Source organism: Momordica charantia, assembly GCF_013281855.1.
Source record: "Momordica charantia cultivar OHB3-1 chromosome 10 unlocalized genomic scaffold, Mcharantia_2.0 BLBB01000010.1, whole genome shotgun sequence".
In the NCBI taxonomy this organism is placed as follows: domain Eukaryota; kingdom Viridiplantae; phylum Streptophyta; class Magnoliopsida; order Cucurbitales; family Cucurbitaceae; genus Momordica; species Momordica charantia.
Window position 1 is genome coordinate 4,992,822 of NW_028275158.1, and position 55,189 is coordinate 5,048,010.

General features: G+C 33.8%; 7 protein-coding genes across 9 annotated transcripts; 4 read left to right on the plus strand and 3 right to left on the minus strand.

Moving 5' to 3' along the window:
- Positions 1-357: 357 nt before the first annotated feature.
- LOC111008372 (nuclear transcription factor Y subunit B-9) lies at positions 358-1,636 on the plus strand. Its single transcript, XM_022281050.2, has one exon. The coding sequence runs from the start codon at positions 621-623 to the stop codon at positions 1,278-1,280; it is 660 nt and encodes a 219-aa protein (XP_022136742.1). The 5' UTR covers positions 358-620; the 3' UTR covers positions 1,281-1,636.
- Positions 1,637-4,996: 3,360 nt separating this feature from the next.
- LOC111008415 (protein HEAT INTOLERANT 4) lies at positions 4,997-9,773 on the minus strand. The gene is made up of 14 exons (XM_022281118.2): positions 9,319-9,773; positions 8,885-8,923; positions 8,743-8,796; positions 8,566-8,629; positions 8,334-8,392; positions 7,680-7,804; positions 7,536-7,595; positions 7,309-7,367; positions 6,673-6,752; positions 6,438-6,476; positions 6,243-6,305; positions 6,114-6,161; positions 5,898-6,026; positions 4,997-5,481 (listed from the first exon to the last, which is right to left on the minus strand). The coding sequence occupies exons 1-14, from the start codon at positions 9,466-9,468 to the stop codon at positions 5,434-5,436; spliced, it is 1,017 nt and encodes a 338-aa protein (XP_022136810.1). The 5' UTR covers positions 9,469-9,773; the 3' UTR covers positions 4,997-5,433.
- A 5,813-nt stretch (positions 9,774-15,586) lies between these two features.
- Positions 15,587-17,360, plus strand: LOC148208427 (anthocyanidin 3-O-glucosyltransferase 5-like). The gene has a single exon (XM_088117365.1). It carries the CDS (start codon positions 15,691-15,693, stop codon positions 17,116-17,118), a length of 1,428 nt encoding a protein of 475 aa, XP_087973491.1. The 5' UTR covers positions 15,587-15,690; the 3' UTR covers positions 17,119-17,360.
- A 2,420-nt stretch (positions 17,361-19,780) lies between these two features.
- Positions 19,781-31,449, minus strand: EMB2754 (Vacuolar sorting protein 39). The gene is made up of 12 exons (XM_022280860.2): positions 30,920-31,449; positions 30,415-30,626; positions 28,824-28,955; positions 28,598-28,741; positions 27,658-27,770; positions 24,893-25,301; positions 24,263-24,586; positions 23,403-23,624; positions 22,945-23,187; positions 22,337-22,789; positions 21,620-21,718; positions 19,781-20,436 (listed from the first exon to the last, which is right to left on the minus strand). Exons 1-12 carry the CDS (start codon positions 31,359-31,361, stop codon positions 20,233-20,235), a joined length of 2,997 nt encoding a protein of 998 aa, XP_022136552.1. The 5' UTR covers positions 31,362-31,449; the 3' UTR covers positions 19,781-20,232.
- A 966-nt stretch (positions 31,450-32,415) lies between these two features.
- VIP5 (plus-3 domain-containing protein) lies at positions 32,416-37,062 on the plus strand. Its single transcript, XM_022280995.2, has 2 exons — positions 32,416-32,616; positions 34,727-37,062. Exon 2 carries the CDS (start codon positions 34,769-34,771, stop codon positions 36,761-36,763), a length of 1,995 nt encoding a protein of 664 aa, XP_022136687.1. The 5' UTR covers positions 32,416-32,616; positions 34,727-34,768; the 3' UTR covers positions 36,764-37,062.
- A 1,237-nt stretch (positions 37,063-38,299) lies between these two features.
- LOC111008470 (MIP18 family protein (DUF59)) lies at positions 38,300-40,960 on the plus strand. 2 transcript variants are annotated; one of them, XM_088119229.1, is made up of 5 exons: positions 38,300-38,864; positions 38,997-39,146; positions 39,363-39,462; positions 40,272-40,317; positions 40,704-40,960. In XM_088119229.1, the coding sequence occupies exons 1-5, from the start codon at positions 38,707-38,709 to the stop codon at positions 40,802-40,804; spliced, it is 555 nt and encodes a 184-aa protein (XP_087975355.1). In that variant the 5' UTR covers positions 38,300-38,706; the 3' UTR covers positions 40,805-40,960. The 2 variants fall into 2 exon arrangements, with proteins under 2 accessions (XP_087975355.1, XP_022136890.1); XM_022281198.2 differs by having other exon boundaries at positions 38,354-38,818; positions 39,041-39,146.
- A 2,189-nt stretch (positions 40,961-43,149) lies between these two features.
- LOC111008083 (uncharacterized) lies at positions 43,150-48,412 on the minus strand. 2 transcript variants are annotated; one of them, XM_022280659.2, is made up of 6 exons: positions 48,213-48,412; positions 46,740-46,843; positions 45,665-45,841; positions 45,087-45,185; positions 44,423-44,668; positions 43,150-43,618 (listed from the first exon to the last, which is right to left on the minus strand). In XM_022280659.2, exons 2-6 carry the CDS (start codon positions 46,803-46,805, stop codon positions 43,328-43,330), a joined length of 879 nt encoding a protein of 292 aa, XP_022136351.1. In that variant the 5' UTR covers positions 46,806-46,843; positions 48,213-48,412; the 3' UTR covers positions 43,150-43,327. The 2 variants fall into 2 exon arrangements, with proteins under 2 accessions (XP_022136351.1, XP_087975357.1); XM_088119231.1 differs by having other exon boundaries at positions 48,119-48,412.
- Positions 48,413-55,189: the final 6,777 nt, after the last annotated feature.

Genomic DNA, 55,189 nt, shown 5'->3' on the forward strand with positions numbered 1-55,189 from the left:
ATTCGAATAATTTATTCCATTTTCACCCCAATTTCAAACGGTAAAAAATAAAATAAACATCGAAATAGTGTTTTCAATGAAAAATTAAAAGATTGAAAATAAAATTTTTACAAGCATAAAATTTCTTTTAAAATATATATAGTATTGATATAGAAGTTCCTCGTACATTTAACTTTTTTTTTTCTTCAAGATCAAAAGTCGGAAATTTCGATCTCAGTCTCGTTGAACTCAAAATCTATAAAATTCATCCAATTATTATATATATGAAAAATGGGACTTAGGAAAAAATACATATAACAAGTACTTTTTAAGAACAATAGAGAGAAGAATTTAGGGAAGAAAAAAATATTGTTCCTTATTACCAAGATTCCACCTCTGGGAAGACCATTCTTTGCTATTATTCTAATAACCAATATTTTATTTTATTTCTTCTTTTTTTTTTGTGTCAAAATCAAACCGCCTTTCCTCTTGATTTAATTTAATTTATTTAATTTCCGCCTCTTCCCTTCCTCCGTCCCACCTTTAAAACCCCCCACCGCAGTCCCACCTTCCACCACCACTACCCACCGGAATTCCTCCTCCTCCTCCTCCTCCTCCAACTCCAGCCAATCTCTTCCGCCATGAGCGGCCACAAGCGAAACTCCACCGCCGCCGCCGTCAGTCCCGTTGGCAGCCCGACCTCCGGCGACATCTCCGACAGCTCCACGAAGGAGCAGGACCGGTTCCTGCCGATCGCCAACGTGAGCCGGATCATGAAAAAATCCCTTCCGGCGAACGCCAAGATCTCGAAAGAGGCCAAAGAGACCGTCCAGGAATGCGTGTCGGAGTTCATCAGCTTCATCACCGGCGAGGCCTCCGACAAGTGCCAGAGGGAGAAGCGGAAGACGATCAACGGCGACGATTTGCTCTGGGCCATGACCACTCTAGGGTTTGAAAATTACGTCGCGCCTTTGAAGATTTATCTCAATAAATACAGAGAAACAGAGGAGGAGAAACATTCCTTCGCCAGACAGGACGATCAGGCGCCGCCGCCTGGTTCCGCCGAACAAATCATCGGGGGAAAATCCGCCAGTTCGGTGATGGATTTTCAGAATTTCAATTCCGGGTTTTATTCGCTGGGGAACCAAAATCAGACGGCTCAGAAGAGCTTCAACATAATCGACGGCGTGGGATTTGGGGAAAATTTTAGAGGTTTCAATGTGAGTGGCGTCCATGAAAATGGAGAAGGAAATCGAGGTCGAGCCATGGCGGCTCATCTTCAACAGAGCTCCGGTTGGTGATTTCATAAAGTAAAAAAAATATATATATATATATATATATATATGTAGGGGAAAATTAATCAAAGATATTCTGACTGTCAATTTCAAGGGTTTTTTGGTTGAATTTTCTTCAATTATATTAATTAAGGACTAGGGTTTATGGTAGTATTTTACTAGTTAGTGTATGGTATTAGAGAGATAAAAGAGGGTTAGAGAGAGAAATATATTTTTAATCGTTTTTTTTTCCTTCTTTTTTTTACATAATTGGGTGGGGGATTTGAATCTAGAATGAATACTTTATGAACTAAGATTAGTATTTGTCATAAATATATTATGCACTATGAGCTTCATTCTAATCACATACAATTTCTTGGTCTCGAGGTACTAAGTTTGGTTTGTGTATTTTTCTTCTTTTTTTTTTCCGGAATATAGTAGTTTGACCCCTTGAAAATATTCTTTCATATCTAATATCATATATTATAATTGTTTGCCGAACTAAATAAGTATTATTTAATCAGGCCTTCTTTAACGTCATAGGTTCAAATTCTTGTTCCCAATTTGACTTGCAATATTCTAAGAAGAAAAAGTATAGGGGTTATGACTTCTTGAGTTGATGGGTAAAAGTTACAAAGTTATCTAAAAAGTCTTATATCAATGAATATTTGTCTTTCACTTGTTTACCGTAGATCTTCCCCTTTCTAATTGAAGTTTTCAATTGGTTAGATTATGAAGATTGAAGAAAGAAGTGTCGTGTATACCTTTGAGATATCTCATATAATTCCTTTTAATGCTTTCTAGTTGTAGTTGGACTTGTTAAAAATAAACAATATGTTTCATCATGTCGCGATCTCTTCAAATAGAGTTTTCCAATCATATTTTTGTACTTACAAATAAATTGCAAGTCTCAAAAAGTGGAGTTGAGTTTCAATAGAATATCATATCAATATCCTAATCAAAGAACTAATACAATGACCTAAATCTTTATGATTGAACACTAAATCTAGTTTGGCATCATCTTTAGTCATTTTCAATTGGAATCATATCATGCAGCTGGTAAATAAAAAGATAAAACACATAGATTAACTTATGATATGTAAGTCCGATATGGACCAAAGTTTTTGAACTTTTGTATGCTACTAACAAACATATCTAGAAAATTTGTACACTCAACATGCCTTAATTTGGTTGTTTCATGTATAAACACTTTCATGTAAATGTAAAATAGAAATGTGTTCCTTTTATCTAGCTACTTAATTCTTCAATTGAAAGTAACCGTTATAGTTTTTTATTTTGATATATGTCTTAACCAGTTGGATTATGTTTAAAATTATCGTAATAACTATAGTATATACAACCACAATAGTTGAGTTATTAACAAACAATCTCTGGATATTTCTTTGTAATCAATCTCGAATCTATTTATGGAATCGTTTTACTGCTACTCTGACTTTATGACATTGAATAATTGAACTAATTAATTTGAATTCTATTAGATTGTAATGTATTGATAATGGAACTAATATCCATGTCCAATTTCTAATCAACATCCATCACTTCTTGCAATACTTTTGAAGTTGAAGCATCTTTGCAAGTTGCTGGTATATTTTTGAGATCACTCGATTGTACATTGTTTTTATTTTGATAGAATATCTAAAAACTTTTTCATTTGGTGATACATATCTTAGGATAATTATTCTAGGTTAATTAAGGCTCTATTTTTTAATTAGATGTTGAATGTTATCCAAATTGTTTTTTTTTTCTTTTTTGCATAATTGAATATTGATATGATTTGAATTATATCCCAATTACGACTAGTATATAATTTAGGATATGATTTAGGTTTTCAATTCCTTGATTTAGGTATCTAAATTTATTACTTGTTGTAGTTGTCTTATCCTATTATAAATACGTGAGTAGGGTTGTATATCAATTTGAGGATTTGAATTAATAAAATTGTATGGTTATAAAAAATAAGTAATTATAATCTAACTTCTCTTTCAATTACCTTTTTGTTTTCTTTAGATAAAAGAATTCATGAGAGTTTCTTTTTTTTTTCCCTCATGTTTACTTTCTCGGGTAAAAGATAAAACTCCTAAAATAATAAATATTAAAATGCAACATTAATCATGAAATATCTGGCAAATGGTCTTGACATTGCGACACTTGGCATGATAAGAAATAAATTTAATTTTAATTTGAAAAAGAGAATAAAAAAAAAGGTCTTCCTTCCATCAGTCAAAAGCTTAACTGAGTTGGAATATTAATGCCAAGTTTGATTCTCATTGTCTGATTCGTTCTTCACACGATCCGACGGTCCTCAACGCGAGTTGCTACCAATTTGGATACTACCGATTCGCGCGAGTTTCTTTCGGCCTCTTTCAATATTATAATTGAAATCTTAGATTTTTGCTCCAATGATGGAAAATCAGTGTTGGGTATCAAAAAAATCTTTTAAATATGTCACAAGTTTTTTTAATTTTTAAATATAGCAAAAATTTTTACATGTATATCAATAATCAAATATATTATAAAAGGTATATCATTTGAGTAAAATTTTCTTTTTAAAATTAGACACCTATTTTTTTAAAAAGTGTTATATTTAAAAAAACTAAATGTTCTTACTATTTTATTAATTTTACTAAATATTTTTGGCATATTTACAACTGACTCTTTTTTTTTTTATTTTGTATAGTTAGGCCAAAAAAGAGATAGATTAGAGGTTTGGAATCTCAATTTCTTCAAGCGTTTTGTACTGAACTTTTCAAATTTATGTAGCCCTTTTTGTAAGGACTTTTTTAAGAAAATTATGAGCGATAATTTGTACCTACCAACTCAAATTTAAAAAACTCTAATATGGAAGAAAAGCAGTTAAAAGGCAAGATTTTAAATATCGAGATCTCAATTTCATGAAAATATCAATGATATTTCAATAAAAGTTAGAAATTTAAAAACTCATAAAAAATTATTTAAATTAACAAATACATATTTTTCTATTTCTAAATTAGTTAAAAATAATTAATGTTACCATTGTGTATATATTAGATATTTTATTGATATTTTTCATATTTTGTCCATTTTCTTGTACTATGATGGAAACGTCAATTTACTCCTCATATCGATATCAAACCTATGAAAACATGGATACATCGATGGAAATATCAGCAGATATTAAGAACCATGGTTAAAAGTAAAATCACTTAACATTAAATATTGTGTTTATTTTGATCTATTAACTTCTATAAAATTTCAAATTATACTTCTATCTAATTCATATCATTAATAAATTTCCAACATAATACGCCTATTAAATATATTAAAGTTTTTCTCAAAAAAAATATATATATTAAAGTTGAATTAAAATCATACAGGTAACTCAATGAACCAATAAGTATATCACATCAACAGTCTAATAAACTAAATAAAAATATAATCAAATACAAGTACTAGTTTGAACAACACAAAAACATAAATTACCAACTCTACAGTAATTGACATGTATTCCTTCTGACTTATGTATTCCTTCTCTCGAAGTCGGAAGTTCGATCCTCTATATCCCAAATTATTGTACTCAGAAAACAAAAAATCACACCGCACAAAAAAAAACATGAGCTAGAATAGCATGTCAATATTTAACCCAGTTCCAATTGCTGAAATCTGAAATCTAGCCCAGTTCAGAAATTCAATAGATCAACTGAACAAATTATTTGACAAATGGAATAAAACAAATATCCTTCAAATACTGTAAAAATGTGTAATGGCATTTCAAGTGCAGTAAGCAGGTAACATAATTTGTTCTCGAGGATGTAGAACTGAAACTATGGTTATACAAAACTGAAGTGATGGATGGAATAATGAACAGAATTACACCAATATACTCCAACTAGAGGTCAGTGAGGTTCTAAAGTCCTTTTTTACTGACGGAAAGAAGAAATCTCAAAAAAGAAAGAACGATCAAAGAAAGAAAGCATGATCCTAAATATTACAGCAGTCTATCTAAGGATTTCGGAGGGCTACTGTTCAAGATCCCGTCATCGCTAGATTGATGTAATAAGTTGGAAGGCATTGGCATCACAAATTTCAGCATAATGGGAACAGTACCTTTAAACGTTGAACAAAATCTGAACCTGAAGGAGCTTTATATCAATTTCTATCTTGTGCCAGCCATGGTATAAGATCACAGAACTTCATGAGCCTTTCCGTAGTACCTATTTATAAATGGTGCCTGGAAGGCCAAAATTATTAGACACTACAGAAATGCAGGCAAAAATAATGTGAGAGAAAATAATTTTAAGATTGATAAGACTCCAATTGTAAATGTGTACGAGTAAATGAGCCAAGAGGAGGGGGCAGCACTTAGATTACGAGTTGGTTAAAAGGTACCAACTTTATAACAATACGCTTATGATGTAACTGATGAGTGAACTATGGGGAGTATTTATAGAATGTTAGCTGATGGGGGCATAGGATTTTGGTCGTCTACTATTAGTTTGGCTGGAGAGAGGTGGAAGCTCTCTAAAGTCTTCCTATAGCTTCTACCCATTGTTGATGAATAAGAATGAGATTTATCAAAGATGCAGTTCAAGTTCAACATGTTCCACTCATCATTGGCCAAGAGAATGAAAGCAGGTTCAATCTTACCTTAACATTAGATATATCGGGTGTATCAGGCGTTTGTACAGGGTAAAACTTGTAAAATTTCATCTTCTCAAACGCTTCTTTAGTTTCTTTGCTCATTTCCTCAATGGCCTTTTTCCGTGCTTCCCTAGCCTGAAAAAGAAAATTGAATAAGATCCGCATGTAATTGTTACTCGCTAAACTTGCTCATAACAAATCAAAATGACTAACAACATTTACCTCTCTATTGGCTTTTTTGGCCTCTCTAACTTTCTCCTTTACAAAATCCTAAAAAGTCGAGAACCATCATCAGGTAAGATTGTATAAAGATAAATAGCTGAAACTTGGCTGCAATACTAGATGAACTACCTTGAAGGCGTCCTTTTGACTTTCAGATAATTCTTCCTCCTCGATCAACTTATCTGTGAACTCCTGAGGAAATTTGAAAACAGCGTATAAGACTCTAGGGAAATCTCCCTTTAAAGAAAAATTTCATAAACGACCAGCAGCCTAAATTATTCAAAGATAATAATCAAGACAGCCATTTGAATTAACATCTTGTACCTCGAGTTCATCTAATTCCCAATCAAACTCACAGAAAACCTGCAGATAACAAAAAAGTTAAACTTACATATAGATTTGCAGTTCCCCTGCATGATCATCCTAATCCAAATGGGCATCAAAATCTGAAAATATAAGCATATAAATTTCAGATTGTGAATAACAATGCTCAACTAATCTCTTCCCTACACACTATGCATTTAGGAGCATTTTTAAATAGCATGGATTAAAACCTTACTGGCTTTGGGTCAATCGGAAAAATAATTGGAACCTCAGTGCTTTGTTCAAATTCATCTTCCTTAAAAGGCTGGTAGAAATCTATCAGAAAAATAACAGCATATAAGATAAGACAGACTTGTATAAAATTGAACAATAATCATTAACTGGATCATCTAGTTGACATTAACAATTCAAGAAATCACATTAAGTATAATTGGAACTGCAAGGGCGGGAAACTACGTGCATAATATTTAATGATAACCATGAGCTGGGTTTCTAGATGACATTAAAATGAAGAAATTATATAAAGTAAAATTGAAAGTGTCATAGGCAGAAAACCACAACTAGAAATTACTTTAGTTTTGTTTAAATTCATCTTCCTTAAATCTATCAGAAAAATAACAACATATAAGATAAGACAGACTGGTATAAAATAAATCGATAATCATTAACTGGATTTCTAGATGGCGTTAAAAATCAAGAAATTATAACTAAGTAGAATTGAACGTGTCATGGGTATAAAACTACAACTAGAGATCAGTTTCACTCTCAAGATATTTCACTTGCTCCTCCCAAGAACTCACAGCTCCTCTTCTCATATAATAAATTCAATCATAAAATTTTTAAGAACAACCAAATAGATAGAAGAACTTACAGGGCAAGCAATACTCATATTTCTTGACACGATCTATTTTCAAATGCTTCAAAGCAGCTCTACAGAAACAATTTGAATGAGCATCACGCATGACGTGTCATTAAATTAAAAAATTTTAAGTTAGCAATAAACACACTTTTGTTGAAGACTGGCATTTTAAAAATGAATAGATTAAATGTGAAATTAACTGCTGCGACACAACAGCGAAAGGCAACTCATATTTGTACCTTCTCTGAGTGCAACTGAGAATGAATATTTGAGATTTCAACTTATCAACTCGGCTCTCTCTGAAGAAGAATTAGATTGCATAGTCAATTAAAAAACTAGAGTTAGAATATAAAAGAGGCTAAGAAAAATTCACAAATTAAGACCTTTTCTCCAAAGGAATATAAGGAACCCAGTCCATCTTCATCTGTTTCATGGGAACTATCTCTTCAGCCTCCCTTTGAACAGAGTTTATTCCAATTTTATCAGAAGGTGGGAAAGGAGATACAACCTATAGAGCCGCAAAAACCAATAGTCATAGGAATTAAATCCCGTGAATTGGGTAAAATATTATTTTAGAAAATTAAGTTAAACATCCAGACTTTTAGAAAGTATATACTCAAAGGAAATATCCACTTTGAAGTTTGAAGAGGCAGAAAGATTCGGAAGCAATATGTTAAAACTTAAAGTGTATACTCCACATGTTCTTGTCAACAAATGAGAAAAGTAATAATTAGCCGATAACTTCTTTCAATTTGAAATTTGTTATATGGCAGTCAGTCAATTCACAAGGCTAAAAATAGCCGCAGATTGACACGAGAGAATCCAAAAGGCCAGTGGTATTACATAAAGAAAAAGAAAAAAATCATAACATAAACACCATGAGCAATGAAAAATAAAATTTTAAAAGCAAAAAGTTTTAAGGTTGTCTTAGCATCTGGATAAGAACCCACTAATTGGTTATATAAAGAAGCCTTTGTATTTGTATAGAACAAAAACAATCAACACGATATACGAAAACTAAAAGAAATGTAACTTACAGCCACCACAGCAGGTATGCATATAACTTTATTTTCACCCTTGAAAGGAACCAATTGAGCTGCACAAACATGAATTAACATAAATAGACTAAAAAAATAAGGTAAGGTGAAAGAAAAGTTCTTTCAGGCTTGCCTTCCTTTTGACGGAGGTTGAAACAATATACTGGACCTCAATAAATTTGTCTTGTATAAGTTTGAAAATGTAAAACAAGATTCTTAGTTAGCTACTTACGCTCTGTACAACCAAATAGATAAACCTTCTCACCATACAACTTTCCCCCCTCTTCAAATGCATCCTGACAATAATGACAAATGTTATATCCCCAGTAAATTTAACTCTAATGCATCCAATATAAGTCGAAAAACCAACTGATATTAGACTTTGACAGATTATATTATTTGAACTCACTTCTAGATTTGAGAAATTCCAGTTGAATTGATAAACCGTGTCCAATTGATCCCACTGACATAGAAAAACATGTGAATGCATAAGCAACACAACAATAAGACTTCTGTTAAAAAAGAAACAAGTACCATAGTTTATGCCAAACCTCTGTCCCAACAGGAAATGCTGCTTTCCACAGATCTTCCTGCATTTTACGATGTCATTCGCAAATGAAAAGAAACAAGAAAACACAAATTCGCAATCTACATACACTCTTAGAATTTCTAAAAAGAACCCCATTGCAGGTAACATCAAATTACCAAAAACAAGCATCTGATTCCAGCCCAACAGCTTGCCAAAAGTAAAACCGAGCTTAATTTACAAGCGCAAGTTAATTATTCAAGAAACCCACAAGAGCAAATGAAACCATCCACAAAATTCGGCACCGAAAAGGATCAATTACCAACGTCAATTTTTCAGAATACTTCACGACAGTGGAAATTCAAGACCCAGCAAAGTGACGCAAGAAATCCCATAGTAGCGCACGACAATCAAAGTTTAAAACAGCAACAAAAAGGGGTGTGGCACAAAATACAATACCAAGTTACGCTTGTCCTCAAAGTACTCGGGTTCGGATTCGGGTTTGGGGAGCTTGGCCCGCTTGGCTCGAGACGGAGCTTCTTTGCGCTTAGGTTCTACAGGTTTATCTTCTTCTTTTCGAGCTGTCTTCCTCTTAGTACCTTTCCTCATTGTGGCCGCAGCTCAGCTGGAAAACGGGGAATAGAGCGCGAAGAAGAAGGAGAAATCGGCTGCTGCGATGGAAACCGAAGGATCCGGATTCGAATAAATTGCAAATGTAGAGGTAGAAAGATCGAGAGGATAAGAGAGAGAGAAATAGGGTTTTGGGGTTGGGGATTATCGAGCGTAAGATCAACGCGGCTGCTCCTTTTCCTCAGCTTCACGGAGGCGGGACGTCTAAAAATGTTGAAATCGAAATTATTTCAAAATTTGTTGAAATTTTCAATTTTTTCACACACAGCCCGACAGAGTCACACGCATGTCTTCTTTCTCCCAGAAGAGGAGGCGATTTTTTTTTTTTTTTGGTTATTTTCTTCAGTTATTACTAATTTTCTATTTTCCCTTTACATTTCGAAAAGTCTTTTTTTAATTACGTATTTTAGTCTAGATGTTTAAGAATAATAATTTTTTTTAAGTAGAAAAAGTATTTAATAACTTAATAGCGTGTCTAATAAAATTCCTTAATTTTAAAAGTATCTAATAAATTGTTGATTTTTAATTTTGTGTTTAATAGATTAATTGAAGGAATCTATTAGATATAAAATTGAAGTTGGTGTGTAAGAACCTAAACTTTCAATTTTACGACGAAGCTTTTTTCAAAAATTGTTAAATAGGTCAATGAGTTATTAGATACAAAATTGAAAGTTCCGATACGTGTTAAACACAATATTAAAGTTCAAAACATATTAGAAGTACCTGTTAAATATTTTTTTAACTTGAGAAATCTATTAGACACGAAATTGAAAGTTTAGAGATCTATTAAACAATAATTTAAAAATTTAAGGACTTAATTATTGTTTGACTTTTAGTTTTTTTTTAATTATCAGTAATATATTTTGTTTTGTTTGAGCGGAAGGAATGGGTGCTTTGGAAGTAGCAATTTGTTACTGAATCATATTATTGGGAGGTTATTTAGTATTTCAACTTTAAAAATTTAGCAACTTGAGGTTTGTTAGACGTGATTAGTATATTAATTAGAGATTAATGCAGCGTGACATAACAATTAAAAGATTTTGGATAGGTTAAAAAAAACTATGTTAGGATCCATTTTTGGGATAAGAACATAAATGGGCCTCTTTTTAAATTCATATCACAATAGTAAGGGGAAAAGAAAAAAAAAAGGTTATATATATATTATATTAGTACGAATATACTGTTTTTAGACTCGTATTAAGTAGTATTCAAAAGTACAGATTTTTTATTTCGTTGTCCAATAATTTCAGGTTTCATACATGTAATGCGTTAAATTTACGCGCGGAAGAAAAGAAAGGTTTGGCAGGCGGCCCAATGGGCTATAATATTTTTCACTTTGCATGGAATAATGGTGTGTTTGTTACTGAGCATAGCTTAAATGGTTATGACATCTATTTCTGACCGAAGTATTTGTTAAATTTGGGGAGGCACGATGTTTACGGTCGACTTTGCCTCAAGAAAGTTGATGAAATTATTTTAAATTCGTGATTTGAAATCCAAGAAATGATTTGAAATTCTTTATTTTGTTTGTAAAAATGAATTAAATTTGATTTATTTATTTGGACGTTCACCGAAAATGAAAAAAATATATAAATTTTACTGATTTAGGCTTTTATTCTAAATTTATTAATTAGAAATTAAAATACGACGAGGTTAAATAGGTAATCTACTCTGAAAGTCTATCCAATCTTGCAAAATCCGACTATTTTGATGTGGAAAATTTTTTAAGTAAAAATAGGATTTGAAATCGAATTCAAAATCATGTGGTACCAAAGAGTGGAATTCATTTGAAATCCGTCATGGTTTTGAATTCCTTCCAAATCTGAGGTACCAAACGGAGCATTAGTGAAATCACATGAATTGTGGAAGAAGCTCGAAAAATCGGAGGGGACAATAGAGTAATCTCGATGGATCACATCAGGAATGAGGCAAACAGTGTAACGCGTGGGTTAGTAAAGAGGGCGCTGGGAGAAGATTTAAGATTAAAATATACATTTGATCCCTGAACTTTCATTAAAGTAACGATTTAATCCCTGAATTTTCAAAAGTAACAATTTAATCTTGAATTTTCGAATCGGGGATAATTTGGTCCCCATCTTTAAAATTTCATTATAATTTAACAGAAAAATCTGATGTGGACACCGCAAACAACTAAGGCCACCTAAGTCTTTTTCAAAAAAAAAAAAAGAAAAAGAAAAGCAAGAAAGAAAGGAAAGAAGGTGCCCCGTCCCCCACCCTACCGACGACGGCGAGGATGAAAATTATGAGAGAATTCTGAAGGGGAGAGGAGGAAGAGAAATTTTGCCATGATTTGCCGCAGAGTGAAGACAAAGAGAAAGCTTGTTTAATCTTACTCAAGTGTGTAATAGAGCCAGATAAGGTGGATTGGTACGAAATAGCAATATGTTCTTAATGAAGAGGTAATTTCAATCCCAATATTTCAGAATTCATTCCGAAAACCAACCCTGCACTACCACCGCCGCCGCCTGAACTACTAAGTTCCCTTAAATTTTTTACTCGAACCTCCCTCAATTTTTTTACAAATTCCAGAAATTGATTCAAACCCAGAAAAAGAAACTAATTAATCCTTAAAAAGTCGTTTAAACTCAGAAGAATGTTATAATTTTGAAGAGGGGATAATAGAATGGAGTTGAGAGAGTATGTAGATGAAGGGTGGACAGCCGGTTTTTCGTTTGGAGGACAGATTGTGGTATTGGGCTGACAGAAAACCACCCATGGTTTTGGCCTGGGGCAGCGAAAGAATAAAGGGAAACTTGAAAATGAACCTAACCCACAAGTTTCGGAAGAAAACTGTGGGGTGAAGCGAAGAAAATTTTGTGGGATTTTGGTGTTGAGCACCAAAATCCGGCCAACTGGTTCAGCCGAAACTCACATCGGAAGGGTGGGGAGAGTCGTGTGGGCGACGACTGTTTCTCTTCATTTCAATGTGTAGAAATAAATGCTTGTTGGCATTCCACATCACGTTTTCTGGTAAATTCCCAACAGAAATTTAACGGTATGGAACAAATTATTACCAATTTGAAAGTTCATGAATTAAATTGTAATTTTTTAAAGTTCATGGTTAAATCGTTACTTTATGAAAGTTCATGGACTAAGTGTATATTTTAACCAAGATTTAATAGGAGAGTGGGTCCTATACATATTTCTTATTTTTAATTAATTACAAATTTATTATTGTACTAATTTTTTAATTACAATAATAATAAATTTTAATTTATTTTATTACTCTATTAGTAATAGTAAGTATATATTTTTTATTATAACAGTTTATTTAATATGAATAATTAAAATAAAATGACATTAATGTAGTACTTTTATTACCACACCCACTATTTAATATAAAATATTATTGAACTTTATTATTTTAATATTTAATACTAATTTTCAAAATTCTATTGCTATTAATTAATAATAACAAAAGTAAAATTATTAAATTTAAAAATTAAATATAAATTTGTAATATTTTATAATAAAATTACATAAACTAATAAAAACTATATAAACTTTTATTAGAAGAACAAATTATTATTAATAGTATAAATAAAAAAAGAAATGATAAAAAGTTATAAAATAATTAATTACAAAAACTGAGTTATTTTTTGAAATTAAAATTTCAAAACATTTACGGAAAATGCATGGAATAATACGGAAAGACATACTTCCTGAAATTGTAGAAATCTCCTATAACTAAAAAGGTTCAGAATCAGAAATTAAGTGCTTTAATAAGTAATCTATGACCTCTTTAATAACATTTGTATTTCTTCTTTTTTAATTAAAAAAATTAATTGTATGGTTAAACGAGATCTTTACATATGTTGAAACAAATTAGAAATGGGGAAAAAATTGAGACCTGTTATCGTTTCTTGTTTTTGTTTACTCCTTATTATAAAGAAAAATAGAATGATGTGACGCCAAACACTCATAGATTCAACAATGATAAAATCATATTTTTATTTATATTAGAGCAAATTGGAAATGATAACAATAAACAATAAATTTATTTTGGTTGTTTCTAAAAACTCTATACAATTTTGAGAATGTTTATAAGAAATGAGAAACAACAAACATAAATAATTGTCAAATACTTAAATCTCTTGATAAAATTGGAGATGATAAACGCAAATTGTTATCAAATGCGTAAATTTCATGATAAAATTAAAGCAAAAAATCGAACGTTACCAAACATACCCTTTTTTTTTCTAATTTCTAATTTTTATTTTTTAATAAATATAAACAAAATTGTACTTGGTAATTTTTATTATTTCTAATTTTTTAATTGAAAAAAATAAATATTTTTTGGTAACCATTTATTATTTTTTATTCTCTAATATTTCTAAAAATTAGTAGAAGTACATTTTTTATATGAAAAATTGTTTTCTAACTAAATATTAATTTTTTAATTACCAAACACTTATATTTTTCAAAAATTATAAACAAGAAACAAAACAAAAAAATTATAACATTATCAAATGAGCATTTACTTATTCTTTACCATACGATCGAGAGAGCTGAACACGATTCAAATTTGATCTATGTTAGAGTACTCTTATTTAGAAGGAAGGTGAGTTAGTTAATGGAAAGTTGTTTAGTTGACGTAACTCTAGTTTGCATTAACTATATAAATTTGATATCCGAGGGGATCTTGTTCATAAATGAGGCGCACAATTATTTCTCTCCAACTTAAATTTCGTAACCAAACTTTTTTCTATGGATGTATATTAATAAACAGTGTGGGAAAATGGTAGCCTTCCCGTCACTTTTACGTATCAAATTATAGAAATTAGTTAGGGCTCTCAACCGTATTTTTGCTATACCTATGCATATTGTAATTAAAAAAAAAAGATGAGTCTCATGAGAAGGAATTAACATTTCTACATTATTTTCACTTACTAGGAGTAAATAATTGTTGTCATCTCGATGAATAATTGTCCTCATATTGGTGTTGACCCCAAAAGAAGTTAAAGTTGTTACTTATTGTATAACGTAGACTTTTTAATGTTAATCGGAACATAGAGTTAGATAGATAAAACCTTATTACCATTTTAAACGTCGACAGTTCATTTCCTACCTCGCAACTGTTGAACTCAAAAAAAAAAATTAAGAATTCTAAACCAGAGTTTTAAAAAGAATTAATTATTCAAAATTATAATTAAATATTGATTTTTTTAGTATAATAAATATGAGATATAGAGATTTGAACCTATAATCTTAAAAGAACGAGTTATATGATGATATTCACATAAAATCAAATGTTCAAATCTCTACCTCCTCACATTTGTCGGGCTTAAAAAATGTTTTTATTTTTATTTTTATTTTTATTATCATGTTTTGTTGGATTTGAATACCTTTTTACCTGCTTAATTTTATATTTAGGTTTGAGTATTTCCGTAGTCAAGCTTGTCTATTTCCATGACTTGATTCTTTATGTCCTTATAGTTGAATTTTATACGATTTATTAATTCACCCATAAAATAACATTGTTTAATTTTAGTTTTGATCAAGGACTTTGAATTATATTTTCTCCGTATTGAAAAAATATATATTTATTTTTCATTTTTTTCAGAGGAATATATTTATTTTTCATGGTATTCAATAAATATTAGAGAAGCTAATTAATTATTTTGTGTTATCAAGTCCACTCAAAACTTGTTTATTCTATTTATGTCAAACTCATGAATAATTACACAATAATTTAATCTAGATTCTTCGCATTAAAAAAGATGTTATTTCACACCTCTGATTTTGAAATCACATTTTGTTTCTAGGTAAGTCATCGAGATGGCTAATTGACTTGAAAAAATCATATTAAAAAAGAATACTTTTCAATGACCAAAGACTGCCACAAATATTTTTCTATTACTCCTTCTGAATTGATTATGAAATCATATTTTGTTTTTAGGCAATCTATTTATTCCGTCACGGAGATACTTTGGAAAAGCCATATTGAAAATAATGCTTTTCAATGATCTAAGGATAGCCACAAATATTTTTCTAAAGATTAAAGTTTCATGTCATCATCCCAATATTTATGACCCTATATTCTTAAAAAAAAAAAAAAACTCATTTCTGTATATATATATATATATATAAGCATGAACCTTCATACTTTGTAAGGTAGTTTTCTACACTCCTAATTAATCATTTTTCTCCGATTTTATGAACTAAACTTGTTTCTCCTCCATGGAAACTTTGAACACCCACGTCGCTGTTCTCTCCAGCCCTGGAATGGGCCACCTCTTCCCCAGCCTCGAGCTCGCCACGCGCCTCTGCACGCGCCACCACATTACCGTCACTATTCTCCTCGTCGCCTCCCACTCCTCGCCCGTCGAGGAAAAAATCATCGCCTCCGCTAAAGCCTCAAAGTTCTTCACCCTCCTCCACCTCCCGCCGGTCGACATCTCCGCCCTCGTCGACTCCACCACCGCCGTCGTCACCCGCATCGCCGTCACCATGCGATCCAGCCTTCCGGCCATTCGCTCTGCCGTCTCCGCCTTGAAATTCCGACCGACCACCCTCATCGTCGACATCTTCGGCACCGAAGCCTTCACCGTCGCCGACGAATTTCGCATGGCGAAGTATGTTTTCGTCGCTTCTAACGCCTGGTTCTTGGCTCTGACGGTTTACACCCCGTTTCTCGATAAGGAAGTTTCCGGTCAATACGTGGACCGGAAGGAACCGCTCGAAATTCCCGGGTGTGAGCCGGTTCGACCGTGTGACGTCGTGGACCCAATGCTGGACCGGGCCGATCAGCAGTACGATGAATACGTAAAGATTGGGGAGACGATAGCGCTAAGCGACGGCGTTTTGGTGAACACGTGGGAGGATTTGCAGAATCGCACACTTGCGGCTTTTAAGGATCGAAGCCAGTTGGGTCGGGTCTTGAAGGCGCCGGTTTACGCAATTGGACCGGTTGTTAGTCGGTCCAGTTTAGTCAACTGCGAGTCAGAGTTGTTTGACTGGCTGAGGAACCAACCCGACGAGTCGGTGATCTACGTGTCGTTTGGGAGCGGTGGAACGCTGTCGTTTGAGCAGATGACAGAGGTGGCTTTTGGATTGGAGCTGAGCGGGCAGAGATTTGTTTGGGTGGTGCGCGCCCCCACGGTAAGGTCCGATGCGGCCTTTTTTACCACGGGGGAAGGGACCGAGGACCAATCAGGAGCGAGGTACTTGCCCGAGGGGTTTTTGGCTCGCACGTGCGAGATCGGCGTTGTGGTTCCGATGTGGGCGGAGCAGACGGCGGTGCTGAGCCATCCGGCGGTCGGAGGGTTTTTAACGCACGGCGGATGGAACTCGGCTTTGGAGGCAATCACGAACGGAGTTCCGATGATCGCGTGGCCGCTGTACTCCGAGCAGCGGATGAACGCAACGATGCTGGTGGAGGAGCTGCGGGTGGCGGTCCGGCCGGCCGGGCAGCCGTCGGAGGAGGTGGTGGGGAGGGAGGAGATAGCGGCGATGGTGAGGAAGATAATGGCGGAGGAAGATGAAGAAGGGAAGTCGATAAGGGCGAAGGTGAAGGAGCTGAAGCAGAGTGCAGAGAAAGCTATGGCGGAGGGTGGTTCGTCGTACGAGGAGTTCAATCGAGTGGCGAAATTGTTCCGCCATGGCTGATTACCTTGAATTTCATCTTGGTTTTTTGTTTAATTCATGTGGAAGAGAAGAAATTCTGAATAAAGCCCTAATATGATGTTCTCAAAAAAAAAAAAAAAAAAAGAGCCCTAATATGTAGGTTTAATTGTAATTTTAGTTGAGTAATTAAAGTTGCAATTAACCATTAACGGTCAACTTTTAATTTGAGTAATTATAGTTGTAATTAATGATCAACTTTTAAATTGAGTAATTATTAGTAGTAATTAACCATTCATGAGTTTTCAAACAGTTGGTACTTTTTTTTTTTTTTTTTTTACTTCAACGAAGGTTAAGGTGCGAGATTGACATTTTTTACCCCGAAAGAGTTCAATTTGGATTTTTGACGAAAAATTGAGGTTTCTGACTCCATTTTATAATGGATCCATTCCGATTTTTTACTTCTCCCTCCAAAAATTTATTTATTTGTGACATGCTTTCATTCTAATCTTTTATCCATTTTCACCTTTTTATCTTTGTGAAATTTGTAAGATATGTCCGTTTTTTCAATAAAGCAAAATTCCCCAGGTCCACCCCACCAATCTCTCACTTTAAACCTCCTCCTCTCTTTCTAATTTGAATATAATATGAAAAAATCTCAACTTTTTAATTGAAAAATCAATTGCGAACTTAATAGGAAAAAAATCTAACTTTTTAATTTGAAGATTCAATTACGAATGGGGAAAAGTCTCAATTTTTTAATTTGAGGATTGGAAAATCGAATTTGCATAATTCGAGTCAAGATTGCATAAATGCCATTGATTTAATTAATTATATATATATATATAAAAGCCAACATTCCATAAATCCGAGTCAAGATTGCATAAATGCCCATGATTTAATTAAAAAAGATGGTCAATATTATCCAAGATAATTATTTAAAAAAATTGAAATGGCATGAATCTCGAACTACGACACTTCACTAACTAAGTTTCTTGAAATATAGAAATGAATTCAAAATAGTATTTAAACCTATATGGTTCCGAGCTTGTCTACCATGAAGAATTCTATTGAATAGTTATTGTAGTTTATTGCTGTAATCAAATGGCCTAAAACACAATATTATTTTTACCTTCTTAGGGGTTGCTTGGATGACAAAGAATCTTGAACTCTAGTATTAGGGATGAAATTACCCCATCAATTGAGGCTAAAGAAGCGATATGAGTAAAGCCACTTTGATCAAACTATTCGGGTCGAACCACCCAATCAGACCAAATTTGAGTCGATCCAAATCTCGTTGAATTGATCCACCCGAACCTACTCAAAGAGGCTCCCTCTATAAATAAGAGGAGATATCTGAACGTGAGATTCTTGCAACTCTACTTTTTTGCTATTCTCATCGAAACTCTTTTCTAACTTAGGTATTAGAGTGTGTTGAATTTAGCCCCACACCAATTTGCATATATATATATATATATTTATTTATTTATTTATTTGTGTGCACCGATGACCAAAACCAAATTCCTGCATTAAAGCGTAGAATTTGAAACCATAAGAATGTGAAGGGTAATTTCAAATTTGGGTAGGCCTCATTTATGTTTGAAGCAAAAGAATCGGAAGTTTGGAAATCAGAGGCCTATGTTTTGAGGGTGAAATCTTGGGAATGTGAAGTATAAATTAGATTTATAAATTTGGGGTTTGAGTATTAGTAATATGAAATTCTTTCTACCATCACAACGCTAGATATTTAATTGGTTTCTTCTTTTGAAATTAGGCATATGTAAGTTCCATTTATTGTCTCTTTTTATAGTTGCAGGCTAATCCTCTCCTCTAGTTTTTAATGTAATATTATTTTTTTAAAGAATACTTAGATACTAAAATTACTTGTAATTTTGCATATTTATTATTTTCAATATGACTTTTCAAAAAAGGAAAAAAAAGTCAATATGAAGATGGAGTATAACAAATGTATAACCCATGTGAAAATGGAGAGTATTCGACCTCCCATCTCTAAGAAATAAAGAGTACGCCTTAATCACATCTAGATTCATACTGGCATTATTATCAAAACTATAAACAATCTAAGCTGATTTGAACAATAAAGTAAATTCCAAGTGAAAACAATATTGTTATCTCATTATAGTTGTAAAGACGAAATCATTTGCATAAAGTACTCCACCAACGTATGGATAGCTTAACTAGTCACGTATATTATTGACCAAAATGTTGGAAATTCAAATCCCTACCAACGTATATAGGTGTATATAGGCCTATTTAAAAGACCAAGTCGATGGATCGAACCGATGTTGGCCGATCGATTTTCGGCTAACCAACTGGTGAACCAGTTGGTCCACAGACAAAAAGAGTAAAAATCGATCGACTGACCAATATATAAAAGATTAACTTTATTTCTTATCCCAATAATGTCAATTTCTCTCCCTCCTATACTATTACTATACATTCTCCCTCTTATGCTATTGCCATACATACCAATCACGGTTGATGAGGTTTCTTGGTAATTTCCCTCCCTTTAATTTTTCTAATTGTTTCTCCATGCCATTATTATTATTTTTTTAATATATTTAATCTCATCTCCTTTCAACGTCAACTACACTTGTTATGTCAAAACGAACATAAGTCAAAAATAATTGATATATATCTCCAATTAAGAAGTTGTAAGTTGAATAATTGTATAACATTATCACAGTAAGATGAAAGATCTTTTGCTCTCTCATTCATGTTGTACTTGAAATATTTTACAGCAAAATAAATACAAATGAAAGAAAGAAATCAAAACCCTCATATAATAATAAATACAAACTTCACATTCTTCACCCAATTGGAAAAAAATAGGATATTATAGTAAATAAATACACCCAAATGTAGTAAGGTCAGGTGGTTGTCTCGTGAGATCGATCGAGGTACACCGTACAAGTAAGCTGGTCCGGACACTCACGAATAAATTTAGAAAATAAAAACCCCATCCCATGAATGACACAAATGAAATACTCTCCATGCCACTTTCCAAGTTTTCCACACCAGCAGTATTTCCCTTGTAATGAAAAGGAAAGAATTTCCTTTGACACTTGTTTTGTCAGTTTCCCTGTCAGAGCTTTATTTTGTGTTTGGTAGCTAAAGAGGAGAAAGCCAATACATTGTTTATGTACGCCTCCTAAGGGGTGAACTCTTGGACACAGCCTTCATGCTCTGCGAGTCTCTAAAGCAGACGAAATGCACGAGAGTTTTCCCGTTGGGATAGACCGCGAAAACGCTCGTCCCAATTTTCTTCTTGCAAAGGGAGCACATGCTATCACCAGTTATTTTTATCACAGGTTTCCTTTGGTTGTAGAGTTCGTCTCTCACCTGTTCCACATAATTTTATGCCATATCAAAGTCAGGTTAATTTCACATTAAGTATCATAGGAATAGGTCGGATATGAGGCACTGTTATGAAACAATATGATATTATGTTAGGCTCTGGATCAATTATTCGTCACTTGTGTGAGGATGAACAAAACTCAGCAAGCACAACAAGCTGAGGGTGAATTTCGATTTAGGGAGTGGCTGATGCAGACCACAATTCCCCTGATTCATAATTCCATATCACTTAGAGGATGTAGTTTATTTGATAATCGCATATGGGGACAATGGTTGGGGGGTGTTTCGAAGAGTTTGAAATTCGCTGGTGGAGGGATTTTTTTTCTCTCTATAAAACAGAAGGGATCTATCAAATGATAATATATCATCATCACTGAGCCATGTCCGGGGAAAAGAAGGTGAGAGTAAGAGTAGTCAACATGGAACAGAAGATTGAACTTCGAGAAAACCAGCACAGAATGGAATAGGAACAGGTGGAGGATTTGCTCAAAGTGCTATTTTAGGAATAAAAGAATTTGGCTGGACTCATCCGGAGGACAAATGTCCTGCTTCAGCAACAAGAGAACATAGGATGTCTCAAAAGAATAATACCTGCACGAGAAAAAGCAAAAGTAGTACAACCATGACACCTGGAATGGCATCAGTATTTGGGTGGTCGAGATGAGTGCTTAGTGAGGGAAGAGTAGTTTGTGTCCATTTTTCATTTTTAGCCAATCAATGGCGTAAAAGGAGAGAGAGTGATAGGCAGACAGTAAAAGTGTTTGAGAATCTTGTACAGCTTAGATCAACAGAGAGGGATAGCAGTACCTCGAAATGTCTTCTAGTAGATTCAGAGGACCATTACTAGTAGAATTTCTTTTTAACCTCTAAGAAAGTTCTACCAAGTTAAGATACCGGATCAAATTCGATAAATTACTATGTGATTTTCATTTGGGAGGTTTGAGATTCATTTCTTCTACCATTTCTTTCTAAACTCTAAATAAAAGCATCTACCATGTCAAGATATGGGATCAAGTTCTATAGATTACCATGTGATTCGAATGATCAGCAAGTCGATCAAATAATGAAATCAAGCTATGCAATCTGGGATGGGAATTGTGATGCCCCCCAAAAAAAAAGTGGAATGGCATCATTTATAAACTCATCTTGCTTCTAGTTCGGTGCATACCTGCAAGTTTTCACTCTGTCGCAAACTCTTTATCACTAATGAGTTCCTGTACGCCTCACTGGATTTCCTCAAAAGTGGTCCAAGAAATTGACGCAAGTTCTGCATTTTTAGGAATAAAGAAGAGTGCTAATGATGAAACTGCAAAGAAATTGATCTGGAAGCATGTATATCAAATTCAAGGGAGTTCGGATTTCTCTTTAACCTCCTTTAACCAGTTTTAAATTTACTATTTAACTAATTCAGAATTTTATATGAAGTTCGAAAAAATATTGTTAAATAACTGTCTAAATCAGTATCATGAGGAAGGCTTAAAGGAAAGAAACTGTTGGCTTCACTTTAAACCCCTCTTACCCGTAATATATAAAATCAATTATTTAAAATTTTCTTGTTCATAAATATCTATTCTTCTAAACCCATTTTCAACTATTGAATATTATTGATGAATTAATATATAAAATCAATTGTATCATAAAACTACAACAATAACAACTTACCAGCTCATTATTATTTAATTACTGTTGAATTAAAAAGAAGAAACAATTTTTTACACATAATTTTTTCAACTAGCAAGCAAAAATTGGCAGTGAGACGGTTATATCAAGAAACAATTTGAGATGAGATGAGATGTTTTAGGTTCACACACATAAACATGGGTTGAGTACTAGTATCTTTTTGGTTAATTCTTTCTTTTAAGATGTCTAATGACAGAACGAGTACCTGTAATTTTGTTTCCTTAGGTAGAAGTTTGAGTGCCTGCGCTCCATTAATTCTGTCCCACCTTTGGCTCAACAGATCCAGAGCTTCATCAAGCATAATTGAAGAGCTTCCTTCTTCACCCATTTCATCTGTGTCACCATCACTCCTGCCACTGTCGGTATTACTATGGCTTATTTTCATGTCTTCTGCACCTTCTATTGCAGCAATTTTCCTGGCTGCACGGCCTCCTTTAACCTTAAATGTAGGACCGGAACCAAGTTTTGGAGTGCCCATAGTTTGAGGCGATGTTAAATTCGTAATTCTCTTCTCAAAATTTTTTGTTGTTCTGCGGGGGTTGAGGTATATTTGTAGAAGAGTCAGGTATATATTGCCAGAAGATTTTGTAGATTGCTGGTAAGCTACAGATTCATAAACCCGATCACAATAGGACAATGCCAACTCAGAAACATGGATCTAGAAGAAATGGAGAAAAATATTTTAATGTTTTGAACTAGTATAAAAGAAATATTAGATAACAGAAACAAAAGAAGTAAGCTGTTTGCAAGTATTGCTAACCGCAATGAAGAGAAAGCATACAATGCAACTCTAGTTCAAACAGTTGAAGATACCTTGTGTACATAGAGAGATAAGGCTAGCTCATGTTGGTTCATCTTCCCCAACAAGATTGCTCGTTCTTCATATAATGCATCAGAAGGAAGACGTTTTAATAGAACCTCAGGATGATACCCTGAGATAGAGTCCAAAGCAGACAACAACTTCTTTCTTGTGGAGGAGTAAATTTTTTCATCCCATTTATGTTGAGCACTTAAATCTGCATGCCAGTCAAGTACTTCTGAAAGATATATTTGAAGCTGCAAGACATTATTTTGATGATCAGTATCATTCCGAATCAACGAAAGGCTATCATGATCAGTTCCAATCAACCGTAGGTACAAAAGATTCACTTGGGTTTGCATTTACTGTTTTGGGAACTTTTATCTCATGAATGGAAAAAAGTAAATGTCATATATGAGGACATGAAATAGAGTCCTGTCGAACTCGGCAAAGTAACTCTATATGTGTTTACCATTTCATTCTGGAGATTTCCAGATATTGAACTCTCATTCATTGCAAGCATAAGTTCCAAATATGTTGCCTGCAAGTTAGGAGCATGCTGCTTCAAATAGAAATTGACCAAGTCTGCTGGAATATTTCCGGAAAGAAAAAGCTCAATAGTTTGCGTGGGACAGCTTTCAAGAACAATCATTGAGAATTCCAGAACTAGCATGGGATCAGTTCCACAAAGTGGCTGTATGAAAAATTGTGTCAAACGTTATTATATACTCAATAATAAACAAAACTAATAATTATCAAATTCTTAAACATCTGAGAATATTAAAATATTAAAGTCTAGCCCCCTTCACCCTCAAGAACAAGCACACAATTTAGTAGTGGCAGTTTTGACTTGAACTAAAAAAATTAATAGTAGTTAATCCAGAATAATTTAACACAAATTAATTGAAAAAAACCACGGCCATACCACCAATGGTGGCTATACAGTCTCGGGCCAAGTAAATTTGAATTGTGAAGCATGCTGGGTACATAAATAATAACCATAAAGCCTGATGTGGTTCTAGACTTAGATCTCAAAGATTTAGTAATAGTTTTACATCTTCCTATTAAAAGGAAGCGAACACTCTCCATTTTGCTTTGGATGTTAATGCCCTTGCCACATCATGAGATATGGAATCAATGTTGCACTACAAGCTGACAAGTGACAACCGAATCTTAAATTCCAAATTATTAATCATAATACCCTATTAAAACATTAAAACAATCTACAATCTAAATACAGCCATTGTAGTCACCTGTGAAAACTAACATGATGGATTGAATATTAAAAATCCCATAAAAATTAGATGTCTCCAAGTGGTTGGGAAAACTTACCTTAAGATAGTCGATGATCATTTCAGGATTAAACTTTTGGATAAGTTCAGACTCGTTAGCCTTTGATTCTTCTACTAATTGATGCAAAAGTTTAAGAGCTTCACGATGCATGGAATTGCACTTATATAGCTCTAACAGTGCGGAGTAATGATTATTTTTCTGAAGGATCTCTTCACATATTTTAACATCGCAGTAATTAGGGCCTTTTAGTAATTCCAAAGCTGCAAGTGATTGTCCTGTAAAAAGCAGAGCTTGAAGTAGTGCTGTATCCAGTATTGCAGCCATCTCCCTAGCACCAGAGCTTATAGGAATGTTCCCTCGTCCCTGCAGACCAAAGATAATTTCTGATCATCAGTAATCGATATAAATTTCATTAAACCTGTAAATCATTACAGACAAAGATCTACTCATTTCTTGAAAGTTGTCCCCCATCCCACACAGTTGACATCTTTCACAGTCATAGAAAACTGCATAAATATAAAATCCAAACGTTGAAAGGAATCTCAACTACTTACAGGAGTAAGAAATTAATCACAATAACTCATACCAGAACATAATTCGCCCAACAGAAAGATAAATAAATAAACACAACATAACATACACAAAGAAACAAATGCATCAGGACTTCACCTTGTAAGATTTCTTATATCGGTCTCCAACAGCATCTAATACTACCTCTTCTGTCCCTTCAGCAGTAGCCTTTTCAATGATGCTGTGTCTTTTCTTCTGCAAGAACTTGATTAGAGCCATGAGAGTATTATGGTTCATCTTTTTTGACTCCAATGTGGCGTTCTCATCAGATTCCACTAGCTGGTGTGGAGGTGACTCCATGTCATCTGAAAAACCTGAAGAACCTCTTGAAAGATGAGGGCCATCCAAAGTCAAGTCCATCAACTTCTCTGTTTCAGTGACCAAAGTTGTCTTAGGAAGGACGATTGAAGGATAAAAGGGAAGCACATAGGTTATATCCACTTGAGATGCCAAAAAATGTTCCATTGCCTCCTCATAACTCCCATTATCAAAGAGATAGTGAGCATATCTGAAATATAAGACACCACAAATTTTAACAATTTCTAATAGAAGTTATAGGAAAGAACATTGACAGGTCTTGTAAAGTTCTCATAAAAGTAAATAAATAATGATTGTAATAATGCAATGCAGTATATCCCAAACTAAGCTTATATAGCATAAAAGTTACATGATATGATGTCGAAGAACCTTGCAATGAGCATGGCGGAAGGAGGATGGCAGGCTGCTGCTCCCTGCTACAGGTTTGAAGAAATTTAAATGATGAGAATGCGGAAGAGTAGGCAAACTTGATGAAGATGATTTGTGATATTCGGCATATCAACAAAAAGGGACACTAGAAGATGGAGTTTGGAATGGGTCGGGTATTTTCTTTGGAAAATCTGTGTTCCACACCTCACTGCTACCAATAGTGTCTCAAGAAGCCACTTGACTAAGGCTAGTTGGAAACAAGAGAACCCTAAGCAGTTTATACTCTTTTTATGGTCAGCCCAATTGGGTGGAGTTAATAGAGCTGATAGAATTTGGAAAAAAAAACATCCTATGGTGCCCTTATTCCAAACTGGTGTGTCCTTGGTAGGAGATTTTTTCTTTTTTTTTTTTTAATAAGAAACTAGAACAATATATTCAAAATAACCCTCGAAGAGAAGGGAAAGACAACCTAAAGGAAGAGGGTGGAGGTCATCCTCCCCTAAGGACTATACAATCACAACTTTCCAATCATTTGATATCATATGCAAACTATAATTACAATATAAATTCTTGTGGTTGGGGGCCCACCAAGAAGCAAGATGCTGTAAATTCATAAAACAAAATCCTCTTAAGGACTTTTTACTTCAAAAAGTCTACTATTCCTTTCTTTTTAAAGAAGCCAAAGCAAGGCCCCAAATGCACAATTCCACAAAAAAAACACTTTGACGCTCCACCAAAACTTTCCTTTATGAAGTCATCAATTTTCCGAGGGAGGCAGAGAGAAATACCCAATTCTGGAGATACAAAAACCTGAGCCTTAGAAGCTAACAAACAATGAAAGAAGAGATGATCCACCATTTCTTCACTGCACTTACACAAGCCACACATGGAAGGAGAGAGTACCCAGTGAGGAAATCTCCTCTGAAGTCTATCGGTTGTGTTCACCTCTCCGCAAAACAAAGTCCATGAAGACCTTGATGTTCTTAGGAACTCTAAAATCTAGATGAAGTTAGCTGTGGGGGCCTTCAACTTCAGAAAGAGAGACTTAAGGGATAGAAAAGCCGACTTGGCTGTAAAGGAGTCAATACTATCTGCTTTCCACCAAATTCTATCTTTCCCTACCCTAGCAAGACAAAGTCCAGCTTCTCTGTAATAATGGCCCACCTATCAATCTCTCTTTCAGAAAGATACCTATGGATCCCGAGATTCCACGTAAGAGCCACTTCATCCCAACACTATGCTAATTGCTAACGTCTTCCCCTTTTTTGAAGAAAGGCCACAAAAATCAGGAAAAATAGTTGAACGAGGAGAAGAATCAGCCCAAGCATCCTCCCAAAATCGCACCCTTATTCCATCAGAGACCTTAAAGATCACAAAGCTTAGAAAAGCCTTTCTATTGCTGTCAACATCAATCCACGATCTTCCTATTGAAGAGAAGAGCCTTTGGTACTTTTTGTCATCCACCCATTTGAATCCACCCTGTAAATGGCGACATCAACCTTACGCCAGACGCTTCACTCAGGGCAAATCTCTAAAACCATTTGATAAGAAGAGCCTTATTTCTTTGTTGAAGGGAGCCCACGCCAATTCCTCCTTGTTGGGAATTTCCAATTCCATCTGACCAAGTGCTCGCTCGGTTTATGTGATTGAGACATGGTACTTGGTATGAGAATGAAGAGAATCATAATGGTGCTCCTTAGCTTAAAACGTTGGAACGAATTACTTCAATATATTGGCTGAATTGGTGTTCCCCTTGCATAACAAAAGAGTAAGTTGATAATAAATTATGTTATGTTAGTTTTTAAAAGGAAGTCAAAGGTCCCATGAACTATGCAGTCCTGGCCATGCTTTGAGATAAGTGGTTAGATATCGGAGAATTTCTAATGATAAATGTAGAAGTTGGTAGAAAATTTGGGAAAGAGCTGAACTTTTTGCTTCTACTTGGTTTAGTTCTTTATTGATTTGTTCCAATTTGAGCTCCTTCTGTAAGCTCTACGGTTTTCTGGGGTTCAGACCAGATCTTTTGTACTTTTCAAATCTATAATAAAAATTTTATATGGTTTCCTATAAAAAAAAATTAATAATAAATAAGATGATTACCAGTACCAAACAGTGTTTTCACTTCTAAAATGGATAGAAAAAAATCACGGCAGTAGCTTTTTACTAGGACTACCCACCTAATATGGATTGAACTCTCCTTTGCAGATCGGAGGCTTGAATCTTCAGGTGGAAGTAATTTGCATAAAGCCAATGCTTCTTCAAAGTTACCAGATGCTGTAAATTGTACAATCTGCAACCCAAATGACAATTTCTTGAACGTAAACCTCGGAAAAAGATGTTTGTGCCATATGCAAATTGTAGAGCATACAAACCAAATAATCATTTAAAATCTATTTAATAACACAAGATAGATGAAAGTGCCTAAAATATTGAAATTACTACTATTGTAATTAAATCATTAAGGCTCCATTTCATAACAATTTTGTTTCAATTATATGTTTTTAGAAAAATTATGTTAACTTCCTCATATTTCTTTGGTATTTTTTTACTTTTCTTAGTAGACACATTTGAATTCTGTACCAAATTTCAAAAATAAAAACAAGTTTTTAAAGCCTTGTTTGAAATTAAGCTGGTAAACACCGCTTTTACCCATACTCATGCATACCCATGTATTTCTTTGTTTTGCGATCTACTTTTTAAGAATGTTTTCAAAATCTAAGTTAAATTTTGAAAACTAAAAAAGTAGTTTTTGTTTTTTGAAATTTGACTAAGAATTCAAATGTGTTTTTGCAAAAAGGTGAAAACATACCAAATAAATTGTAAGCAAACAAGCGTAATTTTCAAAAACAAAAAATAAAAAACATAATTGTTATCGGAGCCTAAAAATTACTTTTAGAGTTTCCAAATTTTAGCTTAGATTTAAAATGTAGATAACAAAATAAAGAAACACATCAGTTGAAATAGTGTTTATAAACTTACTCTAAATGGTTATCAGTTGGGCCTAGAAATCTAATTTTATGCATATTTCACTTACTGACAATCAACGGCATGAACACAGATGCCCCAAACTACAAACACTCATAATTAACGCAATCTTGCATATGGGCTGAAGATCACCTGAGCACCAAGAGGAACCGGAAACAGGCCATAAGCAGAATTGCCTAATCCAACAACCAAAGCGTGATTACTGTGAATAAGATGCCGGCCATTTCGAAGGACAATGGTTTGTATCAATGCGTATGGAGACCGAAGGGACCGAATCTGCAAATTTAAATAACAGAATCACATATAGGGATTTCAATAATGTAGGGGTTTTTTATTGCTTACAATGGATCAAAGATACCTCAATATATCTTGGCAACAAAGCAACTGCATAGGGCTTCTGTATGACAACAACAGAAGGTGCCTCTGACCAACAAATTCGACCTTCTTGAAGAAGTTTCCCATTTTGGTCCACAAAAACGCCAATGTTATCCTAAAGGTGAGATGTAAGGTGTCGATTCCTTGTACATTTAAAGGAAATGACTGCTAATGTTATACATTATTACTTTTTTTTTTCAGTTCATATGCAGCATAAATTGAGGTTAAAAAATTCGCTAACTGCTGGACTAAAATTAACATGCCAGAAAACAAGCCGACCTGTCTACTAAAAGAAGTGCATACTCATACATGAATAATTGCGTATATTAGTATTGCTTGGATCAGTGCTGTATACCTATTCTGAAATCCAAATTCAAAATTTTCGCAAATTTCACTCTACTTATCATTTTACTTGGTCTTTCTGTAAAAATATATATATATGTTTTTTATGAAATACAACTTTGTTAGTGAAAAGTCATGAAAAACAATCACAACTTCCATTCTCCTCTCATAAGTCATCTCTCAAACACATTGCAATCTTATTAGCATGCATTATGTAGTTAATATGGTATCTTGCAGTAGACACCCTAATTGGGCAGTGCTCTCCAACTTCGTGGTTTATATGCAAAAAGGACGATGAATTAAAAAGTCATCTCCTCTTGTGTTGATTCCTCTTCTTGCTCACTTCTGGAACAAGATTGTCCTCTCTTCTAAGTAACAAATTTCCCTCCCCAGGGAATCAATTAACTCATTTTTGTTACTCTTGTAGGTCGCCCTTTCAAGCTGAATGGAAAAGAAATCTACAAATGCAGCTAGTTATAACTTTTTGTTTATCATTCGACTAGATGGAAATAGAAAGATATTTAACAACAAAGAGAAAATTTTCTTATCCAACAAAATAAGAAAAAGGAGAAAAAGAAGAAGAAGAAGAAGAAGAAGAAGAGAAACCTCTTGGGATTTTTAGGAAATCATCACCTCGTTACTCTTACTTGGTGTATGTTATATGATCCTTTCAGTAAATAGTAATTATGGTTTAAACTCTTACCATGTGTAGGATTTTTTTTGTAATCTTGCTTGTTTTGGGTTGAGGCTCCCCACACCCTTGTAATTTCATTTGTTCAGGGAAATTTGTTTCTGACAAAATAATGTATTTTTAGCGCATTTCAGTTCTGTATGCACCCTCATCGGTTGTCTATGCAATCAAAATGGTATTATAATATATTTTTAGAATCTCCTCTTCTCTTCCACATATTAGTAAACCTCTTCCTCAGTAAACTAACTCGACTGATAAGTTTTAAAAAATAACGAAATTTTTTTTAGTAAATGCAAACTATGAAGTAGCCAAGTAGTACCTACACAAAATATATGAGTGGCTAACATGGGAACATGGTGTTAATGAATCATGAGAATCCCATAATTCAAGGGCCTTTTGAAGTTAGAGTATCAAGTTTAAATCAGTACTTCTAAAAGAAGGTATGCAGGTTCATGTTTCATCCATTAAACCGAACCTTCCATTCTATTGACAAACACATAAGCAACGGAAGTTAAGAGTGTAAATTAAAGGAGAAACATACCTTCCCAAGAAGAAGTTCTCCAGAGGGTAGCGAGACTACTAAAGGCGGAGCTAACCTCCCAGGTGGAAATACATCAGTCAATGCGCCACTGGTAGCATTTAAAATCACGTATTCTCTTTTAATTCCCAAACATATGTTTTCTCCACACCAAGACATTGACTTCACTATGTCAGGGACACCAAATTCTTTTACCTCCACGAATCCTCGTCCCCCTACAATGCCAAGAACATCTTAACTTTCCTACTTTAAATTATAAATACATCTCGAAGATCGATAATTTTAATATAGAAATTCTTGGCAAATGTTGCTTTCAATTGTCGAGTAACTGAACAAACGCAAAAGAACGGGAATTGAGACTCCATAACTTGAAACTGGGAAAGGTTAATTCTATTCCACGAAATACAATTCAAGCTAAAACATTAACCGCTGAAATGCTGCTTTCAAAACCGAATTCAAGTCAAACTCACGAACTGCAAAAAAATACGTTAATTTCATGGATAATTACCATCGTGTCTGAAAATACAGACCCTCTTTTGCCTGGCGAAGCAGAGGAAACCTCGACGATCGTCCCAGGAATACGCATTGGCACCCTTGGCCTTGGTAATCACGGCTAGGGTCTCCAAATTGGGAAGTTTGTGGAACGCGATTGATTCAGATAGAGTCAAAAGGAGCTCCCTCGAATCAATGACCTCCATTGACAACAAAGACCTCCTAGAGAATCCCGTCACGTTCTTCTCGAGTACATAGGGTTCCTTCTGCAGCTCCATGGACTTGGAGTGGAATTCAGAGGGCGGAGAGCGGTCGGAGCCGGAGGATTCCGGGGAGTAAATGCGAAGAGATCCATCTGAGCAGCCGATGAAGAGCTTGGAACCGTAAGAAACGATGGCTTCGATCTTGGAGGGATTATCTTTGAGTAGCTCGAAGGAATCGTAGGCACTATGCACCATCTCGTCGTCTCAATTAGAACATCTTCGATTGTTCTTCCCAATGGACCAAATATATCCGACCTCATTTTCTTTTTATCAAATATCACCCTCAAAGTCTCTAAGGACCCATGATTTTTTAGTTTTTATCTTACTCTATGATTAATTCCGCGTCGATACGACGATACTTCTCTTCTCTTTTTTGTTTAGTTATATAAGATTATTTACGGTAATTGACTTTAAAATACTAATTTAGTTACTAAATAACTTTTTGTTCATTTGGTTCCTAAGTTTCGTTTTGATCATTGTATCTTTAATTTTTTGTTCCTATTAATTATTCTACAGTTCATCTTAATCAACTTTTAAAAAGTGACTATTTTATCACAATCTCAACACGACACTAAAATCAATATACTTTTTAATATGTAAGTATTACTTTATACTAAAGAGTTTTCGTTAGATGTAAAATTCATGTTAGATTTTTGTAAAAATTGATTAAAATGACAATTTTTTAAAAATACTAGTACCAAAATAAACATTTTCTAAGGAAAATACAAGGAATAAATTAAAAATTTATAGTTTGTTCCTTCTATTCTATTTATTTGATGACATATTCTATCTTTTTTTGACGGTTGATATAAGTATTCTCCAAACATATATAATTTAAATAACTATCTTGAGTTTTTATTTTTTATTATTTTAATACAATGAGAAAGCGGAAAATTCATTTTAAGTTACGCTACTTTGACCATTATTGATTAGAGTAATAAATATCTAGGAGTAAATAGTTAAAATAGGAAAAGTCAATAAACTCAAAGACTTCACCTTTTTGTACTATTTGATTACTTGGTTTTTAATTGAAGTCTATAAATATTATTTTTCATTCCTTTAAATACAATATTTAGTCATTAAATTCACCTGATAGATATATATTAATTATCCACGTTTATAAATACTATTTATATACATGAGTTTATTTTGCGTGATTAAAATCTAAACAATCTTAAAAACAAAAAATTCAAAATTTATGTTTTATAAATTATATGCACTCTCAATCAATTAAAAGACTATGATTCGGGGACAAAAATTGTAATAAAAAAGAAAAGGGGAAAAATTATACGCTCAGTGCCCAGCGTTGTCTGCCTTCTGAGATTTCACGGCGCACGAAGTTCATCCTGGAAAAACCTGCTCTCTTGTAGCTCCGCACCAGATCTATCTTCCTCGTCAACCCGTCTATCTCTCGGGCCATCAACGGGTTAAGGTCAAGGGCTCTCTCAAGGTAATCCAATGTCTCTAATTGTTCGATCTCCGGATTTTTTCTCATCCTCTCGCGATGTTTTATGGTCCAAATGTCTCCTTGCCTCGATCGCGCTCTCCTTCAGTCTCTCATGGCTGTCATATAGCACTCGATGTTGTTTTTTCGATTTCGTTAGGTCTTCATTTCCATATCGGCATTTCTTCACGATTTGACTCCCCTCGACCCTTGGAAGATGGTCACGGCAGTCTTACAGCTATCAATATTGGTTGTTTGGAAGAAAGAAAATTATGGGTTTCATTTGTTCCATGCCCTAAGTTTGCTTTGATTCGTGCGAATATGATTTATGGCGATGTCATCGCTATTGTAATCGATGAAGTCGTGAGACTCGTGATGGTTGCAGTGTTGATTGAGTTCTAGGAGACATTGGTTTGTAAATATTGAACTAGGCAAAAATTAGTTTTCAAAGTGGAAATTTTACTGGTCTCTAACATATTTTACAGACTACTGACTGAACCCAACTGGTATGTTGAGATTTTAGAACTCCCTCCTTGCTGGTATGGAGATTTTATAACTCCATCCTGCTAGCTTTATGAGATAAGCTCATATTCGTTTTAACTCGTTTTTGTTTTAATTTTCTCTTGAGTTCTTATGAGTGACATCACGTGCTGGTGTAATTAAATGTTTGGTTGTTGTGATCTGTTCATTCTTGCCCTGATGAGATACGAAGCCCATGTAATTTCTACTAGTTATCCAAGGAAGAGAATGGTAGGACTTTTGACCTTTTCTCCGAATTTCGGTCAGCACTGTAGCTCCCCCACTCACATAACACCTTTCTTTTCTTTTTCTTCCCCAAATTAAAGCGACCACCCATAGAATGTTGCAGAGAAGATGAGGGAGCCAGGGATAGGAAACTTACATGCCTGTGATGACATTTGAGGTGGACAACAAAGCCCATTTTGAAGTACTTGAGACGGGCTGGGGGGGTAATGGGTGTGAATTGACAAAGAGAAGTGAGAATGAAGGGGGATTACCTTCAACTAGATTGTAGCTTCATCAAGTGAGAAATTGGGACTCTAGGTCTTTTTCACAGGCCTTGCCATTGTAAAGATCAACGAGGCAAAATTAGACATAAAATGAGTGTTGAAGATTTGTCTGCTGAAGGTGCAGGGCCTACTGGCTTCCTTTTGCTTCTGGAAAAATATATGAAGGAGATGTGCTAAAATTTTGGTTGCAACATCATAACTTGAGAATATCATTATACTGTCAGGGGAATAGGGAAAGAGACAAAAGCGATGAAACCATTTTACCTCCTTATGACGTCGGCATGGCAGTGAGAGATAGGTTAGGGGGCCTATTAGTGGATGGTGGTGCTATCTTGAACCCTTTTTTGGATTTTGATGACTAAAGTTACATTAGCTGCCGTGGAGTTGTGACAAATTATAATATCAAGTTCACTATCTTGAGGATGGGGTAATGCTTGGGCCATTGGGGATGTGTAGTATTGGGCATCTGAGGCAGTTATGAGTTTGTTTCAATAAAACAAGTAATAGGAGTGAGTTATGGAGGCGGTAGCTATCTTTTGAGTTAGCAAGGTTGGACTATGAGTATGAAGGAGGAGTTTGTTAGCCTTGGGCAGGAGGTTATAATTACAAATATGGAAGGTGGTGGAGGATGAGATTGATTTGTGGCAGACAGATAGCCTCCTAAATTATAGTACCCTACCTATATGGTAGTTTCTTCAATTTAAACAATATTTCTAGTTTCTATCAGTATCACTGACTCAGCCCAACCCTTGTACAGCCCTTACAGTTTGAAAATTGACTAGAGACTTTTCAATGAATTTTTCATCAAGTAATCTTTGAGGGAGAGAATTTCTCATAACTACTGATCAAATTCTAATCCCAATCTCTTAACCAGTTGTTCAGTTTCCAGTTGTAAATTTCAGCTTCTCACTCTTTTTTTGGGTGATACTTGTGTTTCATTTAGATGGAGATGTGGAGGTGCCTTATATTTCCTAGTTACATTTTGGTGGTAATTTTTTCTTTATAGAATTCCCTGATTTGCAAGGTGCTGACTATGGATTTTGAGCTGTATCAATTCTTGGCCTTATGAAGTCTTGCTACCTTTTCAGGAGGGGAGGTCCAGCGACAGGAGTCACATAACTTGGTAGTAGATGCTGCAAAACATGGCAGATTTAGAAAATTTACTTCTGGAGGCTGCAGGAAGAACTAATGCGACAGGGAGAAATCGACACTCTCATCCACCATCTCGACGACAGCGCGAGGGTTCATATTCTGATGCCGGCAGTGACTCTAGGGATGATGACTCAGATGATGATCGGGGTTATGCAAGTAGGAAGCCTTCTGGATCTCAGGTTCCTCTGAAGAAGAGGTTAGATCCTACTGAAAGAGATGATGATGTGGGCAGCCAAGAAGAAGGGGATGACGAGGATGGTGCTTCAGATCGTGAGGGTGACAGCAGTGATGAATCTGATGTTGGAGATGATCTTTACAAAGACGATGATGACAGGCGCAAGCTTGCTGGTATGTCTGAACTTCAAAGGGAGATGATTCTGTCAGACAGAGCATCGAAGAAGAATGATAAGCATTTATATGAAAGTTTGAGAGCTAAGATGGATAAAGGGAAGACTGCCCCATCTCGAAAAGAGACTCCACCTCTCCCATCATCTCGTATTCGATCATCAGCCAGATCTGCTGATAGAGCAGCTGCAAAAGATGATGCTTTAAACGAATTGCGTGCAAAAAGGTTGAAGCAGCAGGACCCAGAGGCTCACCGCAAATTGAGAGATGCATCTAGAGGGAATGCAAACAATCGGAGGTTCTCACCAATGAAACGAAAGTCATTCACTGCTCCAAGTTTGAGTAGCTCTAGCCAAAGTGAAAGTGAAAGTAGGTTTCAAAGTGAAGATGAAGGGTCCACAGGAGATGGTGGAATGATTGATAGTGATGATGACAGATCCATGCCTGGTTCAGATGGGCCAACATTTGAAGATATCAAGGAAATTACTATTCGTAGATCGAAACTTGGTAAATGGTTCATGGAGCCATTCTTTGAGGAGTTGATTGTTGGATGCTTTGTGAGAGTCGGAATTGGGAGATCAAGAAGTGGGTCTATCTACAGGCTCTGCTTGGTGCGCAACGTTGATGCAACAGAACCTGATCGTCAGTATAAACTTGAGAACAAAACAACACATAAATATCTTAATGTTATTTGGGGAAATGAAAGTTCTGCCGCTAGGTGGCAGATGGCTATGGTTTCAGACTCTCCTCCACATGAGGATGAATATAAACAGTGGGTTAAGGAGGTAGAGCAAACTGGTGGTCGGATGCTGAGCAAGCAGGACATATTGGAAAAGAAGGAAGCCATACAAAAAGTCAACAACTTTGTCTACTCAGCCGCCACAGTGAAGCAGATGCTGCAGGAGAAAAAATCTGCCTCGTCAAGGCCATTAAATATTGCAGCTGAGAAGGACCGGCTGAGAAGAGAGATGGATGTAGCCCTGAGCAAAAATGATGATGCTGAGGTGGAGAGGATCAACGCAAGACTGCAGCAATTAGAGGCCTCCAGGAGGTTGCAGATGAAAGATGCCAAGGCTATTAAGTTAGCTGAGATGAACAGGAAGAATAGGGTGGAGAACTTCAAAAATGCATCAGGACTGAGACCCGTTAAAGATTTGAAAGCTGGAGAGGCCGGTTATGATCCATTCTCAAGGAGATGGACCAGGTCGAGGAATTACTATGTTTCAAATGCTGGTGAAGCAAATGGGGCTGCAGAAACAGGTGGCAACAACGATAATTTAATGCCTGCATCCGAGAGTAATAGAACAGGATCTGGTGTGATTGCAGAAGCTGGCATGGCAGCTACAGCAGCAGCTTTGGTAGCTGCTGCGGGTGCTGGAAAGTTAGTTGATACCAGTGCTCCTGTAGATGGAGGGACGGAGTCAAATTTGCTGCACAACTTTGAGCTGCCTATATCTTTGGCTGTGCTTCAGAAGTTTGGTGGACCCCAGGGAGCTCAGGCCGGGTTCTTAGCAAGGAAACAGAGGATAGAAGCCACGGTTGGACGCCAAGTCCCTGAGAACGACGGTAGGAGGCACGCTCTGACACTGACCGTAAGCGACTACAAGAGAAGAAGGGGGCTTCTCTGAAATCCGATCTCTGCAACTAAACAGAGCAGTATTGCATTTGATATTACTGCTCCAACGTAGTATAGTCATAGTGTGTTCTGGTCTCGTAGGATTTGGCATAAAAATATTATTGAATTGAAAAGGCAACTACTAAACGCTCCCTTGAGTTTAGCAAAATGCTGCCTGATTGTGGGAAATATTGAGCCTGGAAGATGTGTGTTTAATTACTTCTGGTTAATTTTGCCTGTTGAATGCTGGTGCCCCTTGTGTTCATTGATTAGGCAAGTGTGAAATTAGTACATATTTGAAATTTCCAAGTATAGATCAAGTCCAGAGAAGGTAAACACATGATCCCAAGAATATTTTTACCTTTCTACCATTTCTTTGTGTATGTAGTGGTAATGATAATTGATTGTATAGTTTGGCTTGTTTTTGAAAACTTAGTTTGATTGATTGCATTTCATGTTCTTGGATCTTGTTTTTATTTTTTTTATTTTAAAGAAACATCTCATATCTGAAAATGTGATGCAACTTTTGAAAATCTAATAAGAAACTGTTTCTCTCATCTCCCCACCAGAAGTTCCACTTTCCATGCCACAGATCATTTAAATTTGTGTCTGATATTATTTTCGTTAAAAGAAAAAAAAAAGAAATCCATTTACCATCTAATTCTTTGTTCAAAAAATATTTTGTAACAATTTTTGAGATTTTGGATTATTTAAAAATAATGAAATCCATTTACCATCTAATTCTTTGTTCATTCTTAAATATAGAGTAGATAGCAAAAAAGTTGATTTAAAAAAAAAAAAAACTAGAAGGTAGGTATATAAATTTAGTTCCCCTCCCTGAACTTTGAAATTGAATTCCCTCACCACACTTTTTGTGTCTCCCTCAAAATATATTTATTTATCAATCGAGCTATCTATTTTTTTAGTGCACTTCAACAATTTCCACGAATTTTAAAGTGAAAGAGTGAACGATGGTCTTTTTTAGATTGAACTATAGAAATTGTATTAGTATCTTATCCACCCAATCGCTAATATGTATTTTAAAATTAGTTAAAAGGAAATTGATTATTTGAATTTCTCTAACTAGATGTGTCAGGGGCAGCCCTAAGACACGACCGGCACGTGTATGGCCAATACGCTCCATGCACGGACACCTCTCGCACGGGCGAACGCCACTGTGGCTTGTTTGACCCGACTGCATCGCACACATGCTTCCACCGCAGTCCAGTGGCCCAACCACCGACGCACCCATTGTGGCACACACTCCACCACTTGGGCCATATGGCCCAGGCCCATCACGGCATGTCGACTCCAACTGACAATGTGTGGCATGATGAGGCTTGTCTACCTGCCCAACCTGGTGGCCCAATCACTCGCACACAAGGGGTAGAGCGTACACGGTCCAAGTTCAGCTCATTGGCTTGACCACCCGCGTGCCATACCCCGGGTAGCAAGAGTGCCATTTTTCATTCGTTCTAGGAGTGTACGACGGCACTTGCCGACGTTAACTCACCTTTTTTTATTTTTTTGCGCAAAATCGTCTTCAATCCGGTCCGTACGAGTTAAGATTTCGTCTTTCTCCTGCTCAGAGTCTATTTGATCAAATTTAAACCACCCAATTCAATTCACCTCTCCGAACCACGTTTCAACGAGATAAATAATTTTAGAATGTCTATAGATCCAATTAAGAGGGCGGCGTCACGGGCAAGACAGAAAAAAGCAGCGGGATAAGAGGGCGGCGTCACTGGAACTAAAACCTTGTTCCGGACATTGATTTTTAGCTTTTTCCATCACCCATCAATTAAAGCCAAAATTCCAACAAATCACGATACGTGCTTCTCTCTCACTGGACCGTCACGCTACTTCTGCGGTGACCGCCGTGCTTAGACCCTCAAAACCATTTTGAGACGCGGAAGAAATCTGTGAAGTTTTCACACCCAGAGAATAAAGAAGAAGATGACTCTGGGCCTGATCAATGCGAACCCGGTGGTTCACGCTAAGAAAGAGCGGATCGCTCGCTCCGAGGATCTTCACGCCGACGATGCCGTTGATCCTCTCGAAATCTATGATATCCTTTTCTCTCTTCATCCTGTTTTCTCCCTTTTTCTTTGTAGGTTAATTTTCAACCTCATTCTCGAGCTCAATTCGATTTAGGAAGTTAGGCGCTGTTTTGTCTCTGCGTTTTTTGCTGGATTCGGATATATTTTTGCTGATTTTGTGGAAATTGAGTACTTCCTGATGTTCAGTTGTGAATACGCAAATTTCTTGTCCTTGACTCGAGTTTTGGCACATTTCGTGAGGGATATTAGAGATCCGGAACATCCGTATTCGTTAGAGCAGCTAAGTGTTCTCTCAGAGGAATCCATCACCGTCGATGAGAAACTCGGGCGTATCCTGTAAGCGGAGTCGAAAAAACTCCATTATGTTCTATTTCTGTGCTAATTCTTCGATTTTGAGAGATAATTTGAGATTATTGATTCGTAATCATTTCATTTTCACTAGCAAACGCATTAACAAGATTTCCTACTCTAGAAAATTTTGGTTGAAATGCCTTCGCAGCCTTCGCATTTTGAATTCCTAAATCGTTTGCTGAACTGTTGTTTATCATATAGGATAACTTTCACTCCGACTATCCAACATTGTAGCATGGCGACTGTGATTGGTCTCTGTCTGAGAGTGAAACTTAAACATTTCTTCCCCCCACATTACAAGGTCAGTTCATTTTCCTTTCTTGAGCAATGGACTTGAAACTTTGGAATACTGTTTGTTCAATTTCAGTCTCCACTCTACTTCTTGATGTAATCACCAGATACTGATGAAACTTGTGATTTGTGATTTGTGTCTGGATATTAAATTAATTTTGAAGTACCTTGTTGTCTCAGGACTGTTTGGGTGTACTTTTTAGATATCGTCTTGGGGCTTGTTCGATTAACTGTTTATAGATTTTCTTTTTAATTATTAGTTTCAAAATTGTTTTTCATACTTGTGATGATTTGTTATTATGCATATTAACTCATCATTTACGAAGCTATGACATTAGAACTTACCATCCAAGAAATTAAGTTATCCATGAAAGCATACGAATAACAAAAAAACGCATTAAAAGTGAACTTTTAGAAAATAGCTATCCAACTATTTGTTTATATTAAAAAAAAAGAAAAATCTGTTCAAACAATCTCCAAAAGTCCTATTTTTAAGGAACTATTCTTAATTTTTTATTGTTTTTAAATTCTGAAACTTATTTGGAAAGGTGTATCTTGGTTTGATCTTGCTTTTCATTTGAGTTAAACCTAAAAAATAATTAATAGTTTTTTATGATCAATTAATCTAGAAAATATCAAAGAAAACATTTGAGAAATTTTCTCTGAATATATAATGGAAATGGACTGAATAAATCCATCTGAATCTTTTGTCTTCTTCAAAGAGCCTTATCTGATCAGATAGCCATGAAACCAACTTGAAGAATTCTCGAGTCCGGTCGAGTTTTTGTCATCCGCTGAGTCTGGTTATGGATTTTGCAGGTTGACATCAAAGTATCTCCAGGATCCCACGCAAATGAAGAATCAGGTGAGATTAAAACAATCTAAGGTGTTATTTGATCAAGATATCCCTTAAATAAAAACGAAATCAAAGGTTGAACTTAGTAGAATGATAGTAATATATGACAGTTAATACTTCTAGTTAAGGGTATTGATCGATCAGTCCGGTTCAGTTTTTGGTTGAACTAAGTTGAATTGAACTGATTAATGAAAAACAGAAAGTTACATTTTATCTAAACAATGCCACTCCCAAAATTGAAAGTTATATTTAGTACAGTTAATTGGGTTTGATCGGTTCCTTATATCCCTACTTCTAGTTACCATGGACACATACTAATGCAGATCATGTGTGTTTTTTCTTTTCAAATCTGTTTTGTTTTGTTTTGTTGTTTTTTAATTATGGGGAAAGAACAGTCAATAAGCAGCTAAATGATAAAGAAAGAGTAGCAGCTGCATTGGAAAATCCAAATCTGCGTCAGCTTGTAGATGAATGCCTGTATTCCAGTGAGCTCTGATCAAATCAAATATCATCATATTCATACAGGGGAAGAAGAAAATAGGTATTTGTGAATGTAATGAAGTATATATATGGTTTTGTTTGCTTTTGAATTTTTCTGGTGCTCACTCTCTTTTAATGAAATCCTTCATTGGCTGCAGAAAGTTAAGTTCAACCTACCATTAGGAATTTCAATTTTGATCTTAACCAATCTTCTTCACATGAATTAGGGAAGTGGATGAGTCTAAATACCTATGAATTTATTTGTTGTGTCTCCCCCTTGAAGTTTTTTAAATTAAAAAATAGATGAATAATGTTTGAATTATAGGGTTGAGTTTGTATAACTTGATTAATAATTTAAATATCAATGTTGCGTTGATGTCTCAGTAGCAATATAAATTATAAATTATAAAATAAAAGAATTATAGTAAATATTTAAAATAACACAAATATTTTACTCTTTTCAAATAAGTTATAATTTATTAATATTAGTATTGTATCCACATTAATGATATTTTTTAATATCTTGTCAATTTTATTGTGGATTCATGGATATTATAGGTATACAGAAATTTGGATGAAAATGTCAAATGTGGATGTCGATGTTCTTACTTTGCTAGTCTTGAGTACTTCAAATTTCTATTTCTGAATTTTTTTTACCTCTGTAAGTTCTTTGACTGATGAGTTGAGCACTTTGAGGATTTTTTTTTTAAATAAATTATTCTAAGCAAAGGGATAGAATATTATGGATGATCCTTTTAAATTAAAAAATAGATAAATAATGTTTCTTCATACATGTTAACGTTGACAAATGAGCGATTGAGTGTGTTCAATTATTTGAGCAATTTGTATTAATATAGTAAGTTCTTAACCTCATCGAATCTCTCCAACTTTTACTTTTTTTTTTAAATTCACAATTTTGTAATCATAGCATCCTAATCTCTTGAGTAGAAACATATGTCAATTACTTGTTGATTTTAAAACAATTTAGTTTATTTAAAAATTACTTAGAGTTTTTATTTGTAGCTTTTTATTTAAAAATTACTTGAGTTTTTATTTATAGCTTTTAAAAGCTATACTTTAGTCATGAAGTTACCTTTTTTTCATTCTCATTAATTACATGGATGATAGTAGAAATTTATTTTTAGCTCAATAATATTAGGAGTGAGAATTTAATCTCCAAATTTTTGGTAAAAGATGTAGGTAATTGACATATACCTCCAATCATGAGATTTTGAGTCGATTCCTTCCATCCGCTCGAGTTGCATAAAATTTTTATTATTGATTTTTGAACAGCGACATGATAAAAATATATGCATTTTGCAATGTGGTATTTAAAATGAAAAAATTGTTTCCTTTTTGCTCCTCCCTCTCCGTCGCATCACTGGCTATTGGCTTCCCTCACTCTATGAATTTTAATTCTTTAAGGGAAAAAGTGAAAAGAGAAGGAAAAAAAAATCAGATTTTACTTTTAAAACTTAGGGTTATGTCAAATTTGTTCTAATTTCACCAAATTGGACTGAAATTGGACCATATCGCAATTTTTACTTTATATGTTTATCTAATAAAAAACAGCTCTAATATTATTTTTGTCCGGATTTTATCAATTTCATATCATTCTTCAAATAAAAATCTATAAGAGAATTGCCGCACTTTTTAAAATTAAAAGTGAAGGTTGCAATATTTGTCCAATTTTAAGGTGCAAGGTTTAGGATCAATAGTGATACACATTAGCAAGGTACCAATTAGAATTGTTTTTATTCAATTTGTACAACCGTCTCTCGATGAATTTTGGATATACAATCATTAGATTTTCTGGTTAGGGAGTGTTAATATAAAATACTAATTTTAAATTTACCACATTTTTCTTATTATATTTATCAATATTTATATTTGATTTGGTCGGTAGTATTTGACATTTGAATATTAAGATATATGACCATTTGACATTTGAATATTAAGATATATCAAGTCTATTATAACATAACCCACGTAGAAGATTTGAGGCTCCATTTGACAATGGTTCGGTTTTAGAGACACTATTTCCAAATTTCAAATTCTACGCTCGAGTCAAAATTGGACTACTACAAAAAGTAGTTTCTAAAAAATTGTTTCCATTTTTTCTAAATTGAGACTTCAAACATTTCTTTAAGAAAGGTGAAAATCATGGCAAAAAAATTGTTGAAACAAGTAAAAACTTTTGAGAATAGAAAATTAAAAACGAAACCATTATCGAAGATATAATCTTTCTCTAATGTCTAGTAATTATAGACAGGTCAAGTAAACCTTTTCGTGCAACTATTCTAGCGAGAAACAAATTATGAGTTTCTAAAGATATTCTTCTAAAGAAGGAACAAGAAGATGTGTCTTCAAATATATTTAATAAATCATTGGGCTCTGTTGACCTCATAAGTTAACATAAACCATTCACTCTCATAGTTAGTTAGCACTCAGCTGCAAGTATTAGTGATGGATGAGTAGTTGAAGGAAAAGTTGATTATTTGAATTCGAAAAAGCTGTTGAAGGGCATGAGGCATACCAGTTAGTTAGCTGAAGTAGTAATGGGCTCTGGTGGGACTTCTGGGCCAGAAGGCCCATGGACAATGTGGTGGGCCTTATCGAAGCCCCAAAATTGGGCAGTTCTGAGCTCGTCTTGGGCCATCATCTGGGAGAACTCCTGGTGGTGATATTCGAGAGTGGCTTTACCCCCAAAGACACTAGGAAGATTTTCCATGTCAAAGTATGATTTCATCAGCTCAATGCTTCCTTTGTCTTTGGGATTAACAAACTTTACCTTTTGAAATGTCTTTGGGTCTAAGAAGTACTTTATGGCCTACAAAAATTGGAAGAATCACCTAGTTCAGTTCATCGAACAAAATACACACAAATGCACGACGGAGTGAGGCAATTGCCTTTCTAGTTCTCTCTAATTTGCTCCTTAAATTTTTATAATCGAAATATTATATATAAAAAGGATTAAAACGTAAAATTTTACCATCTATCTAACTTAATCATGATTATGAAACTTTTTAATGTTCAGGACAAATTTGATTTCTAATAAAGTTAAATGATGCTGCATATGAAGCCTATAGAAGTACTTATTTGAAAGAAAATTATTTGCATTAATAAACAAAAAGGTCAATAAGATATTTCAATCCGGACGATTTTTCAATTTAATCTCTATCGTTTAAAAAGTCTCAATTTAGTCCCTTGTGTTTCAATATTTCTCAATTTAGTCTCCGATCATATATGAATGTTAAAATTGGCTGGTGACAAGCTTACATGACATAATACTTAGTAAATTGATGAAAATTTAGAAGAGAAAAAAGTTCATCAAGAAAAAAGAACTCAAAACTTCTACCAATTTCCTAAGAAATTTGGTGAAGAAATTAGTAACTCTCTCTTAGATGACATTTTTCCTCCTCTAGATTTTTACCAATTCACTAAGTATTATTCTATATAAACTTATCCGCCAACTTTAAGAGTGAGGGATTAAATTGAAAAATGATATAAAATATTATAAAACAATAAGGACTACATCTAAAAGAAAAACACCTAAACATTAGGGACTTATACTTAGCCTAGACAAAAATTATATAATCTTTTAGAGTTACAAGTGGTTAGGATGAGAGAGTACCTTCCAGAATGCTTGAAAAAACCTGGGTGGATTGTAGAGGAGTGAAACGGCGAGTCTCTCGGGGTAATGGTTCTGCAAAACATTGATGACATCTGCGGCTATTTTGACAGAGACATTAGTTTTCATTGTAAATCCGGTGAAGTCTATCAACCAACACATTTGTTCTTGACCCTCCCCAAGGTTTAGAATTGCATTTTCCAAAAGATACACAAGATGCCGCACACTCGTTTCTGATGGAGTTGTGTTCTGAAACATTTCAGAAGAACTGGAAATGGTCAGAAAAATACTCAATGCCAAAACCCAAAAGCCAAAAAAGCACTTAGAAATTGTAAATGGACCACTTTTGTTCATTTCTCTTTGATTTTCACGTGACTCCTGTGCTACATCTTTAAGAGTGTTCAGATATTTTCCTTATTCCAGGTGTTTTTACCTGTACTCCAACTTGTCCCAATATGGTGATTTATCTAACATTATTTTAAAATATGGATTTTTCCGATAAAAAACATGTAGGGATGGAGTTTGAACTAGAATCTTTTGGTCGGGAATATATGACAAATGCTTTGACAAGTTGAGCATGTTGGCTTTAAAATATTGAATTCTCAATATTAATGAATATTTTAAATTATATTGGTTAGGACTTGGGAGGGGAGCAAATATAAAATACCTGCATTCCTGGTCTCATTATGAGCACAGATCTTCCATGTCGATCGTGAAAATTTGCTCGTGATACTTTCCCAGTCTCTCCTTCAAATGCTACTTCATGCTGTATGAGAAAAATGCTTCTTCAAAAATCTTGATTTTATGGCATACAGCCGTGCATGTACGAGTAATCTTTACAAAATATATATATACACATATATATAATGACAAAAAATAACAATATCTTTTTTATTCTTAGTAATCTTTCTAGCAAAACTACAAAAGTTCACTTTGAAATACATTAAATAAAAACAGAACTGAAGGTGAAAATAATCATTGGTAATTTACTATCCATTAATTAGATCTTTATGTAGCTCTAACTCCATAGCCATCACGACAATTTATGAGCCCTTTTTTTAAATTAAAAAAAAACAAACCATGGCTTTCAAACACCTTTAAATTCACATTATGAAGGCACAATCAGCAGGAAGCAAAGGGAAGATAATAAAATGAAAAAAAACAAAACAAAACAAGAGATATTATGATTGCGAAAATTGTTATTCTAGATGTTTGAGGCAGGGAAAATGACATAATTTAACTAACCCAACGGATTTCTTCGGGCTTGTAAGCTGCCCTCCACTTGAGCGTCTCTTCGAGCATTTTCCTTGACTTGTCAACATTCCAGTTTCGAGCTATCAAATATCTCCTCAGGCATGCATCAGTGCAATACTTTAAACTTCGACTAGACAGAGGCCCAAGAGCAGCTCTAAGTTCATCGATCTGAGCAAGAAAAGTATTCAGATATGCCCTCCCTCAAAAAAAAAAAAAAAAAAAAAATTCTTTCTTTCTTTTTTCCTTACATTTGAAAAAAAAAAAGATCTCACATCATAAAATCAAGGCACAAGATAATAAAAAAGATATGACAAACAAGAAGGACAACAACAAACCAAACAGAGACAAACACCAAAAAAAAACATGAGCATAAACATCATAAACTAAAAAATTAACAATTCAATTATGAAAATAAATCTCACATCATCTCCAAGATCCAGAATGAAAATAAAGTTAATTCACCTTCAACTAATCATGTGATTCTAATTCTTCTTAGAGTTTATAAGTTTGAAATGAGTCCTTAAATCTTTTAATCTTCATAACAAAACTTATTGGATTAGCATTAACTCACCAAAAGAGAAACGGCGAAGGTTGACAGAGAATGAGAACACATATAGCATTGAATAATTCGTGACCAGTATTAGTTTTGGATGGGGTCAGGTAGGTGGAATTTGTTATTAAGCAAGATGCAATTAATTTTCATTTTAGATGTTGTAGGGTTGGGTAGTTGTGGCATGACCCTAATCCAGTTGAATTGAATTGGGTGCTGGACTTCAAAAATGATAATCAATTCTACAATTGTAAACTGTCAAGAGGATATGAAAAATTAAATTTGGGATGGGAAATAATATTCCAATGCTAAGAAACTAATTTGCCTGACCCGAAGATTTTAGGATTCTTTCCCCTGAAAAATATATCACCCAGACTAAAATTTGACTTCAGTAGATTGAGATAAGTTTCCAGACATGTAAGATAGAGAACAAAAGAATCACAATAGGATTTATATCCAACCTTTCAAGCTAACAACATGGAAACTGTTGTTGATAAGAATTGAATGAATTATTACCTTTCCATCTTCTGGTATAGAATCATTTTCCTGGTGATTATGAGAATGCTTCTTTAAACGAAACATGTCAATCTTCAATGGAGCACAATGTACGGCAACAAAACCTACAAATAAAGGATTCTTTAAACTTGTCAGGCTATTCCAGTGAGGATTGATATCCTCAACAGTCTGTAGCTAAACTTTATGAAGAATGCCATTACAGACACTGATTAGAAAAGGTTTAATCACATAATGCCACTGTTTACAGAATTCTTAAAGCATAAAAAATAGTTTTAGTTATTAATGAGGATTGAGAACCAAAATTGGGGAGGATTAGAAAATCTCGACTGAACAATAGCCAATGACTCAAATATTTATCCGTTTTCCCCGTAAATAAGCTCAAATAAACGTTAACAGTTCTATATTATATAAGGGGAAGTCCTAATACATTTTAAAACTAAAAAGAGTTTTCCACAATTAAATTGCATCAATAAATTGGAAAAGATTGTCGGTATGGGTCCATGACTGGAGAGTGTAAAAACCAAACTATCCATTTAGTAGCTATACGATACCTGCTGATCCTTGTATCCTTACATATTTCATTATCCATTTTAAATTCACAAAGTGAAAAAGCAACAATTTGTTTAACTTTTTTATGAACTCGATTTCTGGAGGCGGGTAAGTGTTCTCCCTAATCGGTACAGACAACAGACCAATCCAATCCATAGAGGGAGGGAATAGCACCCCAAACAACAGAATATAGCAAGACTGCGAAATTAATTACCAGTATGTTGATAAATCGAACTAATACTAAATGTTTTAGGAACAATCGACCCTCCACCTTTCCATAATGGTATGATATTAAGCTCTCATGGTTTTGCTTTTGATTTCACCTAAAACATCCAATACCAATTGAGATGTTTGTCCCTCGCTTTATATGTCCATGATCTTCCCCTTATCTAAGAAACTTTGGTTGCAAACCGAACAAAATGAAAATTGAACTATCTGAACATGATCATAATCCACGAGATTGAATTGCAATCGGAAATAAAACTAGAGTCGTAGGGCAAGAGTTTTACTCAATTACCAAAATCCAACAAGGAAACCGATGCAGTTGACCACAACAGAGAACACAAAACGAACCGAGAAAACAACCGAACAAACAGGAAAAATTAAAAGGAGGTAGGTAGAAAGAGAGTAGATAATCCAATCCACGACAAGCTAAATCAGAGTCAAACCGATAAAAACCAACAACCATCGAGGCAAAACTCGGAATAATCAGATCTACTCTAAAATAAAGACGGAATACAAGCAAGTCATCCAGTACACTACACACACTAGCAGAGTGGAAGAAATCGCAAGATTCCAAAACCAGATCGGAAAATTTACAGAAAAAGCACCTGAAGCAAGCAGAGGGGCTAAGAAACCGGAAGCGAAGCTCCTTGAGCAAAATCGGAGAAGCAAAAACAAAAAAAAGAAAGATGAAAATATTACCGAAGAAGAGAAGCCAATGCTGTGATACATTCGATTCTTCCTCCTCAGAAAGTTCGTACGAGCTTTTCTTTGTTGCTGTTCTTCTTCTGGTAACCGAATCAGTTGCAGAGACGATGAGGGCACGTGACGGAACTGGTGGCTTCCACCAAAGACCAATGGAGCCACGCTTTCTGCGTAAGAGCGAAAGAGGAGAAAAACTCTGAATTCGTGTTTGGCGCTTTTTCTTTTATAGTTGTTCCATAGTGGGGTCCACTCAGCTCTCTTTCTGTCTAGTTGGGGTATCAATTCTCCAATTGGTCGGATTTTGATGGTGGATTCCAACTTTCGATCGCGCTCGAATTGATTTATAAATTTTACTTCGACTTATTTTGTTATAAGATATTTAGAATAAAATGACATATTTATTAAGTTATTAAAATTGGAGTAAATTACAAAAATATCTTGTAACATTGTCTTAAATTAAAAATGTCTCCCTCTTTTTAAAGCTTAGATACTATCATTTAACCTCCCATAAAAAGATATCATTGGAGCAGACATAAATTCATATTTTAAATAGAAAGTTGACGTGACAATATCTAAAATGACATGACAATTAACGTGAAAGTTTGTTTGGATTAAGATTGGAGAAAATGTGGAGGTGCTTTCATTTTTTAAAAAATTGACAAATAATAGATGCACAAACTTTGTTGACAACGGAGGAAAATAATAATAATAATAATAACTAGGGATATCCGTGTCCAAATCATTTGTGCTAACCCAGTTAAATTTTAAGGAGATTAGTTTCTTTGAGAATAAATTTTTCTTATTTACAATTTATTTTAAAGAAATGAGCAATCAAGTTAAATTATTCATTTAAATGGTTAATTATCAACGGGGAATCTCTATTTAAACAAATAAATTATTGAAATTTTTAATAAAAAGAAAACAAATATCTCATTTTAATTTGAAGCTAAATTACAAAAAATGTACAGTGAATTTTATCATTTATTTAAAAATATCTCTACTATTATTATTATTATTATTTGACAATGACACCCCTAGTTCTAGTTCCAGTTGGCTTTTGTTGAAAGCCTGAAAGGAACGGAAATTACTACCACGCACAACTCGTGCGCGTCATACGGAGTGTGTGTGTGTGTGTTTTTTCCCATTTTGAAAAGAAAAATAATTAAATGGTAAGTAGTATTACTTTGGAAATAAATATGGTTTAAAATATATTCAACTTAATTCTTTTATTCAATCATGAATTTCATTCAAATTTATTATTTATGATTTTAAAAGTTTAGATTTAATTTATATAGTTTGGTAAAATTTAACTAGTATATTAAAATTTTGGTTAAAATATTATTTTAGTCTATATATTTTGATTCATTTTATTCTCTATAATTTCAAGATTTTATATTAAAGAGTTTTTTTATAAATAAATATCAAAATGATCACTTTTTAAAAGTACATGAGCTGAAATGAATATTTTAAAAGTACATGAAACAAAATGAATAAAAAACTAAAAGTACATGAACTAAAATAAACCAAATTCAAAATAAATTAAATAGTATTTTAATGTAAACTTTTAATCTTGAATCGTTCTAAGAGTTTGAGTTTGGTACGCTTTTTGACATTATGAATAGTTTACTTTTAACTCATTAAAAGTGTTTTTATTACTTTCATTACTCTTTTTTCCTTAAAAGTTAAAAGTAGGAATGCTCATTTTCTTTGAATGGAGACCTGTCCCTACCTAAATGGGATGGAGAATCCCCATTTAAATTCCCCACGGGTAGAGATGAGGGAAATTTTTTTTCCGCAACCTAAATGGGGACGGGGACGGGGAATCCGTTCCCCGCCTCGTGTCATTTTTTTAATGTTTATATATACATATACACACTAAAATAATTATATTATCCTCTTTAAATATATATGTAAAAAAAAATTATGTATTGTTCTCTACCCACCCACCTACCTAATAAATGTATTTAAGAGAATTAGACCTTATAAATTAAGCAACTAAATAAAATTTTCTTTCAAGAAAACATTATTTAGTGACAAATAATTTAAAACATAAAAAAATAAATAGGGAAGAATTTCTCAGCGGAGATGGGAAATTAAATGGGAGAATTTATAATTTATGAAGTGTACTTTGAAACTTTATTTTAGAATTTTTTTTGATACAATACATAGAGATAGAGATTGAACTGTCAACTTCATGGTTGGTAACATGAGTCCTACCATATTGAGCTATGTGTTGATTGGTAACTTTATTTTAGATTTGATTAATAATTTTTACGTGTTTTTAAATTTTAATGTGATTGACAAATTTTTGTTGAGAACTTAATCATTGCAAAATTAATGACCCTAATTAATAATCTATTAATAATCTATTGATCTAGATTCCTCGTCCTTGAAATCTCAAGACTAAATATCCAAATCTCTATTCATATTCTACCTAAAGTGCCTTATACTGATTTTTTTTCTCTGTTTCTGACCCATGTGAAACTTTGGTCGAATCGTGATAATCCGCATCAGAGCCTCTTTCTCATCTCACCAGGTTTTAGAAAAGTAGTTCTATTACGAGGATATCTCTGTAGCCAACAGAAGATCAGAAGATCCTCTTATTTTTTTTAGTACAACATGTCGAGATGGGAGATCGAACTCACAACCTCTTGCTTGGAGGTACATGCCAATTACCGCTGAGCTATGCACGCTTTGGCCAGAACATCCTCTTGTTGACAGTGCATTTAATCGAGCATAATATCGATGTTAAGTTCTAACGACACAGAGGGCTTCCAGTACACTAGGCTCGTTCTGACTTTGTCATCTTGTCCTGAAACCAGCATCATGTGGCACAAAAAGAGAGTTTATTGAGTATATGAAGAGTAATCATGCGCTTTGGTCCCAGGAACCATTGCTCGGAACCTCTCACCCAAGCCTCAACCTCCACTAAAGTCGAGTCAATGTGTCAAGGACTGAAACCATTCTCCAACCGTTCTCCCACTATTGCCGAATAGGTGCCTAGATCCTCGCAGAAATACCTAATAACCACTAAGTGGGTCCCACATTTTGACATTATAAATACAGAAAGTCTTTTATGTACAAAGAAAACACCACAAATTCTACTAACTTGAGCGTTGGAGCTCGGTTCTTTTCTTGCGCAAGTCGTATTGCACTTCTCGTATTCATCCACTCTTGTTCTCTTATTCAAATTTTGCACTTAAATACTTGCTATTTAGGTAGTTTTAACACTGCTTCAACAAACAACGTGCTAATATAATTTGAACCTCTCAAATATTCCAACAGTTTTGGCTGTTCGATAATTGGTTTTGGATTCTCATGCTAAGAAATTAAATAATGAGAAATGAAACATTACCAATATCAAACATAAACATGTCCTTAATTTTTTGTTTTTTTCCTTAATTTTTTTAATATATTAACAAATGTGCTAAGATTTCGAAAATGGTTGACTTTGAGGCCCCCTTTACTTACTCTCAATCGTAATGGAAATCAATCCTAATGAGAATTAATCGTAATGAAATCAATTGGAATGAGAATGTTATTCCATTGATGTTGTTTATTTGAACATATCTGGAATCGAAATCATAAACCAATTTATGGTGTTTACTTCCATCTGTAATCCTAATCAAACATATGTTGATTACCAAAATATCCTTATATATTTATAATTAATATAAAATTACATTAATTAAAAAGGATTTTATGGAATTCTTTATAGTGAAAAAAAAATTACTTATAATAATTTTTAGATCTACTTATATTATTTTACTTAATAGTAATAAATTATATATTTTGTATTTAAGTCTAATTTTTTTTTACACTTTATTTGATATTATTATTACATTATTTATTATAATAAACATTATTTTACCAATTCAATCTAAAATTAAATAATTTTATAATACAAACAGAGAAATGAGAAGAGGAAAAGTGGAAATGGAATCGTTGAAAAAATAACTCTAATGAGCCGGACATCTTGATTCTTACGTTTGTTTTGTGGTAATGTAAGATACCTGGTTATTTTGAGATGTCCGGGTATCCTAGAATGCCTATTTGGAAGGCATCCGAGTCGATCTGGAAACATGGGTTCCCATGATTTCCATGTCGAGGGCATCCAATATTGACATTTTTACCTTTTGTTATATTTTCATATATTTTCTTTTATTAAAGTTCTTTGGTTTTATTTGTAATTTTATAGTTTAAATAAATTAATATACTCATTGACTAATAAGCAATTGAGTATATTCATGTATTATGTACATATAAAATAAACTTCAATAAAATTATATAGTAACTCCTTTTAATTTTAACATTTTTTAATGGTCAGCTTACCTTTGTTATTTTTCTTCTTAAAAGAATATAATTTGATAATATAATAAATGAATTTTACCCCATATAACACTAATTATATAATTGTATTTTAAAAAAATATTAAAATTGAAAATGAAATTTATATTCAATACTAATTATTTAAAAAAAAAGTCTTATATTAATATGAATTCTACCTAATAACATACAAAAATTAATACATATAAGCAATTAATATAAAAAACCTAAAATATTAAATTAATTTTAGGAAAATCAATTATATAAAAGTAAATTATATTAGATTAATGTATAAATTATATGAATATTCGTAAGGGTATTTTTGGAACATTATATAAATTTAGAACATTCCCATGGTTATCCAGATATTCCCGGACATCCTTATATATTTTCCTACGAAACAAACATGACCATCTGAAATGCCGAACATCTAAAATTCCGGATATCTGAAATTCGAGGCATTTAAAGATGCCGGACATCTACATTCCCAAAAAACAAAGAGCTCCTAAAAGAAAGCAAAAAATCATGAGTCTACATGAGAGAGAAAAGGGCATTGGTTGTCAAATTACCAAAAATATATTGTGTGTTTACACAGCTATTTTGCGTGTAATGGGATTGCTTGGGAAGTGATTCCAAAATTTGGAGTGGATCCCACGTTTTATTACCATTCATTCATTTTGGCAAACATAATCACACGTAATGAAAATTTTGTTTAATGTCATTTTTTTCAAGACAATTATTTTTTACAGCAGTGCAGTGTTTGGTATAAACATTTAAAAAGAAAAAGGAAAAGTTTTATATATGTTTTGGTCCTTTTAATGATTTTTTAAATGTAGAGTTCTGTGTTAACTATGTTTTAACCTTTTTCAATTATATTCTCATTGGTCAGTTAGTATTAAAATCAGCTGATAATAAATATATACACAACGTGATATACTTGATGAGACTGCTTTTCTTAAAGAAAAAATATATAAATTATAACATTAACCAAAAGAAGAGAGATGGTGTCCAACTTTTAAATAACAAGAACTAAATTGAAACCTAATTATAAATATAACAAGAACTAAATTGAAACCTAATTATAAATTGGATTCCTGATTCTGAAGGTCCCAACTGGGGTGGTGTGAATCCCAGGATTCGATTCGATTTGCTTCTTCACTTTAGCTGCCTCTTCTAGGCAAGTCCATGACTGGTCAAACTAAATTTTCAAATTAAAATTTCATCTAATTAAATACACTTGAAAATTAATAGTTATTTATTTTGAAGAATGTGAATCATGAGTGGAAGAGAATGCATGAAATAATTGACGCTTAATATAAATAGGGATCAAGATGGTGGGGCCACGTTAGGGGTAATCTAGAAATTTTTTCTCATCACCACTTCGGTTTTCGAAAGTTTAGAGCAGTGATTCCCATCATGTTGGCTTCTCCATATAACGACCGATCTTTTTTTTTTTTTTAATTAAGAACACACATCTTTTTCTTTCTTTAAAATATTTAAATTAAAAAAATAAGCTTTTTTTTATAAATATAAGATAAATGAGTATAATTAAATATCAATAAAATAGTTTAAATGGTATTTAATTATAGAATTAAATAAATGAGTATAATTATACCAGTATTTTAAATGGTATTTTAAATGAGTATAATCTCCGATTTGACCAGGACCCAATCAGGTGGATGCCCGCAAGGATCCGACCCACGGTTTCTTTTTATTATTTTTATTTTTATCATATTTAGGTGTAAAGAAATGCTTCAATTTTTTTTTTCATTTATTTATTTCAAAGAAGAGTTTGAATTCATAGCGCGGGTTTACCAATATTCCCCATACTTTTTAGCCTGTTGAAATTGGCCCTTTTTGGTAGGGTTATTCGTTATTTTATTTTATTTCATTATTATCCAACATGTAATTTTATTTCAATTAAATTACAAGTTTCATTTAAAATTTAAGCATTGTATTTAACATAGTATCCAAAATAGTCATCTATTAAAATTTTCTAAAATTTCAAGAACTTGTTCGACGTACTACCAAACTCATAATTTAACGCCCTTTTTTTTCTAATTTCATCTCAGTCTAAACTTTTAGATTAATTTATTTAGATATCTAAAATTTCAAAATATATGTTTTATTTACATTCAATAAAATGTGATATGAGCTGAATTCCAAATAAAATAAACGATGAAACAATGATAATTAAAGGGATGTAATAGTATCTTAGAACTTCAACTTCTCAACTCACCCATGTAATTTTCTCTTCATCCTATTATTTAGGTAAGACGTTTGAAATTTCAACTCATTACTAAAATATTCAAAAGTTAAAGAAAAACACGTCAACATAAACATAATTAAACTGGTTAGAACATATATAGTCAACATAAACATAATTAAACTGGTTAGAACATATATAGTCAACATAAACATAATTAAACATATATTAAACTAATACATGCAAAAGAAAGCGCTAATCATGAATCTCATTAAACGAAAACCCATGCTACTACGTAACTCATCAACTCACTAATAATATCAATTTATTTATCTAAAACTAATTATGAGATATTATGAAAGCAGAATTAAAATGAAACAGTTCGGAATATGAAGACTAAAAAGACTAGATATGTAATTTGAATAAATGCGTTAACAAATTA

What these genes read in the sequence shown, in the direction of transcription:
- LOC111008372 (XM_022281050.2), top strand. Translation starts at nt 621, where the DNA reads ATGAGCGGCCACAAGCGAAACTCCACCGCCGCCGCCGTCAGTCCCGTT.
- LOC111008415 (XM_022281118.2), bottom strand. Translation starts at nt 9,468, where the DNA reads ATGAGGAAAGGTACTAAGAGGAAGACAGCTCGAAAAGAAGAAGATAAA. An exon ending in CATTTCCTGTTGGGACAGAG is followed by an intron (nt 8,797 to 8,884) that starts GTTTGGCATAAA and finishes TTTCTATGTCAG; the next exon opens with TGGGATCAATTGGACACGGT. An exon ending in TATATTCCTTTGGAGAAAAG is followed by an intron (nt 7,596 to 7,679) that starts GTCTTAATTTGT and finishes ATTCTTCTTCAG; the next exon opens with AGAGAGCCGAGTTGATAAGT.
- LOC148208427 (XM_088117365.1), top strand. Translation starts at nt 15,691, where the DNA reads ATGGAAACTTTGAACACCCACGTCGCTGTTCTCTCCAGCCCTGGAATG.
- EMB2754 (XM_022280860.2), bottom strand. Translation starts at nt 31,361, where the DNA reads ATGGTGCATAGTGCCTACGATTCCTTCGAGCTACTCAAAGATAATCCC. An exon ending in TGTTGCCAAGATATATTGAG is followed by an intron (nt 28,742 to 28,823) that starts GTATCTTTGATC and finishes TTAAATTTGCAG; the next exon opens with ATTCGGTCCCTTCGGTCTCC. An exon ending in GACAGAGTGAAAACTTGCAG is followed by an intron (nt 20,437 to 21,619) that starts GTATGCACCGAA and finishes TATGTGGAACAG; the next exon opens with GTGAGAGACGAACTCTACAA.
- VIP5 (XM_022280995.2), top strand. Translation starts at nt 34,769, where the DNA reads ATGCTGCAAAACATGGCAGATTTAGAAAATTTACTTCTGGAGGCTGCA.
- LOC111008470 (XM_088119229.1), top strand. Translation starts at nt 38,707, where the DNA reads ATGACTCTGGGCCTGATCAATGCGAACCCGGTGGTTCACGCTAAGAAA. An exon ending in TCTTCCCCCCACATTACAAG is followed by an intron (nt 39,463 to 40,271) that starts GTCAGTTCATTT and finishes TGGATTTTGCAG; the next exon opens with GTTGACATCAAAGTATCTCC. An exon ending in CCACGCAAATGAAGAATCAG is followed by an intron (nt 40,318 to 40,703) that starts GTGAGATTAAAA and finishes GGGAAAGAACAG; the next exon opens with TCAATAAGCAGCTAAATGAT.
- LOC111008083 (XM_088119231.1), bottom strand. Translation starts at nt 48,242, where the DNA reads ATGTATCACAGCATTGGCTTCTCTTCTTCGGTAATATTTTCATCTTTC. An exon ending in AGCCCGAAGAAATCCGTTGG is followed by an intron (nt 45,186 to 45,664) that starts GTTAGTTAAATT and finishes TTTCTCATACAG; the next exon opens with CATGAAGTAGCATTTGAAGG. An exon ending in TAATGAGACCAGGAATGCAG is followed by an intron (nt 44,669 to 45,086) that starts GTATTTTATATT and finishes GAAATGTTTCAG; the next exon opens with AACACAACTCCATCAGAAAC.